This window comes from Amblyomma americanum, chromosome 9 (genome assembly GCF_052857255.1).
Source record: "Amblyomma americanum isolate KBUSLIRL-KWMA chromosome 9, ASM5285725v1, whole genome shotgun sequence".
Taxonomy (NCBI): Eukaryota; Metazoa; Arthropoda; class Arachnida; order Ixodida; family Ixodidae; genus Amblyomma; species Amblyomma americanum.
In genome coordinates this window covers 83,258,254-83,327,811 of record NC_135505.1, presented here as the reverse complement: position 1 = coordinate 83,327,811, position 69,558 = coordinate 83,258,254, and the positions used below count along the sequence as shown (strand labels likewise).

General features: G+C 45.3%; 1 protein-coding gene across 1 annotated transcript; it reads left to right on the top strand.

Annotated features, from left to right (window-relative positions):
• The first annotated feature begins 13,378 nt into the window (after nucleotides 1–13,378).
• LOC144103472 (uncharacterized) lies at nucleotides 13,379–61,455 on the top strand. Its single transcript, XM_077636179.1, has 12 exons — nucleotides 13,379–13,403; nucleotides 15,254–15,286; nucleotides 15,358–15,361; nucleotides 16,794–16,882; nucleotides 23,751–23,963; nucleotides 29,056–29,305; nucleotides 32,632–32,773; nucleotides 33,539–33,660; nucleotides 37,995–38,106; nucleotides 51,701–51,877; nucleotides 58,137–58,265; nucleotides 61,142–61,455. The coding sequence occupies exons 1-12, from the start codon at nucleotides 13,379–13,381 to the stop codon at nucleotides 61,286–61,288; spliced, it is 1,443 nt and encodes a 480-aa protein (XP_077492305.1). The 3' UTR covers nucleotides 61,289–61,455.
• The last annotated feature ends 8,103 nt before the right edge of the window (nucleotides 61,456–69,558 follow it).

The following is a 69,558-nucleotide window of genomic DNA, read 5'->3' as shown; positions in this document are numbered from 1 at the left end:
GACTCTTACAGCCGTCCTTAACGAAGCGAAATGCTTTTATTTATTTATTAAACGCTCACGAAGACAAAAGTTCATGAAGAAAATGGAAAGGTTGTGAGTTTTCATCTCAAAGCAATCGTCGTGCAGAAATGGAAAGTGGCACATTTTCATGCTTGCCCATCGGCCTTGACTTGAGTGGCGACGTACTGATGCTACGGAATATTTTGCCATAATATAATTGAAACCAGTAGAAAAGCCAAATGGAGTGTACTATAGATTTGGCTGAGATGGACGAATATATGAAAGAGTGAGGAGGAATTTACCTGAAGGAAATAGGGTGAGTTAAATCGGAAAAATTGCTGCCTGTTTAGCTGGTAAAGTTAAAAGCGGCTTAGGAGCGGGAACACATTGGCCATATTTAGCTGTTTATCTTTTCTCGCATTTTAGAAGATAGAAAATTCGAGTTTTAATGAATTGTTCATGCAGCTGTTCCTTGCGTTTGCTTTTCGATAAGCCGCATAGCTGCTTGTTGCAATTCGAGTCGCCGTTAATTCTGAAGCCAATTGACCACGTCTCTAAACTATATGTTGCTGTTGTTGCCCTAATTGAAGTGCGTGTTCCTCAGTTGACTTCATAGTTTGTTCCCTTGGAGAAGCACAGCATGCCGATCGCGCAAACTTGAAGTTTCTTTCATGCGTCTTCGTTGCCGGGTGCCGCAACTAAATTTTTGCCTCTACAGGCCGGGTCTGGCGATCTGCTCATTATGTCCGTATTGTGCTTAGCCGGAAACAATAGATCACTTTCTTCTCTTTTGTCGTCTCTACTCATCGATCCGGAGGCGATTATTAGAGGTCCCAATGAAGAATCTCAATTTGTGTCGGTCTTCTGCGGTTGTTCGGTCCCTTGGCGCTTCTATGCTTGGCCATACCAATAGGAATGTTTGCTCTGCCGTTCAAAATTATCTCCTAGAATCAAAACGTCTACCATCATAAGCTTTCGAACTGCCCATACCATCATAAGCTTTCGTATTTGGGCAACTAGTTTTTGCAATTCCTACTCTCTTTATCTCAATCTCTAATTTTTTTTTACTGATTCCCTTACCTAATTTTCAGTTTGTCAGGTCGCCCTAACCTCCTACAACCTCCTCTGCTACGGAAACAGAGTCACGCAATTTTTGTTAGGTCATCCCACGTTTGCCATATGCAATCTGCAATTTAAATAGTCACCGCCTGGTTATGGGCAATCCCCCTTGTGGGTATGTGACATTTTGTGAGGGGAACAACAACAACAACAACATCTGTTACCGCATCCCGTTTAGCAAGGTTATACTGTCTACACAGCTCTGCTGCGGCTGCTTCGTTTCTATATCCACTTCATCTGTTTACTGACATTTGCGCTCTCTTAGTTTGCGTTGCCCTCCAGCTCGCCGTGCACTTCTTTAGGCTTCCGGACCCCTCGGAGGAACTCCGTCCTCCGCGATTAACCTTAAGCTGCAATGCATATTCTTCCGGTCACCTCGCCCTTCACCTGTGCTTCTGGAATCTGAATATTGTTGTTGGTCTCTGGTGGGGTGGCACTTGCCCACAGAGGAGGATTGTCTAGGGTGCCTTACGCATTGGATCACTAGTAACATATTGACGCTATTAAGGTAGACGTTGGTGATTTTTGTGTGAAAAGAAATAATTTTGATAGCTGTAACTAACAATGAAATCCTCCTGACGCAATGATGTACTGCTGTAAATAATCGCACGCCGGTTATCGCTGGTCACAAAACCGAGTTCTCCGTCATTCATCTTCACCGTTATTCCTTCTGGCCTCAGCTGGTGCAACGTTCCTCTGAGCCTACTGGAGCTTCCTGTCACTGTAAACAGCTGGCTCGATACTCCTGCGAGCCTACCCGAGTTACTCCGCGGTTTCTGAATGACGAGTCACGGCTTTATCTCTATAGAACTGTCTAGTGCAAGCGCGCTAAAAAAAATTAAAGGCATTACAGATATCTTTGAGAGCACAGAAACTCTCGGTTCGTCTCCCTTGTTTCGGAGCTGCATATTCTGTCCACGCTCATCATCAGCAGGCACCGTGCCACGCCCTCCACGAGACTCTTGTGAACCGCCGAACTACCGGATGACCAGGTCTTTCGCCTTGTAATCACCTGGCTGTTCAGTGCAACCTTTGACCTCCATCCCGAACCGAGCCTCGGTCTACCACCTCCCAGCTACACCCTTATCCTGCAAGAGTCAGCGCCCTATCGAAACAACGCAACAATGGGTGAGCGCTCGCGAACGCAACAAACGTTCCACCTTGCGTTGGTGGCTCATTGGCTTTGGACGCTCAACTGCTCTGCCCAAGTTCACGATATCGGTTCCAGTTTAAGCGGTAGCTTTAAAGACGTCTATGAAGAAATGATGGGTAGGACAAGCATATATCGTGTGTGTCTTCGTCTCTGTCCTTCATGGTTATGCACGCTTCAGATTGTATAAACTCCTTCGCGTTGGTGTTTCCTTCGAAGGAACTGAGGCTGTAGTGGCTGCATTTGGATGGAGGCGTTATCGCGAAACCTACTGCCCTGCGCGATACCTTTGCACGCTAGAGGAGTCCTGGTGGTTTAAATTAATTCGCGCTCCTAGGAGATGACATCTACTATAGAGCAAGATTTGTTTTGCGGCGTAAAACCCAGCGCACTTTGAAAAAGCTGTTTCGCACTAGACTTGAAGAAGCTATTTTTGATCTTGAATGTTTCTTTTTCTAGGGGCTTGCCCTATGTCAGTATTTCAAATGCATAATCGGCAGAGGAGCGATCATTACAGAGTGTACCGTCGGTAACGAAGGTGAGGCGTAAATTGCTCTATATATTTTTGCCTTGCTCAAATCATTACCCTTTCCTGGGGTTTTTAAAAATATCCCAATCCATGCACTGGGCACCTAGTGAGGCAATCGATTCTTAAAAGTTACTTTTTCATGTAGTTAATTTTTGTGCAGTGGAGTTAGACAGCAGAGCTGCAACTAAAAAAAAGCAGCCAGTCAAGCCGAAAGAGTTTTCACTTTTTTTGCCGGCTGTTTTTTCGGCTTCTGAGAAGCAGAACAATTCAAGGACCATAAATGAGGCTATGATCTCCTTACCCTCGCCATCGCCCCATAGTAGCCTATGCGCGTTCGGTCAGAATTTATTGTTTTATTCGTTTCAAAATTTTGTTTCAAACGACCGCCTTTCCCTTTGACTCTGGCGAGTCCTACGCCTTCAGCGGCGGCCACATTTTATTGTATATGACACGCCGTACAGCGTACGTACCCAAAATTCAAGTTTTTGCTAAAAAGCCTAAAGGAGAACCGAACTACTTTTCTTTGCAGCTAAAGTTTTTAGCTGGCTATGCTGCTTAATATTTAGGCCGTGCAATTTCTTAACATTTTGCATTACTACTGGTTCCAACAGAGATTTTCGTGCCGTATTTCAACCAGCCACTGCTTTGTGAGAAAACAGTTTCATGTGCGGAATCGGTAGTGCAAAAACAAAAGCGTCACATGCGGAGTTTGGAGTGTAGACAGTCGTGTAGTGCTGAAGTTCTAAGAGTGTAGCAACGCAACCGGGTCTTGAGAACGGCCAACACCTCGAGCGCTTCACTCTTGAGTTGGCTAAAGCTCGCCGCGTTGGTGCCCGCCATCAAGTGAAATAAATGTGGCCGCTACGGCGTCACATTACCAAGGGGCAGGTACCTGGGCAACTGCTACATGCAAAGGGCAGCCCGCGTACGACTTACTGCTTTTCGCGACTCAGTTTCTGCAACATACTACACACTACGGCACTGGACACAAACTGGTGGAAATTTCCAGCACATGGGAGTTTTTCCCCCTAACTGCGAGCCACATCCAGCCCGTTCAGTCTACCAGGTGGAAGCGACCTTCTAATTCGGCAGCGTCGTGTCATCGACAGCAGAGTGACTCCCGATCCGTGAGCCCTTAATCCCAGACGTTTTTATTGCCTAAACCTTCAGCCATTTAGAGCGCTCGAGCTCCATATTCTCAAAGCTGCTCCTCTGCATTTTTACAACGTCGCCAAGGCGTTTCCCTCACCTCCGTTTTCTGGCCGGGCCTCCGGAACCCCATTTTCAGCACCAGAAATCATCTTCTATGCCAGGTCATCCGAGCATTGAACTCGGCCCATCATTTGACCGGCATGATGACCACGCATTCAGGACTCGAGCGTGCGCTGACGTTGCCATCTCTTTTGTAGTGACAGCTACATTACTGTAGCATTCCTAGCCTTCAGCGTGGCGACGCCGCCAACCTGTGGCTGCGCCGCTACCCTGTGGCCGCGCTGCAACCCTGTGGCCGCGCCGCCATCCTGTGGCTGCGCTTCAACCCTGTGGCTGCGCCGCCACGTGACCAACCACATGACAGCGTGGTGGCGCAGCCGCTGCAACCCTGTGGCTGCGCCGCCACGTGACCAACCACGTGACAAAGTGGTGGCGCAGCCACAGGGTGGCTGCACCGCCACCACGCTGTCACGTGGTTGGTCAAGTGGTGCGGAGCAGCTGCTGGCGGCACGTCGCCGTGGCTGATCACGTCGTTCGTAACGTGGTTGGTCACGTGACCAAGTTCCACCCGGCCAGCTGTAGCTATTACGTCACTCCAGGTTTAACCGCAGCTTAAACCACCGGCAATTTTTTTAGTACTGCATCTCGTGGCTCGCGCGAATCAAATCTCATTTCTTCATTCAAAACGCGTCCGCTCAGCGACAACGCTAGGCTCTCTTCTCCCTTCCACGTGGCTCTGTCATATGACTGCTTGGAGCGCCTGCGCAGTGCACCAGGCAATCGCCCGTACACTACCCGGGAGAGGCGGTCCTCCATTAATGCGCTGTACCGCCCTCCAAACAGCCAGTCTACCATTTTGCGGCTTCTGCCTCCACCACCAACGCAAGTTAAGTTTTTTTTTACTGCCCTGAGTAGCCCGCCGCAAGACAGAACATTAGCTGTAGACCCACGACCCACCTCTGGCAGCCATGAGGATATCTCTGCCTGCTGCGGTGGCCCCGAAAGACGCTCTGACAGATGTACTGTGCCCCCTCCGGACGCTGGTCGTGCAATGCGGGTCCCTGTCATGACCATTCAAGTTATAGCGACCAGTGCACATGAACGTGCACATAATCTTTCACTTTCTACCTTTAGTGAGCTTTTACCCACGGACGCACATGTACCTGCTGTGCGCTCCGACGCCCATTACTAATCAATGTTTTCTCTCATTTTCGTGATCAGATATCAAAGTATACGGCAACCACTCCGTATTTTAGCGAGCGCAGTGCGTCTTCAGCGACATGCATTACGGTCACGTCATCATCCCTAAAGTCTTATACTCGCCCCAGCTCTTGCACTTTGCTCCCTGCTTCCCCTATGCCATCCACGTCCCGCTCATGGCCGCAAATCACCTCACCTGGGGTAATTGCTGATCGCACAGCGTCTACTCCAAGAATTCTCTGATGACTTATATGTCGGGCATTTTGGTTGGCAGCAGCGAATCTTAGTGTCACTTCGGGGCGTGCCATTTCTATGCGAGCAGTGCGCCATTCGTGTGTGTATGCTCTCACATCCGGCTTCTCACTTACCAGCTGTACTGCCTCTTGGCGATTCTTGATCATCGGCCGCCCGCCCGAAACATGACTGCACTGCAGGCCTTCCCATCCTGATCTCAGATCTTTGCCTCTTTAATATGGTGCGGGAGCGGCGCCATTTATTGCACTCTACGGCAGGCACCAGCGCGGCGACGCCTCGAGCTGAACAGCAAAGCGTTCAATCTATTCGCTGTCCTCTAGAGCTCTCCGTGTTTCATCTTCCGCTCATCAGCGCAAGAGACGCGCTAATGCGATGATGATGATTGCTGCAACAGCAACTGAAGAGGCTCAGTACCTCCAAAGCAATTACAGCTTGTCATATGGTTGACCATTTCATGTTTAAGCTTTGCATGGCAGACTGTGCACTGCCATTAGGGCGCCTCTGTTTGCTCCATCATTCAAAAGGAAGGGGATGAATAAAAAAAAACAACTCTGTGCTCTTTCCTGCGGCGCGCGAATAATTCGTCGGTGGCTGTGCTAGCCAAAGGGGGAGAGGGCCTCATTGATGGGATGGGGGATTGATGGACGCCCGCCAATAGTGAAGTTCATCCGTACGCAGTGCGCTTTACTAGTTCTTCGACTTCTTAATTCGCGCCACTCCTATGGGAATTGAAAGACAGAGTACCGATGGCTCGCATGGCAGAATACAGGTTGATGCAGCGCTGTGGAGAACAGTTGTTAAGAAGAACCTGCGTGATCTAGTCGTCGTGGCTTGTAGTTATATAATTGTTCGCACTTTTATGTTTCGTAACAGCTTTTCTAACTTCATTTAAATGACCACTGTAGGCTGCTGCATGAGCTAGGAGCACCTGCTTCGATAAGGAAGGAATTCAGCTGCCCAGGACACATTCGCAGTTCGATGCCTTTTCAGTCATTTTTTCATTCACTGCACTGAGTCACCATAGTATGTCACTCACCAAGACGGAATCAACACAGGAGATTGGGGGCAATCGGACGACTGAGGCATAGCATCGAAATTCACTTTGTTTGGCTTATTAGTATTATATAGCGTCCTCGTTGCCAAAAAGTTAGGCTGTAGCAGCTCGAATGTACTGCGTTGTGGCAGGTGCTTCGAAAGTCTTACCATTCTTCCCAGTGGTTTCTGTAACGGTAGCAGTGTACGCAGGCTCTAAATTAAGTCACTTTGTCATTGCCTCTGCAAAACAAATGAGGGTGTACATTGCCGTGAGAAGGCACTCTTAGGAAGAGATGGCAGAAAGTCTTGTGATTGAATCAGAGTAGCAGGTTTGCATTGATATCAAAGACGGAAGAAAACAGCATTAATTGGATATATCGTAGAGCGGTTTTGAAGCGAAACCTTCGCTGGGTTAGCTGCGGCGCGTTTCGCGTATGTCGGAGGACTCTAGCCGAGCTTCATCCCAAACATATTTAACCGTTCCTTACAGCGCGGTTCGGGTGTCCACCGTTATATGTGAGGCAGTTACCGCGCCATTTCCTTTCCTCAAAACCGATAACTTTTTCGAAAGCAAGGGAAAGGCGCATAACTGGCCCCCTGGGAGGGGGCCAGCATTAAGTTACGTGCCGGTAGTGACAGATGTGCGCTGCATGCGCTGGCATTCACAACTTTGTAACAAAAAACGCGGCACTGAAGCTATAGACCTTAGGTGTTCTTTGTGTTCATTGGCGTTAGCGTTGACAGCGTTGTAGACTGCAATGATTTGGAGGAAAGGAAGGCGCATAACTGGCTTCCTGTGGCAGCGTTCGCCTCAATCGCGTTTTGAGGTACCTGGTGGTGGAGAGAGACAGATGGGGGCTGCACGCATTAGCGCTTACATTGTTCTGAGAGACACGTGGCACTGCAGCAATAGCTCGCAACGTTCACTGGGTGACAAACCTTTCGCGATGAACAACTTATTTAACCATCACCTGGCACTGTGGGCGCGTTGGCTATCGAGTGCGCGGAATGCACTCAACGTTACAGAGGCCAAGTCGCGTATACTCGCCCGGTACACCACAGCCTCGCTCTCTAACCATGTTCAGAAGTATTTGTGGTTTAGTAGTAGTAGTGAGTGGTTTTATTTGAATAATAATAAAAAGGAAGGAAAATATTTTTGCTAGCCCCGGCATCTACCATTGATACTGAAGCACTTGAGTTGGAGCAGCGGAAATAAAGGATAGGAGGCAGAATGGCAAAATGAAATGAAAGAGGTGATGGGACTGGAAGAAAGGATAGGGGGAGAGGTAATATACACAAACTATTTACACAATAGGAAATGTGTGCAGGTTGCGCGCTTGATTAGTTCATAATGGAGCCTGCAGTAGTTGAACCGTAGCTAATTTTTTTTGCTGCTCTAGGTGTCGCGCGGATGGGATGGTGATGATTAGTATAATGAGGTATTAACTCCCAAAAAGCTAGGGAGCGGGCCGCAGATATTCCACAACCTTTGTCCGTAAAGTTCCGCGACTCAGTCCATTATAAATCGCGTTTAACATGAAATAATTTGTGCAGCACCCATTCGAAATATTCTATCTTGCAGTTTATACAAAGCTTCCAACGCTTCTTGATGTCTTGGAAAGAGCTGGAAAACGCTTTTTTGGCAAGGCAGTGAGCTCTTTTGTCGTGGCGTCTTGAATGGCCTCCACGCTCCCCATCTAGCGACTTTTTGGGCTCTCTTCACACAAGGAAACAGAAAAAAAATCGCATCGGGAGAGGTCAGGGGAGTATGGCGGATGGTGATGTGCAGCAATGCTGCGCTTGGCGAGAATTTTTGCAATGCTGAGAGCAGTGTGCGGCCTTGCGTTATCGTGGAGAAGGCTCGATTGTCCAGATGCCCATAAGTCAGGGTGACGGCGTCGCAGTGCATCACGCATGTGTTGGAGCACGGGGATATAAAACTCCTGATCCACCGTCTGCCTTTATAGGACGAACTCGTTGTGTATGACACCTCTGGCATCGAAAAAAAACTATCAGCATCGTCTTTGTTTTGGTCTTCTGCCGCCGCACCTTTCTTGACACCGGAGAGATTGTGGAACGCCATTCGGCTCTCTGCCTCTTTGTTTGAAAACCGCTTTGAAAACACCATGTTTCGTCTTCAGCAATAATGCTGTCAACGAATGCAGCATCCTTCTCTGCCGCGGAGAGCAAATCAGTGCTCACTGATCCCGCGTGTCCTTCTGGTCCTGTGTGAGGGAGTGCGGCACATGTCTGGCAATCAGGTTTCGTTTCCCCAAATTTTCACGCAAAATTTGGTGGAATGTTGTCTTACTAATGTCGAGAGCATCTGATAGCATGCGGACTGTAATGGTGCTGTCTTGCTGTACGATTTCCCTGATCCGAGCCACGTTGTTTTCTTTCGGTGAGGTTGAAGAGCGCCCCTGCCATGTGTCGTCTTCCACTGACGTTCTCCCGACACTAACCTCTTGTGCCACTCGAAAACTCGCTCCCGCGTTAATATCTCGTTGCCGTAAGCGAAGCGAAGGAGCTCAAAGTTGTGTGGCTGTCTTGGCAAGCTTCACACAAAAGTTTATGTTTACACGCTATACAAGGTGAACGTCGATCTCTCTACATTCTCTCGACGTAGAATGCGCAGAAGACTGGTGACAACGTATTTCTCTACATGTGTTGCCATCTGGCGGCTGCCACAGCATTTAACATAAATAGCTGAGGTTAGCTCCCAAAGGTAGCGCTACGCATACGCACTAATATATGTTTTGGGGAATCGTTTCTTGAGAGTAAAATAAATCAGTCTCAGAACTTTACGGACAAAGGTTGTATTCTCACCACCGCAAGCCAGAAAAAAGGAAATCGGCGAACATTTCGTACATTGCAAATTATTTTTAAATGCTCATGAAGTGTCAGCTTCCCTTACTCCAGCAGGAAATGAAAATGCAGCGTGGGTATCAAGATGTGAAATAAATATTTCTGTTCTTCCGAATTCCGAAGTTTGTTTCATGCTTTTTGGTTATAGCAGAGTGATTCAGGGCAAAGAGACGAAAAGATGCTGAGAGCCAACCAATAGGACGGGTGCTGACTGAGCGCCCACCTTGTTGGTTGTTTTTATGCTTATTCTCTTCTTTCCTCGCGGTGTTGCTCTGCTGTGCATCTATACCGCTTTGCCGCCGAGCTTGCAATGCTCTATATATCTTGGCATTAAATCTCACCAAGCCTGAGAAACACTGCATACTCGTTTGATAATTTTGCTTATAGGTCTTTGTAGTTTGCGAGTTTGGCTGCCAAGCATATTTTTAGCAGAGATATTCTTGGCTCACACAGCATTTCAAATAATCTACCTCTCTGCCAACCCTGTAAAGAAGATGGGCGTTCGCAATGAAAAGCTATAAGAGTGTTTCATACGGAGATATCTTCGAAACCTCCTACATTCGTTAGGTAATGGATAGCCGCATAAAAATAAAGTAAAATTGCCGTGCCCACAAAAGACTTCCCAGAGTCCGGAATACACGATTTTTACAGTATCATCTGAACTCGGTACTTTCATCACCGATTACCAATTATGCGGAGTATTGAAGCGTTTGTGTAGTGTTAATCACCTCATCTTCGTAATGTCAGGAAACGTACAGGCAGGATCGGGGAAGTATAGTGGCGTAACAGTAGCGTTTCAGGCGCTTTCCTCTAAGTTTTGACGCGCATAAGAAACCGTTGCTCTCTATAAAGAAGTTCGCTGCAGCGCTGTGCGGAATACCACTGTGCAAGTAAACTAAATTTCTTCAATCGACCTTGCAGCAAATCATGCAACAGTAGGCAACATATCAACAGTAATTATAGCAACAGTTTGCGCGTACATGGATGCTGAGAAGAGTAAATTTTCTGCTTTATTACAACGTGAAGTTGGCAGACAAATAGATCCTCCCTTCGCCAGCCACAAAACCATCCATGGACAGGTGGCGCTCATGGTATTCTGAAAAATTGGCGAGCATTGAAAAATATTCACTAACAATTCATCTTACTGTTCACGTAGCAAAAAAATATTGAAGACTGTTTTGGTGAGAAACCTAATACTATCTGCAGATATTTCCAAGCTGCTATGGCACTAGTGATTGGCATAGGTCATCTTATTGTTTTTTTATTGAATGAATTTTAGTACATGAGACAATGCTTGACGGGTCATCCGATCCGTGGAGCTCGGATTTCGTTTGGGCGCTTGTAGAACGACCCCGTCGTGGCGACACTCGGGCGGACGCAGGGTGTTTAATGCCGGACGCTTCCCTACTCCTTATTCTACGACCGCGCAAATGCTTCGCAGTAGACATCTGCTTCGTGGTAATGCGCTGGAGCATCCGAATGGGAAAGCACAACAGAAGTATTTCTGTCGTCACAAGAGACTTTTTGTAATGTTTCTGACCGGAACCCGGAAGTAACAATAGTAATTTTGGTAGTAACAATACAACTGCGCTGTTACAGCAGAAAGGTAATAAAGAAATAGGGACTTCAGAAACATACTACAGAGAAAAGCATACTAGTACAGAAAATACTAAAAACGAACAGAAAAATCTATCGGTCATACGAACTACAAAATATTTTGTCGATTTTTGACAAGATTCTGTCGTTCTTTCTGGCAGGGGTCGCTTGTTTTTGGTTCGCAGCTGGTCGCCAAAGCATTTCGTTTCGCGGCCGTGACGGGAGGTTGCGCCTCGCCGTGGTGATTTCTGGAAGGAGAAGGCATTAGCCTTTACCGGCGAGCGAAGGGGAGCAACCAGAGTGGCGTACAGAGCAATCTTGTGCTTCGGACAGGGGCTGCTTGTTCGTGTAGAGAAGTGTTTCCAGCTCAGCGCATTTCGTTAAGCCATAATCTGCGCTTTTGTCTGCCTTACTTCGCAACCATTGCCGCGGCAGTGACTCCTTTTTGCTTCCATTCAATTAGGGCCCCTATTCGCTCGTTTCATTATGTCAAACTACACCATAACTCTTCTGTCGCGGGGCTGGGTGCAATGACAGGAAAACGTGGGCGTGGTGTCATTTGACCCAGTTTCTCAGAGCAAAGCAAAGAAAAAAAATGTTGAGTGGCTTTCAGAAGGAATGGTTGCATGTACATGCCCTCGTTCTGACACTGGGCACTAAAAAACGCTGATCGCCCTGCCTATAATTTTTGTCGATATCAGGGGTAACAAAGTCGTGACGAAGGACAAAAGATGATGCGCAGCTCAGTCGGCTTTAAAATATAGAATTTTTGTTGAATAATTTTCTTTCTCGCCTGCAGTCAATGCTTGATGTGACGCCTCGCCCCACGTATACTTGCCCTCTGTTATTACTGCAACAATAGCGAAAAACGTTGGTGGCTTCGCTTCTGCCGGCAGTGAAGAGCAGGAAAAGAAAACTTCTGCAATTGCGGCACTGTGTCATGGCGAGCTTTGAATTCAACAGCAGTGATCTTACAGCTATGTTCAGCAGAACTCCCCCAGATGTTATTTCGCCGCATCAATATAACACGGGCTTGTGGCCAGCAAAGTTTCATTGACTGCGTTCCCGCGTCTATACCCTAGCAATCAAAGGCCACAGCAACAGGCCAGCAAACCGAGGTTCTAAAAGACAGCCTGAACAGCCTTTGTACTGCGTGGCTTTTTGCGCTATGAACAGTAAGATGCAGCTTGCGGAATGTCCGTAAAGCCTTACAGGGAGGGGCGTGCTAGGACACAGTGCGCAACTGCCTTACAACAATTCGTGCAGTGACTACAAGGACTGGTTCAGCTGTGGGGGCGAATGGGTGAAGTTCGACGGTTAATCGCCCCTAGTGTAGAAAGCTTACGCTGAAAAGTTGCGTCCCGATGCCTCGCAATCCGTGTCGTGTTCAAGCCGCCCCCTCCCAATCTTGCTCTCCCAATTAAACCTCCTATCATGTCATTCAAGTTCATAATGCAGCGGCCAAACACGAAACAATCTGTGTGCCGTCAGTAATGCTTGGTGGATGCAGCCGTTGTATGCTTTTTTTACAATGCTTCCGGCTACGAAGCTGGCAAGCTAAGTCAGGCATCTAAAATATTCAGACCAAAAAAAGGAAAGGATCCAGACGCTGTGTTGAATGTTGTTGGACCAGTTGCTCGCAGAAAAATTATTTCCGCGGACAACTTGTTTTTTTAGGCGTCCTAAGTTCTCCAGGCTGTTTCTTGCGGTCGGCCTAGGAGTTACAGCGCTTCGTAAGTGTGCATTTCGAGAAATCTATCCCGAGTTTCGCAAAGGAAAGCCGGTGAGGCATTTTTGCCAATCATAATACTCCACATGGAGCTCCGTTTCGAGCAAGTTGTACAGTTCGCAACATATTTTGGCCGATATATGCTAGTTAAACCGGGTTACAAGTGTCATTTGACAAACTACTTTTCCAGAAGCCAACAGTGCAGCGAGCAATCTCTGAAGCTCCTAGAAAACCCAAGCCGCAAAAAAAGGCTGAGTACACAACATTCGTTCTTGGTATAATTTCAATGCAAGCGTCTGTTATCTTAGTAATGTTTTAGTACTCCTTTTTTGAATCTTTTGGTAATAATGTGGAAACTAGATGAATGGAATTTGAATAAATTAGAGGCCTAATTATTCACATAAGCGTATCAACGATGCATTCCCATACATCTCAGAGACATAGCCGCAATAACTGAATGATCAGTGGCTGCGCGTGTTTTAACCGCATTATTTTGAATTTCAACATCATAAAGCAAATTTAAGCCTATTTTTAATGTTTATTTGTTTCAGTACACTGCCGAAATTATGACTGCAGTTTAGAGCATTTATTCCCAAAGTTGCCTGCGGTGTGCTTGTTGGCTTAACAGCGGAAACCATTCTCCCTTAAGTGCTTCCTATATTTGCGTTTTGCAGCTGAGCAATCTGAGATGTCAGAGATGTCATCTGTCTCTGGTAAGTGGTCCACACTGTAAATGCTTCTTTTCTTTACGGTAGAGAACAGAACCTCCTTATTACATTTTGCATGCGTGGTATTTTTAATGGACCTACCAGAGGGAAGGATTCAGAGGGTCTTAAGCTTAGCGTGATGCATCAATGAAGTAATAAAGGAAAAGGAGCCATCGTTTTCGAAACATAAAAAAAATTATTTTTATACGCCCTTAATTGAAACAGAAAAATCTTCACATTCTGATCTTAAATTCCACTCAATGCCAAGGAAGAGTGACTATCACCCTGTGTGTTAAATAAAAAAATAATTGGTTGGTATGTCATTAGTGCATTTGGTATCGAATGTGCTACGAAGCTTGGCAGAAGACGTTAGAGGAGGTTAGAGCATAATAATGGCTTTTTGGCAGAGGTGTTTTTTTTTATCACGCTGTTGTAACGTCGTACCTACATTTAGTTCTCATGTAAAGCTCTCCTGAGGTCCGCCAGACTGTTCAGTCAGCTTTCAGATGAAGATTTTCAGGAAAAATAAAAAATAATGATCTAGTCAACGAATGAATAAAAGTAATAAGTATTTGTTTATTTTACAGCTTAATAATAAACATAATTAATTCCTATGCTTTCCTCGACATGCCTGTAAATTGAGCCACCCGAGTTTCTTCGGTAGAGAGAGGTTGCCTGTGTTCGTTTGAGTATTTTTTTTCCTTTCCATAATATCTTTCCTTCAAGAAGCCACTTCCTTGAGAGGGCTTTGAACGCGCACGCAAAAAAAATTGAAGTACATCTGTAACGTGAGCTGCGAGTCTGCTACACTGCACTTGTCACGAGAATTGTAATTCATGAATCTAGGCCAAAGATTTATCGACTAGTAGGTGTGAGAACCTCTACACAGCAGGTAATCGATGAACTGCAGTTGCAGCCTGTATTCGTTTTTTGCAGTTGACAGAAGAATTTCCTGCCATCGGTTTGAAGTAGCAAGGGAACTTTTCTTTGAGATGCCCAAATATCCAAAGCGTTGTACACCACAGCTGCGTTTTTCCATTGCTAAAAATTTCGTCGAAAATATCTCTTAGCAACGAGAAGCATGGATCTGAGAAGCGTAAGAAACGAGAAATAGCAACCTAAATACGCATAATTATAGCGCCAGGCTGAGGTCAAAAATTTACATGGGCGGCGAATTACATTGTGTGAGCAATGCGATAGGATTAGAAACGTTTGATGCACTTAACGAAAGTGAAGTGAGGTCCAGTATGGCGATTTGAACTAACTGGTGGGAATTCTCTGGTGTTGTGCCGTCATTTTACTCCTGTCAATAGACAAATATTATGGCCAACGACGCACTTTTACTGCACGATGCTTCTATTGATATTGCACCATTGTTGGTTTGCTGGTTGCTCTCATCTCAAACATATCTTGTGAAGCAAAGTTGACATCATCAGTGACGTCTTGCTAGCAATAATGGCAGACCGGAGACGATTTATCTTGCCATAAAATTCTATTTACGAAACATGACTTTAGGGTGCCGCAATGGATTCTACAGAAGGAGCCCTAAAGCGTTGGCGCATTAGTATTAAGAATACACGTGATTTTCGTTTGCAGTCGTTTTCGTAATTTTGAGTGAAGCTCATATGTTGTAAACCAGCACACGTTTTCTAAACACAAATTAAACTAACAATTTCCGTTAGCACGGAATGCATTCAATACGACAGAATACTCGTCAAAGCTATTCGATGAAGCCTTCAGGATTCATAGTCTGATTGTTTGCTACCAGGTGGTTTGCTGCTGGCTAGAGTTGGAGGCAATGCATTAGCGCTATTTGTGGGTGTGACCTAGTACACTGTTTTTCTTTCTTTCAACAGATGTATCAACAGAAGAGGCTGCCCAACATGAAGGTAAACACCTTAACAGTCCTGAGACGTTCGAGCCGTATTTTTCAAAACATCTTGTGTTATTTTTCTTGCAGGAAAGTAAGTTGAACCCTCTTTAATAATTTTTTCTCTCGTAAAAACTCAGGTAAAATGCGCATAAATTGGCATTGAAAGCTGGCAATTGAATTTTTATTCTACTGGCGAAACGCCGCCTTTTTTTAATGTTTATAGGGAAGACAAAATCAGAATATATAAACATAGCGTAGAAATGCTAGCTGCATTGTTACGCAGCTTCTCTCATATCTTCCTTAAAGAAGTGTGTTTCCTGACTGAGCGCTGTTTGGAGTTGTCCTTTTCTGTGGTTAAATTTCATTCCATTCATCCTTCTACACATGGCTAGATCAAGCAGCCGTGGTGGCTCAGTGGTTATGGTGATTGGCTGCTGACCCGAAAATGCGGATGTCAGTGCACAGTAAAGAACCTCAGGTGGCCAAAATTTTCGGAGTCGTCTACTTAAAGGTCCCTCATAGCCTGAGGCACTTTATGATGTTAAACCCAATAAACCAACCCAAACCACTTGGCTGTATCCCGAATTCAATTCAATTCAATTCAATTTCATTTATTTTCCAAAACATTCTGGCGGCTGCCTGGACTAAAAGCTGTAGGTATACAGCTTGACGAGGCCCAGACAGCCGTTACAAGGCATAGAAGCAGACTTTGTTGAGAACATTTACATACACACACAAAAAAACGAACACATTGTCAGGTTACAGTTTTCACAAAAAACAGGACAGCCAGAAAGCACAAAATCATCAATAAATTACAATAGGGAAATACAGAAAACATATTTACATAAGATACAAGGGAGCAGCTGTACTTGGGCGCGAATTATACGTCAGAAATTATTTTTGAAGAAATAATTCACGCAATGCTTTCTTAGTAGGGTTATTTATGTCTTTATATCTATTTAAAATTACTGGAAGATTGTGCTGTAGTGCTTGGAACTTATAGTCAGTGCGAAAATGGGGAAATGCTGTGCTTTGACCTGCCCAACTGTAGAACGCCAATTAGGGGCTTACTTTTATGTGAGAAGGAGATTGAGAGTTCAGGAGAATTGTGATGTTTCCCTTATCCACCATTTAATTTAGGTCGCGATACACGAAAAGCTTGAAGAAAGGCACTCCTTTGTCTCTGGAAAATTCTAATAATCATACCTTCAATGCTGTTCTGTTTTGTATATGGTTGTCTTTATTAGAATATTCAGCTCACATAATTTAGAGTTAGGCCATACAGTTAAGCGTTTATGACAGCCGTGTAGGTCAGGGAGTATCAAAAGGTGCAGGGGTGTTTGATTCCCTAAAAAGGTTTTAAATCATGAGTAGGAGATACTTGCTTCAATTCACGGCTGAACTTTACGAACAAGAGTATATGCTTGGCAATTTAAGAAGAAACTTTTTTGTGGCGACTATTCAATCATTTGCTTTCGAAGCACTCCACGCTGCTTTTTCTAATTGGTTGATGCGTCTCGCAGGAGCAACACATTTAGGGCGATCGGCTGTGGATTGCTCGTCCTCGCGGCGGTCGTGGCTGTGTTATTCATCACTGGAACAATTGACGTCTGTAAGTGCTGGTGGTGAATACACAGCGTGCCAGCAGCATTTCTCTATTAGGAAGGACTGTATCATGTCAGAAGCTCCTGACTCTGCCCTTCCCTGCTTCCTTCCCTGCTCCTTCAATCGATAAAATTAAACCGTTGATGCTATAGTCTACCGATGCGCCCAGAACCCGGAACAGGGGCAACAAACTTCAATGCTCGCCTCAACCACATTTTTTCTTCAACTGGCACTGACTGCCTCGCCGGACTATAAGTGGCTGTTTGTTGCTAAGGTACAACCGGGCTAACGCTGTGTTTAAGCAGTTAATGAGTGAGGCTGAAATTAGCCGACAGTGTGCCCAAATACGGAAGGCAGCAAGAGTGTGGAGAATAATATGTAAAAATTCATCAAAATATCCAAATGCACTTCCCTGCAACTATAGTCCTACAATACAGAACGCTATCACACTGAATGTTACGAAGCTTTTCAGGTGAGTTAACGCAATTCTTTCCGGTGATATTCAGAGCGTGTTCACAGAAGGTTGACTGCGAAGAGTTAGGGATAAGCCTGAACGGCGAACGCAATAAATGTTCACCGCTCCAATTTTCTGATGACACTACCCTCTTTTTGAACTCTCAAAACGTATAGCGGGGCAAGCCATCATCTTGGCAACTCGAAGGTAAACACTGATACTAAAATTACCTAAGAATGATAGAAATGGGCACAGAGTGTGTGATGTGAACAACAATGTGTGATGGTCAGTCGGCTAGCCGAAATGGCAAGGGAATGCCTGCGTATGAGGCTATTAGTGATAGCATGTCTAGATAATGAGAAGAAAGAAACGATGTTTTTTTAGTAGGAGCTCTGAGGTCTTAGATAGCGAGCTACAAGTAATTATCTTGATGCCCGCAGATAACAAAAAAGGATAAAAGTAAAAGTATAATGAAGAATAGAATTCAAATACATCACAACTCAGCAGGCTGTGGAGAAGAAAAGTATAATGAACAAGCTAAGATACAGCCAGGTAAGGTGGTGACAGAACAATCGACAATTCGTAATCATTTAGCATAAATAGAAAAGGCGGAAAGCGCACCCCTTTGGCAGTGACGGACTGGAGACGAAGAGTATGCGAAGGTGGCATTAAATAGGAGTTCTTAATATTACACTGTGTGACATCACGGAATTAAGATCCCGCATGACGCAATAACTTCGCCGTTGAATTTCTCTCATTTGCCAAGCTAGAACGGGAATACAGCGGTGGCACTCCCAAGGTCCAGGTAAATGCCAAACGCCTGGTCGACATCACTATTAGATTAAGTCTTCTTTTTTGGGCTGCATTTTTGTATGCCTGAGCTGTCCAAAGTAAAAACGAGGGCTATGTCAGCAAAACCCCTGTATTATGCACGCAAGGTTCCAGTGAGATGATGTGTAGACTAAATAAGATTCCTATCTAGACACCGTCACAAATCATCCTAGGGCCAACATTCAGAGATCCATAGCGCTGTCGTCGGTGTGTGTTAGGTGGACGTCAGTATAATGCGCTTGACATCAATTTGATAGTTGTAGGATAAAATAGTTAATTTTTGGCTTAGGTGGTTGGATTAGGTGATGATTTAGGACAGTGGCAGCTGCATGTGGCAAAAGAAGACAGGTAGATGACAGGTAGAAGACACGCCAGAGTGTAAAGAAAATGGGTTCTCACCTCAACGTGGCTTCCTTCAAGTATGCAACTATCATTTTTCGTCCACGGTATGCGGCCCCTTTTCAAGGCTCTTTCAGAATCTCCCTCCATCTTTCAACTAATCGAAGATCTGCTCAGTGCAGCGGTCAAATAAAAGGCACGGATATTTTTTAAATCATGTGCTCTTACCTTTCGATGACGAGAGGGCACACTCAGCGAACGATATGCATGGAACGTCAGGACTGCTGTTATGATTAGTTACTGTACACATTCAACTGTGGGGTAGCCTGCGGCTTAATTTCCCTTTTCAGCAGCAACGCATGTCATGATCACAATAGGCTTAATTGTGTCCACAGCGTGATCACCATTCCAAATAACCTGCATATGCTCCTCTCTTTCTTTAGTCACGGCACCCTTAGCACGTTTTTCGGCTGATAATTATTTTGCCGCAGCCCTGAGCTATGTTTCCTTGCCCTTACTGCACGGTGCGCAGTTAACTTTGTGCAGTCTAGTGCTGCCACTTGAGATTTGTGTTTTTTTGACGGCGAGCAGTGGTTACTCTAAATTATCTTTTGCTCACAACGGCCGGCACCTTCCGCAGCAGTTCTGTGGGAATGGGAACAACGCTACAATGCGGCTGACAAATATCTTCCGCTTCTGCCTGTTTCTGGTTAGTTACGAATCTCTCAAACACTCAGATAACGCGTTCCTTGTCGTGTTCCCATGCCCACAGCTGCTTTTGAACCATGTGCATGAGTGTTTCTGCGTGATTAAATTGTTGCTGTCCGGGGATGTCGAGCTGAATCCCGGGCCGAATTCTAATAAATCCGCGAAAGCTCCAGGTGATGACAGTGACCCAGTTTTAACACTGCTTCAGGATCTTCGGGACCGTGCCGCCAACATCAAACAAGGACAGGCGCGTATATTTGGTTCCCTGCAAAGCCTCACAGCAAATCCGAATGAACTGAGTAAAAATATCACAGATATCTCAGCCTGCCTTAACGTTCTTGAAAATAAACTGCAATTGCTCGACGCAGTTTGGGATGACATGACCACCGCGAGGAAAAGGCTGAAAGAGCAGTAGCTTAAAATGAGATACTCAAAATCCGTTTAAATGACCTTGGGGATATGTCTCGTAGAGACAAATTTGTGTTTTCTAATGTTCCAGAGGGACCCAATAAACATGAGCAGAATCCGTTGAAAAAATAAAAGGTATTGTTGAAGAGAACATGTCCTTACCCTTATCCGAACTGGACATTGAATGCGCGCACAGGATCAGTAAGGATGTAACTGGAAAAGTGCGACCAAGAATTGTGAAAATCAAGCACTGCAAAATGAAAGAACGGGTCCTGGGCGCAAAAAGCAAGCCAAAAGAGTCCGACTTCTTGATTAGTGAAGATTTGGCCCCGAACACAAGGCATGCGCGGAAAAAGCTGGCTGAATTCGCAAAGGAAACTGAGCCCGGTGAACCGTTCAGTCTTCGTTTTAACAATCTTATCCTGAAGAAAAAATGCTATACCTACATCGCCATAACTGATAGCGTTCAAGGAAAAGATGAAAAACGTGTTGTAACTGACTCTGATCCTTCGTCTCCGAGATAGCTCAGTGAACATGAGCACCGACCTGCGCAGGCACCTCATAACGTCTTAGTTCTTTTTACTAATATACGCTGTTTCATTTGCAATCGTGATAGCTCATCTGGCACGGCCGATACTACAGCGGCCGACATCATTATACTAACAGAAACTTGGCTCAAAGAAATTTTGCACAAAATTGAAATATTTTCAATGGAAAAGTGTTACCGTGTATTCGCTGTCACCGTTTTTTTTTGGTCCCGGCGATGGTGTGTTTATCGCTGTTTCTGACAATCTAGAATGCTTTGAAGTTAGTATTGATACTAACTACACTGACTTTCAAATGTGAAACAGATAAAAATTAATAATAAAGCTCTTTTATTTTGTGCATGCTATCGCGTACCGCCTTCGCCCATCAGCTTTTCTAACCACCTTCATGATATTCTGAACATAATTGAAATAAAGTTTCCTGATCGTTCTGTTTTTAATTTTGGTGACTTCGATTTCCCGAGAATTAACCGGCCTAGCCCTCAAGTAGCCGGTGAAGGATCCTCTGAGTGGGCCAGTTTTTCAGCCCTCTGCTCCTCCTCCTCGCTAAAGCAAATGGTCACCCAGCCGAGCAGGATGACACCTACCAGTTCTAACGTATTAAACCTTCTGCGAACGAGCGCCCCAGATTTTGGTTCCGAGAGAAATACTTGCCAGGCTTAAGTGATCATTGTTTACTGCACATCAGGGAGAATTTACAGTCGAATAAAACGCCAAATAAAATGAAAACCATTTACAATTGTGCGAAACCAAATTTTTCTTCAAGTAATGATGGCCTCTACCTTTTTCTCGACGATTTCGTCCTGGCATGTGCCGAACGATCTGTTAACAACTGGTGCATCTTTAAAAAAAGCTGCATTAATTAATCGAATTGCATGTCACTCGAATGATCATAGCGACTAATCGTAGGTCTCCATGGTTCACTGGTTTCTTAAAACGCCTTGGGATCATATAAAGGCGGTTATATGTCAAGGCGAGGTCGTCCGGAAAATCAGAGCATTGGTCAGCTCCAAGAGCAGCGGTTAACACTTACAAAAAAATGTTAAAAGATGCTAAACATCAATTCTATAATGTCACACTGTCATTTCTTTTACCTGATACTAAAAAATTCTGAAATTTTGTTAATGGGTCAGATCATCCATCGATTTCACTCAAATCCCATCCCTAACAGTGACAGTGCTAATGTACTTAATTCAAATTTTTGCTAATGCATTTTCTGTTCCTTTTAGCTTAGCGCATCACCATCAGGCTATACTCATGGTATCATACATCCAATGGATTTTAGTTGTTTTGACTTTGAAGGCATTATAAGTATCATTAAAGTTAACCTCTTCATGTCGACCCGATAATATGAGCTCTAAAATACTGAAAAACACTAAAGTATATTCTTCCATCATACTATCGAAAATATTTGAGCCATCTCTTCAGACATGTGACCTCCGGACGACTGGAATTCGGCTAAAGTGGTTCCACTCCATAAATCAGGCGACAAGCACCTGTCACTCAACTATCGGCCAGTATCACTAACCAGCATTCCTTGCAAGGTAATGGAACAAGTCATTTTGTCATCCTTAGCGAACTTTTTTGACTCATCTTTTTTCACTCTTGCACAGCATGGTATTAAACAGCACTTTTCTTGCGAAACACAGCTAATCAATTTTACAAATGATAATAACTTCATACTTGATCGTGGCAGTGAGGTTGACTATTTTAGATTTTTCCAAAGCACTTCAAAAAGTCTCGCACTGCTTGCTTCTCAAGTAAACTTAGTATTGACCAAAATATAATACGATGGATTGAATGCTTTTTGTCTAACAGGTTCCAGTATGTGCACGCTAGCGGCATTAACTCATCATCCCTTCCTGTTTCTGGTACATATTAATGACTTGCCTAACAACGTAACATCCATAGTAAGACTTTTCGCGGATGACTGTGTGGTTTAGGGGGAAATAAAACAAACATACTAATGACACTGTACTACTCCAGCAAGACTTAGCTACCATATCTAACTGCTGTTCACAATGAAAAATGACACGTAACGAGACTAAATGCAAAATAATGCGTTTTCGCGTCGCGTCAATCCGCGCCCCGCTCCCTACACTATTTTTTTTCCCTGCAAGCACCGCTAATATCTTACAAATACCTCGGCGTCATTATAACGTCAAACCTAATTTGGAAGGCACATATCACTTCTATCATCGCGGCCGCTAATCGCATGCTTGAATATCTTAAACGCAATTTTCCCTTAGCTCCGACACGTGTTAAAATTCTTCTACACAAATCGCTTGTCCGGTAAAAATTAGAATATGCTAACCAAGTATGGGACCCTTTCACTAATTATCTTATCGACGCCATCGAAGCCGTGCAGAAGAGCTCAGCACGTTTCATCTTCCGCAACTATGATCGTTTGTCCAGCGTCAGAGAAATGAAAAACACATTTTCGCAACCCCCGTCTCACTGCGCAGGAAAGTATCGCGCCTGTGTCTGATTTCTAAAATTTACCACATAAATTTCACCCTTAAAGATACATTACTCACGCCGCCAACATAAGTTTCATCCCGCGTAGATCGTCCATGAAAAGTTGGTGTTCCACAGTGCCATACAACATCCTGCAAGAATTCATTCTTTCCAAAAACATCATTTGACTGGAACGACGTACCACGGGTTATTGCACTTTCCAATGACTTTGATCACCTTAAGAAGAAACTATCAACACATTATTGCTTACCATAGCTTTGGTTTCATTTCCTTTTTGCTCGTAATCGTGCGCGTTCTGGTATATTTTTTCTCCCCGTTTTGCGGTGTTAATATTGGTACTAATGGGGGTGTTATGCAATTTGCATCACTTTCTGTTATTTAGCGCTTCTTGGTATTTGTATCATTTTGAACTCACTTCATGTTCCGGATGTTGATTTATGCATTTGTTTCGTTTTTTCTGCATGCTTTTTCTGTTTTTGTAAAAAAAAGTTATTTAAGTGTGTGTACCAGTCTCCTCAATATTGCCCCGTGGACCACTAGGGTACCTGATATAAATAAATCAATCAATAAACAAATAAATAAATAAATAAATAAATACAAGTTATTTTATACTCCAAGTCGGTTCCCAGGCCATAGAGGAAAAAAACGCAAAAAATACCTAGAAATTTGGCAATCAACGCGAAGTGCGTAATATAGAAAACGTGCAACATAGGCACCACATACTACGCAGCGACGATTACGCGGATACGATTCCTGGTGGTCATCGTCATGTGTGTGATCCTGTTTTCCTAAGGAAGTAGGACCATCTAGCCCCGCAAGAAGCGTTAGCGGCTGAGAGCAATGTTGATCAGAGAAAAGGGAACAGCTGAATTTTTTGTAACTGAAGAGGAAAGAAGTGCACTTCTACGGACGCAAAATCTCAATCGATGCAATGACTACTGGTATCTTCTGCTGACAAATTGGTTGCGACAGCTATAAGCGCCTCGTGAAGTTTTTTTAGGACAGCGATTTAGGGGCAGGAAAATATTAGCGGGAATAAAAGTTGTGAAGGGGATTCGTTGGCCGTTTCTGGTCCGGTAATTGCCTTGCATCTATTATTTGCGTGGACGCAGCCGCAGAGAAAGCAGACGCGGCTACCGATGAGGAATCATCCGGAGGCAGCAGTGGCGGGAACACGTATACAGACAACTACGCCACAAAAAAGAAGACCACCACAACACAAACCAGCACGGAGGATATGGGGACCACAGAATCGGTGACCACCGTTCAGGAAGAGTCCAGCGTGGCGACAGAAGAGATCACCGAAGAGACCACTGCCACGGAGGGTAAGCGCGTGGGTGCCAGAACAGCACCCTCTCGCGAAACATGAATTGAGGCGAGCTGGATGAATATATGCTCAACTCAAAATAAGTGTTCTAAACTCTTCTGGGCTACCATTTTTGCCGCCAATGAGGCGTTAATTGTTCATTTGAATAACGTCCAATGTGAAATGTTTGCTTTACCTCTTGGCCTACGCCGATGACAGATAAAATTATATACAGAACAGCCGAGTCAAGCCGAGGAGCAGCTGGCCGTTGATCGCCAACGTATTGGATCTTTAATGAGGGGGCTTGAGGTGAATGTGTCTCGAAGCACGGTCGCTCAGCGACAAGTCTACCTAATATTAAGAAATGACATGGTCTTGCAGAACGACCGCTTGCTTGTTTCCAATAAAAACTTCAGTGCTAACAAGCGGCGACTAAAAGTTTATCAGGAAATTTTTATTAGCGTTGCGACAAAATTGATCTGTTATTGTGGTACGCCAGTTGTCCGAAAGATCTTGCTGAAGCGTTGTTTTTAGCGCATGTGATTTGCATTAAATATTTCCCGAAAGCCATACTTAGCAGCACCCGTTTCTTTTTAAGCTGAGTGCAATTTCACCCTATGAAAGAACTCACGGTGCTGAATTGGTCAATTTCAGTCTTTCACTTTCCACTGAACTGTTGGATAGGTTCAATATTCCAAGCAAATGCCAGCCACTGCTATCCGGCTTGTTCTATTTATTCCAAGATATGCTCTTCTCGTAATTATTAAAAGCATTAGTTGATCCACACGAAGGCTTATTTATCATATTACGCTCTCCGACTTCCGAAAAGTCTTAACTAGAAGAGATGCCTCGATAGCATGGCGAACAGGCCACATGCAGCCTGCAGAGTCATACTGACCGGCGCGCGGTGATACACCTCCTCCACAATGGCAACCGGCTTTCCGCCCAGCTAGACCACGGGGCCTAATTGCACATACACATCGTGTCAGGCGTGAATAGACAATCCTTTGGAGTCTTTGCGGAGCCATGCAAGTGCGCACCAATGTACAACCGCCGACTTCTATATGTATGCGCCTGGTTGAGAGCGAAGCAGAATGAGGTCCTCGCTTGTTAAGAGGGAGGGCAAGGGCGTCCAATATCCTTGGCGAACATATTTTGAGCATATAAATATGGGCGGCATATGGACGACAGAATGCAGGAGCTCGTGTTCTTCAGCGCTATAAGCGAAAAATCCCCAAGAAGCAACCTGGCGGGCCATATAGGTCACGTGATCTAGGGGCTTCAGCACAGCCTGCTTACCAGATTTTCAGAAAACTGTCCACAGCGGCAGGTGGCAGTAAATGATAGGGCGCTCCGAAAGAGCAACCTGGGTCGCACAAGCCCCTTCGGTGGGAGCACCTGCTAGCGCAGGGCAGTGGCGCATCGCTAAACACCTTCACCTTTTCGCCAAAAAGTGGCATGATGACTCTGAGGAATCTAAGAGTGCGAAGTCGAGAGCGACTACGCATGTAAATGTGGGCGGTGGTTTACCCATTACGCTATTGCGTTATGCTCTTAAAGCAGAGCTTGAGTGTCCCCATAGGTTTTATTTATTATTTTTAACTCTTCTGGCGGGTAGAATCTATGATCTGCTGCACCAAAGCAACAACAAAAGCTAAGTATGAAGGGCCCATCAATTTGGCTACCACCGTTGGTTATTTTCGAAGTCTTAGTTTGTGCGCAGGTTATCTTGCCTGCGCCTTTCCCTTTCTTTGACGGTTCGATTGCGGAATTGAAGAAGACTTTGTAAACTGTGGTTTCATGACACATTAAAGAGATTCTATCCTATGTACTAGCCAAGCGGCTCCTTGGAGTAGATAATGAAGCGGCGTATTTTTTTTTATGAGCAATACATGTCATGTACATACTCAAAAAAATCTGCAGGTAGTTGAACATTAGGCGGTCCGGGTTTTTAATCCCGAATGACTAGCAGTCCACGAAAGTAATTCGCGCAAGCACGTAAGGCATCCAGCCGGACAAAAGCTGTAAGCGTAATTGTCGTCGCCACTTTGTTGTTGACTTAAACAATTATTTAGCCACTGCATTCAGCGCGCATGCATATATTTGAAACTTACAAGTGGTCGTATTGCTATACGACGCGATATGTAATCATTTTTATATCTAGCATGTCACTGGGAATCAGGCTAGTTTTTTTCCATTTCAGCCGCCTAATTGAGCATTCAAGGCGGTGGCGATCGACACGAAACACATCCGCACTCTGACGTAGCTGTTGCGTGCGGTGTTCCTTTAAATAGCATGCCGTCAGTGAACAATAAACAGGTATAGCCTTCGTGGGCTCTTCCACGTTAGTAGTAGAAGAAATGCTATGCGCAACAGTTGCGTCACTCCGGGTGGAAATCCGCTATAAGCCTAGGCATATACAGTTACGGTCTTTCAGTAGAATTTTCAGACGCAGATAATAAGAAAACGCGTATCCTAGGAGAATTGCACCAAATTGTGCTTTCTAGGAATGCGACCGCCCCTTAGGTTTGAAAATAATATGCTGTTAACTCTGGTTATCAGCTGATAAAGGTAGTTAGGCAATTGGCGTGGTCAGTTCTCCGTCACGTTGTATTCGCCTAGACGCACAGCTTTTGTATAGTGCTCACGGCGTGTTATTAAGAAGAACAAAAAGTGTAGTTTTGCACACCGTATTTTTTGCGAAGTTTGGCGATAGAAACGGCTAGATTTCAAAGGCAAATGCATGAATACGGGACGCCGCGGCATGGTTAGCGTTGGGCGAGCAGCAGATCGTTTGGAGTACGCGCGCTTTTTGTTTGCCTCGACTGAACAGTGGGAAGCGATGAAATACATATTTTTTCCGCCTAATTCTCTAAAACGTAGGACAAGCAGTTAAATTATGGAAGCATTCAGCTAACCTTCTTTGAAATGACAGCAGATCATTATCATAAAATTAGGTAAATCAGTCATTGATAGCTCTCTGCACTTGAAATGTGATTCGCGGTGCCTGATGGAAAATTGGGAAAAAAACTGCATTTTACCTTCGGCGGGCTTAGCGTTTCAAAAATGTTTGTGTTGCAAATGCTGGCTTTCTTCCATAAGCGTACGACATATGGCTTTTCTTGCTTCAAATGCAGAAAGTGTGCACCCCGCCATTCTGTACTTTGTTGCTTGGAAAACCAATTATGCAGCCTTGAGGACCTCCGGTTAGTACAGGTGAAGCACTAAGGGAGAGATTTTAAACCTAAAGTATTTATTATCAGCGTTTATCTGAGCACAATTTAAACATACTTTTTGCACCAATAGCGGCCGTATTGTCAATGGGGTTAATTGCGAAACACTCCAATGTCAGTTCGCTTTAAAAAACCTCAAGTGATCGAAAAAATTCCGAAGTCTTACGCTGCGGCGCCCCCCAGACGATGTACAGATTCTGGCAGAGAAATCATAAGTATGGAAATAAAGAAAACTTCTAGTTCGACGCGTTTTTTCTTTCCTTTGAGATACGCTTTATATGTGCGACCTAAATTGAGCGTGAAGAGAAACTAAGTTTGCTTGAACGTATACATTACCCCATTATATTTACAGAGCTCTATTTGAATAAAAAAGAATACTTATAATGTTCTCGCAGGCGCATTTCATACACGCTAGGACACTGGTCTTGACTCAAATCCCTGAGGCTAGAGTACTCCGTTATAGGATTTCGAAAGATGGTCAGGGAGTCCTGTTCGGCGAGTAAGTCACGAGGTTTGATCACTGGCGAAGAAAAAAAATTAAAAAAGTTGAAATTTTTAACGCTACCTTCTGAGTAGTAATTGCCCTTATTGCCTGCAAACGACACGGCCAGAAAAAATAGAGGGTCGAGTTTTGCTATTATAATTTCTTGGAATTCCGAATTTCTCCTCAATAATTGTTATAGATAAGTTTCCATATTCCGGCACTGTTATGCTTTGTTGGCGCAGCTTAGTTTATGGTGGAGTGAGTGAGGAGTCCCTATATAGAATTAAAATTTCAGTAACAAAAAATCTTAAGCCGGACTGAAAGAACTCGGTCCATTATTCCACATAATAAAAGCCGCCTCTATAGCTTTGTCCGGCTTCTCAGAGGAGTGTTTCTGAGGAAACTGCATATAGAAATTTTGCGGCCACTGATAGAATATAATGACTTTTGCTCCGTAACAGAGTCGAGCATGGTGCTGCAGCCATTCCTCTGGGACCCGGCCTCAAACGATCGCTTGGGAGCGATCTCCACGAATGCACCGCAGTTTACGTGAAACATTGGCCGGTTGTGGCGGACGTTGTATTTTAAAGCGAAGGCTTCACTGTCCTAGCGGCGGCGATTTGGCCGTGAGCTGCATTTTTAACTTACACGTCCTTGCTGCGCCGCTGCCATAGCAACGCATCTCTTGATTTCACCGTCCCGCTGAGCCGAGTTTTCTTCGGCTCCACAGCCGCGGATCTGCTGCTGCCTGAGACTTGATATAGCCGAGCAGAGGCGGCTTGGCATCTATAACGTTGAATGCGTTCCGTACTCTGGATAGGCAGTGCGCCCACCCTGCAAGGGGCAGTTAAATTAATGGGTGATAGCGAGAGGTTGGTCACCCAATGAACGCAGCGGCCTATTGCTGCACTGCTGCGTGTCTGCCACAACGTTTTGAGCTCTAATGCATTCAGCCCACATCTCTCTGTCACCACCGCCACGTACCTCAAAGCGCGATTGAGGCATCCACTGACCCAGAGAGCTAGTTATGCGCCCTTCCTTATCTTAAAATCATCGAAGTCCAGAACATTGTCAATTCCAACGCCTAAGGGCAGAATGGAAGGCGACAGCTTTCGCTTTGTATATTAAGGATTAGCTGAGCTAATTCACATTATTTTTTTATTTTTTGGAATTATAGTGCTTATAAAGTTCCGTTTGTCAGTGGGGCCTTTATCATTTTAATGAGAGCTTTGCATTCTATTTATACAACGCCACATCGCTTTGTCCTCAAGAAGCCTTTGACTCGACTCAAACAGGAAACTTCGTGCGACATGGACGGCTCCTAACCTTGAGTTGTGTTTCACCAAAGTTGAAATCATGAAGTAATTCCTGCCTTGCGCGTCCTTTGTTTACAGAGGCCACTACCCCCGCACCGCCACCGCGGGTGCTTGTGCTGTGCACCATCTCACATCGGGGAATTTTGCCAACAATGTACCCCAAGGACGGCGTCTGCGACCTCCTATTCTACACGGCCGTCCGATTTTTCGACAACAAGCAGGCGTTTAGCGGAGCTTATGACGAGTTCAGCTTCGACTTGTTCCTGGACAAAGCGAAAGGGGCCGGCTCCAATGCGAAGACCGGCTATGGTGTGTCCTTCGACTACAGGCAAGTTTACATTCGGAATGCGTCGTAGGGAACATCCTTTGCTACAGAGAGAGCTGTACATGCCACTTTCCTCGAATGGGCGTCTGGACGTATTTGCGAGCAAAAATTGGACGCAGTTGACTGAAGTTCTGTGGAAGCTGCGATTAAGGCACAATAGTCGACAGGACGGCTGTGTTTGCGGTTTCTGCACACTGGCAGCAAATCGCATGAAGTGTTGCGCGTAGTGCACGCGCAGAGACTCGCTGGTAACGTGAGAACATGCAGGAGCGATGTGATATGGCTAAGTCCGTTGTTTTGTCGCCAGACATGAGAGAAGGTCGTCTCCAAGACGCCCCTGTACTACTTAGCGCTTATGATCGAGAGCGCCGGGCGTTGATTCATACGAGCTGAAACACATTGTGACATGTAACCCAGCTTTCGCTAATTATCATCAATTGACGCAGCTTAGCACAAACGTTTTGTACTATTGTTGGTGAACGAAGTGAAGAAAATTTGAAACATGTTCTCCACATCTGCCGAACTCATTTACTGCTGGATACTATGAGATGTGGCAATAGAGCGGCAATGCTCATCGCATGGTCCTCATACTTTTCTTCGTCTCAGTTAAATGCCTGTGTCACGTGCGCTCATAGCTGATGCCCCACCTTAACTTCTCTCCCCGTCTTTTGAAAGCGCGAAGGAGGTTCAGTTATTCACAAGAGGATTCCGTCATTCCGTTCCGCCACAGCCCAGAACACAGACGCTGTGCCAGAACCAGTGAAGCACAAAGCGCTTCCTGCCTTTTTCTAGGAAATCCACAGAGCTGACAGAGCTGATGCCATAACAAATGGGTCAATGCGAGGTTTCGTGCGCCACTTTATACAGGGCATAGGTGCCGCGTATTTTGTGATCGGGTAAATTTTAACTCAGTGCAAATTTGCATAACACAAGCTTGAAAATGCGTCAAGCCTGACTGCTACAAAGCGATATTTCTCGCCTCCTCTCGCACCAGTGCGAGACGAGCAAGCTAACGAGGAGTGCGAGGAGTGCAAGACGAGAAGACGAGGGGTGCGAGACGAGCAAGCTAACAACTGCGCCACATCCGCTCGATGATTTGGAACGAACAAAAGCGCGTCTAATGTATACGGTGTTGTCCTAGAAGGGCGCTTTAGAGACACGAAGTGAGGCATATATTACCATTTAGGAGCATGGAAATTCCAGAATTCGCAGTTAAGCGAGTAGCAAATTACGTTTCTGCTGCTTTTCCTCTTCCCTTGCGCGCACGTAGCACCATCAGGCGGCGCCCACTAAAACCACTCCCTCCTCCTCCTCCTCCTCCTCCTCCTCCTCCTCCTCCTCCTCGCAATGTACGCCACCGCCTTAACATATGGCGCGCGACGGCAGCGCCTCCCGCTCATCTCGTTCTAGCGCAGAGGGGCCGTGCGGGGACGCAGGAATCACGCGGTGAGCGGCGAACAACGCAGCGCACATCCAAGGCGCGTTCCCCACGAAGTTTGCGGCTTGCTGCCCGTTAGTTCGGCGCGGAAGCTATGCTGGCGTTCGTGGCATTGGGTTTATCGGGAACGATGTGCCCACGAGCCACGACTGCAACTTGATTCCCGCGCGTTTTGGCAAGGCGCCTGGCAGCGCTTCTACGTGGTTTGCCGCTCAGTGCATCCGTTTCACAGTACGTAGCGTCAGCAGCATCTGGTTCGCGCGGCATCTTCTGCATATATGTGAATTAACCCATTACGCTATCGTGTCATACACTCAAGGCGGAGCTTCAGTGTCCCCTCCAATTTTTTCAGGGGATATGTGTGCACTACGAAGTGAGCAAAAATCAGTAGTCTGGTTAACTGCAAGAGGGAACAGAAAAGCACAGAGCCTTATCACAACTCACGCCGAGGAAATGGAGTGATCTATGGTCATGAACAAAAAGCGATAGGCGTTTAGTTGGCAGTTTTTTTTCTCAGCGCTGTATGGTAAAAAGAAATTTAGCGCACATTGTAAGGAAACTGCCTGAAAAGATATTTTGTCTGTCACCTATGTGTCTGTAAGCATTGGAGCCGCTTCACGCGCTTGCCTTGACCTGACCACACACCACACATGACAAAGGACGTAAGACGCGATGGCGTTAACTGCTTGAACAAATAAATTAACCTAATCCGTCATAGCAAATAAAGCGTCGTTTCTGTCCTCTCCTTATAGTGGTCGGACAAGCTGGTTACCGCAGCTTGTCCGGTCGTAGGGGGAGACATTCGTGCAATATATTCTTATTCTTTCACTTTTCCTTCCTTGTTCAACGCACTCCGGATCGGCAACCGCGAGACACCACAGCCACTCCTGTCTTAGCAACTACAACGCCGTGTCTGTCCGCTGCTGCGGAAGCCCGTACAAGACGGCCGCCAGAACAATGCGACTTCTTCAGCTTTTATCGCAGTCTCTGGTACTGATTACTTATTTAATACCTCCATGCCTCGCACTGCTTCAAAAGACGATAGAAATCTGTTGTGATCCTCATGGAGCTTAACTGACTTCAGTGCAAAAGCGGCAAGGACGCTACATGAACACCCTGTTCGAATGCCTACTAAGAGGGCTAGCAGCCATTTTGGTTATGCCTCTTGATAGCCGATCATTACTACACGCATGAAATAGAGGGGAGGATAATTTGCTATAGGGCATATCCTCAGGCAGCCTGAATTTAGTAGGTAAAACGATCGCCGCTTAACCACCATTTTTGTAGTTAAGCGGCTATTTGTTATCTAAATTCAGTCTGTGAAATTGAGTAAAATGTTATATTTAACTAGCTACAACCCATCTTGGAGTAGCTAGTTGCTGTTTTTCTCTTTTGCGCTAATATTATAGGTATGTCGTACTTGGCGCTCAACGTCTTCAAATTATATGCCTAGATTAACTTTATTTTTGTGCTTTATAACTATGTTAACAGGAAATTTAGCAATATTGTTTAGACCCACATTCATAAGCAAGTTGTGGGCCTAAGCTTTGCAAAAGCAGGCCTTATAATCAGTATCAAGATGGGAGTACAATCATTATTACGCACAAAAAATATGCATCACAATGACCATAGCGCAGCATGTTGTTCAAACGCCCAGCACATTGTAGCTAGCATCAAAGTGACCACATGTCGACAAGGCTTTTAAAATAGATGAAATAACCTGCACTTGCAGTTGGAACGTATAAGGTGATTTAATGCCTAGTGGTATGGAGCTGCGAACTTTAGGGCATATAAACCCAACGATTCCTTCAATAAACGTATTTCTGATGAAAGCTGGGTTAAAACTGCCTGACAAGACTCTACATGTGGCGGCATGGTTTCGCACTGTCAGGTACGCGGATCTCGCGGCCGCAGCAGTTTCCAGTCATCTGGATGACCTCTGGAAACAGAATGTCCACCACTACGGGCTTCTGCACGTCTGGGACAACATCGCCGAGCTCGCAGGCGACAACAAGCTGTTTAACGTCCTTAAAGTGAGTGAATCAGGAGAAAACGTACCAAAGTCCTTAAGTGCACTGGAAAACAAACCAAATCCTACGGCGCTCCTGTCACTATGAAACTGAGGTAACGGTGAAACACTCCGAGCTTAAAATACACACAAAACCAATTGAACCTGTTATGGATGAACACACTAACCATTTTGAACATTTAAGAGGCTACCTTCAGTGAAAACTGGGCTTTCCGAGGCCACTAAAATGCACTGAGAAAATGTGCAAAAGAACACTATTAGGCAATACACGACATGCCACCTTACATCTTTTTGACAAGCAGAATTTGATGGGTTAAGAACAGTATTATATTTTTTATTAGCATCCCTGAGGCAAGGCTGAATAGCCGTTCTGTTCCAAACTGGTCTCACAGGGATTTTCTCGGCATTCATGTCAGGGGATCAATTGGAGAACGGGTGAAAACGTGTCATTTTAAATCCTACTTTATCATCGATCTATGCGGCTTTATTTATATCTCCCCACGTGTCCTTTCTGTAGTTATCACACAATTATAGTGTACCGGTTTCCTGACAATGTCATTAGAGAATGGCATGAGTTTGCTGCTGGCCACGCCAGGGCATTGTGCTCTCTTTTTTACCGAGCGTACTTCACCTGCCTAGCCTCATCAGAGTCTCAGTCTAATCCATGTGGTACTGTTGGCTAGGATAGTCGAGGGATTTTGGCGTACGGAATATATTTCGCCTTTCGAACAACCGCATAACACCAATGTTTTGTGCAATATTTTTACAGGAAGTGAAAAAGCGCCAAGATGATTTAGCAGACAATGAGTTGGTACATCGCGCTGTGGGCTTCCAGTTTAAAACCAGACATGGCTACCTAAACTCTTCCGAAGTCGTTAGGAACCTACAAAGGTGAGTGCATCTTTACCCGTCTACACCAGCACAGCTAAGCGCGGAACTACATTCGATGACTTAAACAACTCTGAATAAGGCTTGTTAATGATACGCGTGTGATAATTTTGTAGTTCCCACCCATGGCAAGATAAATTCTGAACAGCAACATAAAAGGAAAATATATCAGAGTTCATATCGGACGACCTCAAGCGGGGCAAAGATCGTCTTTCGAGTTTATAATAGTTTATAATAGCAGTACGTTATACAGCAGGACTTTACAAATGCAGTACTTTGTAATGGTTAATTTTTACTCTTTTTGCTGTAAAGAACTAAACAAACTACCTTAAATAAGATTGTGAAGTGACACGAAATAAAAATGCACTCTTTCTTGTGGTCCAGAAAAGATGTAAGCATAAAATGCTTCTTAGTAATAGCGTGGCATATTATAGCCACAAACCCTCGGTGCAAGGCAAGGTCTCGTCTTGGTCAAACAGAAAGTGCGTTCTAACACTAACTCTTCACAACGGGTTCCACACTGGGCCGAAGGATGGTGCCTTGGCTACGCCCGAGCCCCGATTCCTGCCATCATGCACGCGGGCAAGCGAATCGCGAAACACGCTAGTCGCTCTTTGTTTACTTGCACTCCCGATGCTGGGAGTGCCCCTCTATGGCTGCAGAACACAGATTAGGCTTCTTCACGGCACCCGTTCATTTCGCCCGCCACGAGAATGGGAAGACGCAGAGCACGACGCATACACTGCTCCGTCGGCAGCACAGCAGGGAGGAATCAGGCAGCGGACGGGCAGTTTCGCCGAAGTTCTGTTCGGCTCGCCTCCGCGTTCTCTCTTAGATTCGCCTCCGTTCTGGTTTCAAGCTCACCCCCCGCACCCTGACAACGGCTCCTAACAACGTTTCATGCTTAGGGTAAATAAACTGAAATGATAACATTTCACTGGCATGAAGGCAATGATGTCGGCCGCACGCCAAACATTCTAAGGTCGGGTCGCTCCTCAAAGACGCTTGAAACCCGCCCCTATGTCAGCAAGCAACAACGATCAAAGCCTGAGGACAAAATGGAAAGCGGTCAGAAGTGTTCTTATAGAATTCGGCGCCTCAATGTAATTAAACTGTACCTTCTAACTAATACACCTCTCAATTCTTTATTCTGCAATGATTGGTGGCGTTTGTGTTAAATTCATCAGTTCTAGTAATTTTTCTACGCCGATTTTATTGCTTCGGCAGTAGGAGTTAAATATTTCGGAAGTGACAAAAAATTTAAGTGTTCGATTAAATGACGATAAGGCCATATGGGGAAATGAGATGCTTGCGGCAGGTTACTCCCGTAGGCTGCGTCACCGTCGGCCAAAACGCACGCTACTGGAGGCTACGAACCTTACCGCCGGGCGGTTCATCCCGACAGGCCGTCTCTGCTCTTTATTCTTTACGACTGGCCGCCGTCTGTTTTCGGCATTTCCGATTCTATCGACATTACCAATGCTATCGGCAACGCTCAGTTTAAAACTGATGAACAACTTTTGATATGCGGCACGAAAAGCAACCACAACAATCTCCAAAAGGTGAAACCAGAAGCGCACAGTTGCGATAAATGCCATTAAATCTGGTAGAATCTCGGCTTACACACCTGGGGATAAATGTCGATGCCGAGGGCACTGAATATCAGCGCCCAACGCATCGGCCCAATACTATGCACTGAAAGGAAAATTGGGCATAATAAAGACGTGGATATGCGAAATAAAGTATTAAAATGCAAACATGAAGAGTTGAACAGCGCGTATAAGTGTGTAGGTGCACTACATGTAGAATTTAGGGGCGTGTGAGGTGCTGCTGAGATGCTTTGGCTTCATTGGAAACGTCTTCGTTGGCAACTTCCGATTCAACTGATGATCTCTAACTAGTGAAAGTAAGAGCCCAAAAGCGTTTCGCTTAGTTTGTTGTAATGACTGTCCAAACCCGTACACCTCCACCAGGCTTGTATTCGCGTCGGCGAAGATAGTCGCGTGGAGCTGTTCGATAGCTGGGCAGGCCGCCGGGCTTCTGCGCGCTTAAGATATATGCGCTGACGTTCAGGTTGTCTTTGTCAGTCACGTTTAGCAGCATAGAGTCAAGTGTGGTCGCGTACTCGCTCCGATGGATGAGCCTAAATAGTGTCATCTTGGTGATATCCCACCGTGCTGTGTTGTAGGCGAATCCCACGAACGGACGAACGACGTTCCAGGTCTTGGGCTCTGCGTTGGCGTATATGGCAAGCATGCCGGCAAAGTGCTTGCTAGGACGTTCTCTGAGGCCGTCTGTCTGCGGATGGTAGGCAGTTGTCATCAGGTGGATTGTCTGACTTGATAAGAGGATAGCCTGAGACAGATGGTCGTAAACATTTTCTTCTGAGGTATGAGCACTTCAGGGGCATCGTGTAGCACGAGAATATATGTCACGAAAAACTTCCCAACTTCTCCTGGTGTGCCGTTCGAGAGGGCCTTTGCTTCGGCGTAGAGTGTCAGGTAGTGGATCGCCAGTGTTATAAACTTCTTTCTGGACCTCTGCGTCGCAAAAGTGCGGAGTAGACTGTGGGGTTGAATTGGCGAGATAAATAGTTTCTAATCATTTAATAGCAGCTGACACAAATTCGAAACCACCCGGACCCCACCTCATGATCGCGTACGATACCTAGAGTACGCCAACCACGGCGGGCCTTGCTCTGGCGGAACAAAGGAACTACACTTTCGCTGACACAAACAGGCATGTATCACTACAGCAACAATAACATCAGCTAGCAACAAGATACGCTAAATAATTAAGCTCGTCCAATTCACCAGCAAGGTTATGAGTGAATGTTCGCCCCAGCTAAGGCAAGCGATACACCGAAGGCCGTGCGGAACGACGTACGGGAGCCAGTCTTCCTGCCGCTTCCTCGCCCCGCTGGCGAAGAGCGGAGCCGCGAGCGATACGTCCGCTTGCTCCGACGATCCAAGCCGAAGAGCTTCATGCCCTCTCCCGCGAGCGACCGGCAAGCGTCTCTCGCGCTGCGACCCTGGCGCTCTCTCTTGTTAATTAAGGTAACTAGCTAGGGATTGTGACCCTCCTAGAGGCGGGGCTGCTGCTGCTCGGTGCTTTGCGGGAAAACAAACCACAAGGAGAGGCTTTGGGGCAGTCCCCACAAGGTCAACTGGTGTGGTTCTGCTGATGGTGGTTCAGCTCAGAAGTGCTTCAGAACGCTTCTGATCTCCGGCTGGCTTCGCCGTAGGTGTCTTACGTCACTCTGGCAACCTCGGCAGGAGTTTGCTTGCCATGCGACGTGGGCGGATGGTGATGGCCAGTAATTTGTCTTGAATGCTGCGTAGGCTGAGTAAATCCGAGGTGCCCAGCGGTCGGTTCTTTGTGTAAAACGCAAAATTACATTTCAAAAGAAGTTAGAAACGACGGGACGGTACGCGGTCTTTTTGTGCTCGAATTTCTTCACACTAACTTCGTTTTTGTGATAATAGGCGGAAAACTCACTCTTGAAAGCCACAGGGGGCAAAGAAGTAGTGTTTTCACTCACTGGTGTGAAAGTTCAGCACTTCATTGATGTAACTGGCTAAAAAAGTTAGCTGCTCACCTCCAAGCTCTACATAATAAGAAAATGTGTACACTGCATGTGCTGTCTTAGATGACTGTGGTATGATAGGTTACCAGAACCGGCTCAAAATCTTCTTTTGCCGAATCTCTCTGGTCCCACCCGTATAAGCTTTTTTAGACCTCAAACAATACTATTATCTACAGTACGAACACTGTACGAGTACGGCCCAGCTAAACACGTATTTCACCCCGTAGAAGCCTTTTTCCGCAGACGGGACTAGTGTAAACCTGTTTATTCCTGAAAAGATCATGACTGCGTTAAGATTTTTCCGTACTGCAAGGAATTTGCGCAACGCCTAATGAATTTTTGTGGTGCTTGAAGGGGCTGTAATTCTTACCGACAAACCTTTAGGCTTGTCCTTTCAGACGTGTGTATAATAAACATGGCAGAGTTTATGTCAGGTGCTGTTCCCCAGACTAAAAATCAGATTTCGCTGCGTGCCCCATTGCAGACACCTCTGTCGCGCTACAGAACCCACGAATTGATCCTTTGTCGCACAACACAACCCACGACGAGAACATTTGTCTCGCGACAGAGTTATGTTGCGCAAAAGAAGCTTTTTGGTTGGGCCTTGTGCATATGGGTCGTTACAAAGGGCTCCATAGCTTCTCCATCTTGTGTTCGAGCTGTTGTCATTAAGAATTTATGTGAGTACATGACTTGATTTCTCTCTAAGGACATAAATAGCACGAAAACGAACACAAATTTCTTTTTCCAGAAATTATGCAGTCACCATTATTATTACCATCACCCACGTATTCAAAGCACCGAGAGGAAGCTGGTCGCAAGGGCCTACGTCGTGGACTGGGGATCTTGTGCCCTACCCGATGGTGAGGCTGCCAATGATGATATTCTTGCTTCGGTTTGGTAAGATTTTAAACAAACAGGTTTAACGCTTATACGTTATCACTGCCGGGAGGAAATATAGGAATACGAGGTGATATACAAGACAAATGCACACCAAATAGGTCGAGAGAATCCCTTCCTAACGTTGGCGCGGCAACTTTCACAGAATTTGTGAGAATCTCATGCCTCAAGCCGGCATTCACTAACGCACCAGGGCTGGTATCATGGGCTACCATGGTCACTATTTGAGGGAGTACTATGAACAGTAGTTTGTGTAAGAGAACGTGCTGTTGGACTAGTTGGTTTTGGTTCATATTTCAATATTTAACGGCGCAAAAAGACAGACGGGACACATTGACTGGCGCTTCTTGTCGTGCAGTTTTTAATTGCTTGCTTTTTAACTTGCTCACCCAACGCATTTTCTGAAAATACTTGCGGCATAACGTAAGTAGAGAGGTGCTCCCAGCAGCAAGTTTGGCTGATTCGGCTGTCCAGAAGAAAAATCACGTGTACTACTAATTCCGGTATCTATTGGCAATGAGACAGCTTAAGCAGCTCAGGCCATGTGTCGTCATTTCCCTCCAATAAATGAGAATCTTCCGGCCTTGTGTCTTCACCTCAATCCTGCTAGTGAGCGCTTTTGTTACTGAAGACGCAACACAAAAGTTATTTCTGCGCAACAACGAAAGCCTTTCGCCTGAAGCGCCTAAATGTATGGATGTGTGTACTCTCCATTCATGGGCAACAATACCAGAAAGCTGGTAGCCAGCAAGCGCTGCTATACATTTTTAAGAACAGGGATGTTGTAAATTTTCGAGATTTTATTAATCAAGCGACTTCGGGAAAAATTTGGCCTGGCTATTGCTATTATGAAGTCGATGCTTTCAGGGCACTGAACAAGACTAATTAGCCATTAAATGAAAGGTACTGGAACTCTTTGACTCAGAGATGGCTTTCTGGATAAGACCGCGAGCGAAGTATTTTAGCATGAATTACTGAAGAAGAAAAAGAAGATGTAACGAAGCTGTCATGTTTATCTCGAGACCTCAAGGGGTTATTAATTGTGCAGTAACGTCATTTATCACGCAGCTGTATTCTGTATATCGCGTGATGAGCTTATTGCATGCAGATGCCGATATGTGCGGAGTTTTCTTGCCGTACAGTCGGCGTTGATTTCATTCCAAGTAATGGCTGTTGCCTCTTACCATTCGCCGTAAACCTCCATCTCGCACACCCTAGCGTTCATCGGTGATCGCACGAACACGACGTATTGCAGACAACGCAGTTCCTACACGCCGGTGCCACTCCATTTGGGTTATGCGACTAAACAGACTTTTTATCATTCTCGCTATAAAAAACCGAATGTCGCAAATACCTTACTTAGCGAAACATTGGGCCGGTTTATCCTGCTAGGCTAATTGTTTCCAGTGTCTTGCAGAAACGGGCAGCTCGCTCTGTTTTCACGATGCTGCAAAGAGCCTGGGAAATCACTCAGGTGCTCAGGATTTCTGCGATCAATTGATATCTACCCTTCTTTAGTTAATTCAGTTGTTGAGCAGAGCAATCGTTGTGCATCTCTTTTGCATTTTAATAAGTCCTCTCAAAAAGGAAGAAATTATTTAGGAGGCAGGAATAACAGAAAACCAGAGCTTTGCCGTGCTAAATGGCAATTGAAGGGAAACAAAACCAAACTAAGCCTTAAAAACAGGTACAGAAAAAGCACCTTAAAAAACGAAATGAGCCGCCAGTGTAAATACCCGTTATGGCATCAAAATTAAAAGGATAGCAACAAACGACAAGGACACAAAAGAGAGGACAGAGAAGTCCAGATAGGGTAGATAGATGACAAAATAAATCCTATACGCTGAAGCTAAAAATTGAAAAGAAGGTAAAAATAGCGAGACAAAGAAGCTGTGCAGAGGTTATATGACAGACGCAAAGCAAGAAGGAAATACTCACCCGATTAATAGCTGTCATATGGTTAACATCATCATAATCAGCCTGAATACACTCACTGCAGTGCAAAGGCCTGTCCCATGTCTCTCCAATTAACCCTGTCCTTCGCCAGCTGCGCGCACCCTATGCCTGCAAACTTCCTAATCTCATCCGCCCACCTAACCTTCTGCCGCCCTCTGCTAGGCTTGCCTTCGCTTGGAATCTACTCCATTACCCTTAAGGACCAGCGGTTATCTTACCTTCGCATTACATTCCCTGCCCCAGCTCATTTCTTATTCTCGATTTCGACTACGATGTAATTAACACGCGTTTGTTCTCTTACACACTCTGTTCGCTTTCGGCGTCCTAACGTTACACCAATCATTTTTCTTTCCACGGCTCGCTATGCTGTTCTGAACTTACGCTGAACCCTTTTCGTTAGCTTCCAACTTTCTGCCCCGTAGGTGAGTAGCGGTAAGATACAACTGTTGTACGCTTTCCCTTCTAGGGATATTGTTAACCTGCTTTTAATGATCTGAGAGAAGCTGCCATCTGCACTCGACCCTATTATTATCCTTCTAGTTATTTCCCTCTCATGATCCGGATCAGCTCTCATTACCTGCCCTAACTACGCGTATTCCTTTACCTCTTCGAGTACCTCGCTTCCAGCTTTGAGCTGCAGTTCCCTTGCTAAACTGGTGAACATTACTATGGTTTCGTGCCCGTAAATTTTCAGACCCAGCACTCTGCTCTGCCTCTCTAACGGATTGATCATGATTTGCAGTTCATTTCCTGAGTGACTCAGGAAGGAAATTTCATCACCAAATCGCAGATTATTTAGGCATTCTTCATTAACTCTTATCCCCGACTGCTCCCAGTTCAGGACTCGGAATACCTCCTGAAAACAGGCGATGAATAGCATTGGCGAGATTGTGTCCCCTTGACTGACGCCCTTCCTTATCGGTATACTATTGCTGACTTTATGGAAGACTACGGTAGCTGTACAGTTCGTGTATATATCTTTCAGTATTTTGACATAAGGCTCATCAACACCCTGATTACGCAATGCCTCTATGACTGGTGTGGTTTCCACTGGGTAAAATGCTTTCTCGTAACAAACGAAGGCTATATATATATATATATATATATATATATATATATTTTGTAACGGGGGGTTTGTTACGAGGTACTGGGGCGACGGGAACGGCAACGGCAGCAGTCTGGGATCAGATCGGCAAAAGACACACAAGCGTAGCGCTGGCAAAAACTCTCGAGAACACTGTCACCTCGTCTTCGTCTTTTCAAATCATCAGACGCATCTTCTTCTTTAGCCTTACAATCACCCCGAGGACAAGAGGAGCCATCCTGGCGACTTAGGATGATGGCAAGACGGCGGGGTCGTAGTAGGGCTTGAGGCGCTGGACATGAACGGTCTCCCGTCCTCGGCGGCGGAGATCAGGAGACGGCGTGAGGGGTTCCACGATATAATTAACCGGAGAGGTGCGCTCCAGCACACGGTAGGGACCATGGTACTTCGCAAGAAATTTTGAGGAGAGACCGGGAGTTCCTGAAGGGATCCAGAGCCACACAAGTGCACCAGAAGTGTAGTTCGGTGGGGTTTGGTCTTGGTCGAGGCGGGAGCGCTGGCGATGCTGGGTGTCAGTGGTGAGTGACCGGGAAATTTGGCGGCAGGCTTCGGCGTGTTGCGCGGCGTCGGAAACAGGCCGATATTCGGATTCCTCAGGGCGGTAAGGGAGGATAGTGTCGATAGTAGCAGAGGGTTGGCGGCCGTAAAGTAGGAAGAAAGGAGAGAATCCGGTGGTAGACTGCGTAGCGGTATTGTACGCATAAGTAACGTACGGAAGGACGAGATCCCAATTCGTGTGGTCAGAAGCGACGTACTTGGAGAGCATGTCTCCGAGTGTGCGGTTAAATCGCTCAGTGAGGCCATTGGTCTGCGGATGATAGGCGGTGGTAGTTCGGTGAATCGTGTTGCACTCTTTGAGAAGCGCCTTCACCACCTCAGATAAGAACACGCGGCCTCGGTCACTGAGCAGTTCACGAGGTGCACCGTGGCGAAGGATGAATCGGTGCAAAATGAAGGAGGCGACGTCCGTCGCTGTGGCAGCCGGAAGGGCAGCAGTTTCGGCATATCGTGTAAGGTGATCCACCGCTACTATCGCCCAACGGTTGCCGTCTGCAGTGTATGGAAGCGGACCGTATAAATCAATGCCAACGCGGTCGAACGGGCGTGGAGGGCATGGTAACGGCTGCAGCTCAGCAGCAGAACGATGGGGAGGTGTCTTGCGACGTTGGCAGGGAATGCATGCGCGCACGTACTTCATGATAAAGGTGTACATTCCGCGCCAGTAGTAGCGCAGCCGTATGCGGGTGTAGGTCTTGAAAACGCCCGCGTGACCGCTGTGGGGGGCAGCATGGAAGTATGCGCATATCTCCGAGCGTAAGTGACGTGGAATAACGAGCAGCCACTTGCGACCTTCGGAGTTGTAGTTACGGCGATAAAGTATGGTGTCACGGATCGCAAAATGGGCAGCTTGGCGGCGGAGCGCACGTGACGGTGAAGCAGCCGTCGGGTTGGCGAGAAAGTCGAGAAGGGAAGCGATCCAGGGATCCATGCGTTGCGCTGAAGGCATGTCGCTGAGGCGAAGCAAGGGCAGAGAAGCGTCGGAGGTGGAAAGGCTGGCGATCTCGGCTGGAAGGGGGCAGCGTGACAGTGCATCGGCGTCTTGATGCTTGCGGCCGGTGCGATACACGACGCGGATATTATATTCTTGCAAGCGAAGGGCCCACCTAGCGAGGCGGCCGGAGGGGTCTTTCAGGTTGCAAAGCCAACAGAGCGCATGGTGGTCGGTCACAACGTCAAAAGAGCGCCCATAAATGTACGGTCGAAACTTCGCGAGGGCCCATACAATCGCCAAACACTCTTTTTCAGTTACGGAGTAGTTGCGTTCTGCTGGTGTGAGTGTGCGGCTAGCATAAGCAACGACGTATTCGTCAAAGCCAGGTTTTCGTTGGGCGAGGACAGCGCCGAGGCCAACAGCGCTGGCGTCCGTGTGAACTTCGGTAGGAGCGGCCGAGTCGAAATGGCGCATAATGGGCGGCGCCGTGAGGAGACGGCGCAAGGTGGTGTATGCGTCGTCGCACGCTGGAGACCACAGTGATAAATCCGCACTTCCAGACAGCAGTTGAGTCAAAGGCGCAGCAATGGACGCAAAGTTGCGAATAAACCGGCGGAAATATGAGCACAAACCCAGGAAGCTGCGCAGGTCTTTGATGGAGGTAGGTTTGGGAAAGTCAACCACAGCACGAAGTTTCGCTGGGTCGGGACTGACGCCCTGCTTAGAGACAACATGACCTAAGATGGTTAATTGACGAGCGGCAAAACGGCATTTTTTTAAGTTCAGCTGCAGGCCGGCGTCAGAGAGGCAGGTCAAGACGTGCTTCAAACGGGAGAGGTGGGTGTCAAAGTCCGGGGAAAAGACCACAATGTCGTCGAGGTAGCAAAGGCATATCTTCCACTTAAGTCCGCGCAAAATGGTGTCCATCATCCTCTCAAAAGTCGCGGGGGCGTTACAAAGCCCGAAGGGCATCACCGTAAATTCATACAAGCCATCCGGTGTCACAAAGGCGGTTTTGGGGCTATCGGCTTCTTTCATAGGAACTTGCCAGTACCCGGAACGCAAATCAAGAGATGAAAAGAGTTCGGCCCCTTGCAAAGAGTCCAGAGCGTCGTCTATGCGCGGGAGGGGATAGACATCTTTGCGCGTAATCTTATTAAGGCGGCGGTAATCTACACAGAAGCGTATGGAGCCATCCTTCTTTTTGACGAGCACCACAGGCGACGCCCATGGGCTGCTTGAGGGCTGAATGACGCCGCTCTGGAGCATCTTGTCGACTTGGTCTTCAATAACTTGGCGCTCGGCGACAGACACACGATAGGGGCGTTGTCGCAGCGGTGCGTGGTCACCTGTGTCGATGGCATGGGTGACAGTGGAAGTTTGGCCCAAGGAACTTTGATGTGAGTCAAATGATGAGCGAAACTGATTAAGTAAAGTGAGAAGCTGTGCCCTTTGCGGCGCTGGAAGGTTGTCGTCGATGGAGCGCAGGAATGCTTCGGTTGAGGAGGGATCGGGCGCAGTAGTAGGTGGGCTGAGTGCGGCTATGGAGAGGTGCGGCGCGTCGTCCGTCTCTTCGCGGATGAGCAGAGACGCGAATGGTTGTACCATGCCGAGACATTCACCTAGGCGCAAGGCGTTGGGGAACGAGAATGGGTTAGACACGAACAGTACGGAGAGGCCAGCGGATATAGTCAGTACAGCGTATGGCAGAGGCAGACACTAGCGGTGCAGAAAGATAGGGGACGGAGTGAAGAGGACAGTGTCGTCGCGAAGAGGGCCGCAAGAGAGGGGTACGAGGACTGAAGAGCAGGGAGGCAGGTCAATGTCTTCGGCAACTAGGGCCTTAACACAGGCACCAGGAGGGGCAGTGTCCAAGACAGCTTCGGGCAGGTGAGAGAACTTGACTTCAGCTCGAGCACAATCGATGATAGCAGCATGGCGCGATAGGAAATCCCAGCCCAGGATAACAGCATGAGAACAGCAGGGCAGTACGACGAATTCGACGGCATAAATGGTCCCCTGGATTACAACGCGAGCGGTACACTCTGCTGACGGCTGGATGTTCTGAGCGCTGGCGGTGCGCAGTGAGAGTCCAGCAATTGGCGTCCTTACTTTTCTTAAAAAACTACACAGCTTTGCGTCCATGACGGAAACGGCAGCACCAGTGTCGACAAGCGCCATGACAGAAACGCCGTCGACGGAAATTTCAATGAGGTTAGCGGCTGACGGATGAGGCCTTTCGAAGTTCTTTGTGGACGCAGTTCTCGCCTCAGGAACTGCGGCGCCTAGTTTTCCTCCTGGTTAGCGGTGGGGCGACGTCGCATAGGCGAAATAGACCAGCGTCGTGGAGAAGAGGGCCGGCGGCTGGAGAGGGTAGAACGCTCCGGCGAGGAAGTACGACTTTGCGGCGGCGCAGCTGGTACAGAGTACTGACTCGGTGGGGGCCAGTACCCAGGAGCTTGGGGAGGAATTTCCGCGTCCGGGAGACGACGGCGGCAATGCCGAGCTACATGACCTGGGAGACCACAAAAGAAGCAAATCGGCCGATTGTCCGTTGTGCGCCAGGAATCGCTGACCCTTGGAGTAGGTCGTCGGTAAGCCACTGGCCCTCGCAAATGCGCCGGAGGCGCACTATAGATTGGTGGCTGCGGTCTTGCTACGACATCGGCATATGTCACTGGAGCCGCGACAGGAGGCGGTCTCGCGACGGCTTCGGCATATGTGAGCGGAGCCGCCACAGGTTGTGGTCTGGCGACAACGTCAGCGTATGTCAGCGGAACCGTGACAGGTGGTGGCGGATGAGCCGGTGGAAGAGCCTCAGCAACTTGCTCTTGAATTGTATGTCGGAGCGCTGGAGTCAGATATGATGGTCGGTCGTGAGAGCTCGGCAGAAAGGAAAGTTGACGTGCCACTTCTTCCCGCACGAAGTCTTTAATCTGCTGTAGCAGCGAGGGGTCAGGAGCAGGCGTGAGCCCAGCGAGCGACTCAACCTGCTGTGGCCGCTGGCGTGTCAGAATCCGCTGCTTGCGCAACTGCTCAAAGCTTTGACACAGCGTGACGACTTCAGCAACGGTACGCAAGTCGCGCGCTAGAAGCATCTGAAAAGCGTCGTCATCGATGCCTTTCAAGATGTGTTGGATCTTGTCGGCTTCCGACATACGAGCGTTGACCCGCTTGCACAAGTCGACGACATCTTCAATGTAGCTAGTGAAGCTTTCACTAGCCTGCTGAGATCGTTCACGCAATCGCTGTTCGGCTCGGAGTTGCCTGACAGCCGATCGACCAAATACGTCTGCAAATTTAGTCTTAAAAATGGACCAGGTTTGAATATCTGCCTCATGGTTGCGATACCAGAGGTTAGCCACACCGGCGAGATAAAAGATGACGTTGTTTAGCTTCGTCACATCGTCCCATTTGTTGTATACGCTCACCCGCTCGTACGATGTGAGCCAATCTTCCACATCGTTCTCGTCAGTCCCGCTGAAAATGGTCGGGTCCCGTTGACGAAGAGAGCCGGCACAGATGACAGCCTGGCCCACTTGTACGGCCTGGTGTTGGACGTCCTCAGGCATCGTGCGCGCCGGGAGAGCACGACTACGGAGCTCCAGGGCCAATGTTTTTTACCCAGCACCTCCACCAAATGTAACGGGGGGTTTGTTACGAGGTACTGGGGCGACGGGAACGGCAACGGCAGCAGTCTGGGATCAGATCGGCAAAAGACACACAAGCGTAGCGCTGGCAAAAACTCTCGAGAACACTGTCACCTCGTCTTCGTCTTTTCAAATCATCAGACGCATCTTCTTCTTTAGCCTTACAATATATATATATATATATATATATATATATATATATATATATATATATATATATATATATATATATATATATATATATATATATATATATATATATATATATATATATATATATATATATAGGGGTTGGCTATATTCTGCGCATTTCTCTGTCACTTGCTTGATAGTCTGAACTTGATCTATTGTGGAAAATCCTATACGATAGCCTACTGATCATTTGGTTGATTAAAGTCTAAGGTTGCCCTAATTTTATTAGCGATTACCTCAGTAAATACCTTGTAGGCAATGGTCTGTAATCTAATCGGTCTGTAATTTTTCATGTCCTTTGTGTCTCCTTTCTTGTGAACTAAGATTATGTTTTTGTTCTTCAAAGCTTCTGGTATGGTCGAATTCATAAGTAAATACGTAACTAGGGGCGGCTAGTTTTTCTAGCAGAATATCCCTTCCGTCGTTCAAAAGATCTGCTGTTACCTGATCTTCACCAGCTGCTTTTTCCCTTCACGTTTCTCTTAAGGCTTTTTTTACTTTATCTTGTGTTAATAGCACGATGACGTATTTCTGTGCGCTACTGTCTCTATAAATAACGTTCTGATTGCATTGGGTACTGTATAGATTTGTGTAGAACTGTTCTTCTACTTTAACAATCTTACCCATATTTGCTGAAATATTGCCCTCCTTGTCTCTAGGCGTATAGATCCGGTTTTCACCTATGCCTAGTTTCTTTTTCTGCGCTTTTAGGTTGTCTTCTTTCTTTACACACTGCCCGATGCTCTCTATATTAAACTTCCTTATATCAGCTACCTTATGCTTGTTTATTAACTTCGATAGCTCTGATATTTCTATTCTGCCTGGAGCGTTAGACGTCGTTCTTGTTTTTTGACGTCGCTTAATCAGAAATTTCGTCTCTTGAGATAGCTTGCTTGTATTTCGTGGCAATAGCGCAAACAGGACAAGGGACCAACACGAGGAGACACACAGCGCTGACTTCCAACAACTTTATTGGGAAAAAACACATCAATTTATACATGCACTTATTGGCGTGTAATCACAATGCATGCGCAAAACACAGTGTGAACGTAGGTAGGCCAGTTCTTTTTTCGATAGTTTGACTGAAGGAGCGCTAACACAAGAACTTCCTAATCTAGCTATCTTTTCTGCTTCTATAATCTCACGAGTGCGCTTGTCCTTACTTTTTCCTACTAAAAACACTTGTCTAGTAACGGCCTGCACTTATAACATGCGTTGCAATGTTTTGCGCATGCATTGTGATGACACGGCAAAAAGTGCATGTATAAATTGATGTGTTTTTTCCCAATAATGTTGTCGTAATTTAGCGCTGTGTGTGTCTACTCGTCTTGGTCCCTTGTCCTGTTTGCGCTATTGCCACGAAATATGAACCAACAAGCCCGAATTTCCACGTTGCTTGCCAGTATCCTGTCGAACCATCCTACCGCCTACTTCTAGTTCTAATGCCCACTGTAGCTATAAACTGAGATTATTAGAAAGCAGTGCTGTGGAACGTTTCAGACATGGTAGTGAGAGAGATACGAAGGGATCAAAAAGAAGAGATGAATTCAATAAAATAATGTCAACAAAACAGATATGTAGACTATACAGATTAGGCAGGTGAGATAGTGAGATGCTCCCAGTAAAACGAAAAACGGAACTAGAGTGTGAGGGGTTTGCATTATGAACTGTGCAAAAGCACCAGGGCGAAGAAACACAGGAAGCACAGACTGTTCACCGATTTTTTATTTGGACACAGTTGTTTTTATGGGATCTGAAACTTACGCGCACCCATTTCTTTCCGAAAAAAATTCAATTTATTATCTGTGATTTGTGTGTCTGCTTCTTATCTCGTCTTGGCCCTTTTGCGTTGTTCATTACACTCCCAGTATTTTCTCATTTCGTTTCATCAAACGCCCTTTTAGACCTAAAACTGTGCAGGAACCCTCACACCACCACATACCGTTGCGCCGAGGATAGGCGAAGCCTTTAAAGGAGCCCCGATAGTTAGCATTCTTGACTTCTTCATGCTACTCTGTTTAGACTGTGGTATGACATGGAGAACAGTTGACTGTGATGGCCCTGCATCAAATCAAACACCCATCGCTAATGGCGCACGGATAGCAGAAACAAGAGTCGTTGCTTAAATAACCACACTATCCAATGGGTGTTCACCGCGAGTTGCATTGGAAAAATCGCACTCAGGACGCATAAGTCATGCAGTAAACTACAGGCACATTTGCAGAGTGATCCATGACGGCGGATGTTCATCACAAAATAACCACAAAAGAGACCCGTTGTCCAAAACGAGAGCACCAACCTCGCCCCACTGAGCCACTGTTCGACGGATGTCGTTTCCGGTTATGGCGCAGTTGAGGCATACTCGCAGATAGTTTAAGCGTAGGCCCATATTTATCGAGCAGTGGAACCAAGGAGATGGAAGAATAATGCAGGGTATGTTGCTGGGCGAGTTGGTGGTGACCGAACATCATGGAATCGCAGCGCTATCAGACAAGGACACCAGGGAGGACAAAAAAACACTTGCGCTGAATTGTCAAAATTATTTTGAACTTGTCTGAACAGTGCCTTATATGTAACAGAAGGGCATTAACACGCAAGCGCATCTACTGCACAGATACGACGGGGATAGTCTCAGTCACGTTTTGATAGTGCATTCAGGGAGGATTCGATCCCGACAAGAAACACCGGCACGAAAAAAACGCAAAGCAGTCAAGGCTCGGTCAAGAATTTCCAAACGTGAACGCACCATAAAAGGTAACAAGGAAAGAGCCAGGTATAAACATAAGTGAAAAAAAGCGAGAGATTAAAAATAGGTGAAGAATCAGTATAAAATTAAGTAAAAATGGCATAGATGGGGCAACAATTAACACGCAAAAATTAATGAAAAAGATAAAAACGTATAACAAGTGTGCGGGCTAAAAAATTTACACAAGCAAAAAATTCAGTGAGGCGCTAAACGCAGGCGAAAGGATGACATAAGTGAGGCAACAATTAACAGGCCAGAAAAAAAGATAGATGTGCTGAGAGCTGAGATGGGTACCGAAAATGGTTAAGGTAGCTTCGAGAACAGCTCAATCATACTGACCCAGACAGGTGTGTGATCTCTTTTTCTAAAAGGGCTACTGAAGGCACGCTCACGCAGCCTGCTTTCAGGTTGTCTATGATGGCTGCTTTGATTATTTCCAGAGTTAACTGGTTTTTGATTTTTGCCAAGATTCTGGTGTTCGCAAAGATTGAAGCGCGGATCTTGCAGGGTGAGCAGTCACGGCAGTGTATGGCCAAGTTTCTTGATTTTTTATCTTTCACGTTCAAGTTGTGCTCCTGCAATCTTTTGTTCAAACAGCGACCTGTCTCTCCAACGTATTCTTTGCCGCAGGGCAGAGGGATAGAGTAGACAACACCCGTGGCGCATGGAGACATAGGGGTCTTTATGTCTTATTATGAATTCTTTACTTCGTTCGGTTGGTCTGTTTACGCCCTGCACAGTCTGGAAAGGCGGTGAGAAGCAGAAAAAATAACCTCCACTACCGCTTTTTTTCCAAGTTCTTTTTAAATTGTGGGAAACCTGGTGAACGTGCGGAATTACTGACAGTTTCTTGTTCTGCTTTCTTTCGTTGGACGTACTGGGCTTGTTGCTTTGCATGGCACTGAGAAGTTTTTTGGCTATTGAGGAAAGAAGCAATGCCGGGTACCCGGAATGAAGCATTCTCTGGACTTGATTCTGGAAACTTGCTTCTAGAGAGTGCTTACAGGACTTGGTTAACGCGTTGTTGAAGGCGGCTTGAACAATGTTTCCCTTGATTAGCTTCGAATGCGCCGAGTCATAAGGTAAGACAGGCTTGTTGGCCCTAGGCTCAAAGGACCAGCAAACGTGTTCTGGTGAAAACTGCAACCTGAGCTCGAGAAAGCGAATTGAGCCATTCTTCGGGATCTCATGGGTTAAAATCAGGGGTGATAAACAATGACTGAAAATCGCCAACACATAATCAACCTGCTGCATGAAACCATCTTTGTGGCTGCCTAATAAAACAAGATAATCCATCAAATCTTTAGGTACGTGGGTTTTTATCTTGTTTTATTAGACAGCTACGAAGATGGTTTCCTGCAGTAATTGACGGCGTGTTGGCGATTTTCAATCCATGTTTATCACTCCTGATTTCTTTTTCCCACCGCATTTCCCACCGCGTTGCCCATAACCAAAAAAGAAAAGGTGGCATCTACATTCAAAGTTCCAGCAATATTGCCTGCTCCCTGTAACGTGGCCGTATTATGTATGCCCTCGTGTCAACCCGGAAAAAAAAGTGAAAAACCTGCGGAACCTGGCATACACAAAGGTTCGTGGATGCAATGAAAGGGTTATATATCAGTTCAGAAAGGGTTATATAACAGGGTTTTAATGCATTTAGTTTAGTCACCATTCTTTAAGATCCCATTCAGTCATGTTTCTGTTGCCCTATATATACACCACGTGTCATGTATTTTAATTGCTCTTTCGCCGCTCTTATTGTTTTTAGTTAAGTCATGTTTTTAGTGTTGCCTTTTTTCGTTTTTACGATCCTTTCAATCTTGCTGACTTTTTCTGCAGCTTATAGGTGGTGTGACTGTGTGTCTATATATTACGTGTTTCTGTCAATAAAGGCATCAGTTGTAAGTCGCACGTTGTCCTTTCCACCTTTCTTGTGATTGTGTCTTATTTTGCGCTAACGTATGTACATAGAACTATGCACCGACTAGCCTACCAATAAGTGTTACTTGAGTACCATTGCTTAACAATCGCATTATCAAGAAGCGCGACAGTTCAATGATTTTTCGCCTATTTGACGATAGGCTGAAGAGTACAAATGTATAGTCGGTGATTAAGCTGCCCTGTTCATCATCAACGTCCCAAGTTCCAAGTCAGTGTCTTGATGTTTTGCATTGATAGCCCCAATTATCAGATGATCAAATGAGTCTTCAGCCACCAAACCTCTGCTGGCGAAAAAATACACTATAAATAGAAGCGATCAATTTCCCCTAGAAACGACAATCTAATGAAGCTTTTTTTATTATTTCTTCACTGCTAATGACGATTTTGTTCGCTGTCAGTCTGTAACTCTCAGAAGAGACTCGAAAGAACTGGTCATGCACTGAGCTGAATGCATTGCTGTTCTCTTTTCCTGTAGAAAAACATCTCCGCTCAGTGGACGAAATTCACGTTCAGCAACTACGTGTGGATGATGCCATCGTTCAGCATGCAGATCGCCATGTGGAGGATAGACCCTGACTATGCGGGAAAAAACACCACCTTCAAAGAAGGGTGGTGGAAAATCTTATCGTACACACCGGCGGCCTATGAGTCGGTGAGAACACGCCTGTGGCATTTTATCCATCGCACCCATTTAGTTGCAGTTTATAAAACACCGCTATAGGACAATAGGATGAACTGTTTATGTTGTCTCATATTGAGTGTGCGCTGAAATTATTCTTTATATATTGTGTGCCAGATATCCGAGGTTGGTAAAAATTAATTTTTCCTGTGTTTATATCAGCACTAATGGGAATAGCCTTAACCAAGATTTGGCGCCGTGATTACGCGAAATGATGAAACTAATGGTAACCGCACAATGCATCTGAGCTGTCTCAATGTTGTCGGCGCTACGACGACCGGCGGAAAAGGTAAAAACACGGTTTTTGCTGCATAGTAATTGCAGGGTTAGCGAACGTCATAAAACAGGCGAATACTTTTAACTCTTTGGTGAACTGAATTCTAATGGTTAACTTTTTAACTAATAAGAATAGTCCCCTGATATCAATTAGAGATTTGTAGATAGCCCTTAGCATTGGCCTTATCAGTTTTTTGAACGTCAAAAACGCGATACCCGCGGCTGTGGCTGAACCATTTTTCGGCATTTCTCGCGCCACTCCAAAGCCGCGTGCTTTAGTTAGGGTGGAAAGTGACGCCAACCCAATTGAGACAATCCTCGACGCAAACTATACGCGATGAACACAGCCCCGCCGTGCTCCAGTGCTCTCCGCTCCTCGCCTCGCCACCGCGTTGCTGCAGTGTCTGAGATTGTTGCGTGCTACTTCCGTCACAATCTGTCACGATAGGAGGGACGTCGCTTCGCGCACTACCGCGAGCTTGTGGTTTTAGACTGCCGCAAGAAATGACCCAAATCAATCGTGCTAAAGCGGTGACTGCATTCGCTTTTTCAAAATTCCAAAACTGATATGGCTCTCACTAACGGCCACTTACAAATCTCTAATTATAAGGACGTACTTATCGGTAATTGTTAAATACTATAAGAATTCGAGTTACTCACTTTAATAGCGTGATTCCGCTGTTGGTATAACGTCCGCCAACACTTTTATTATTGTGATTCAAAAGGTTTCCTTTTTAATTTAAAAAAAATCATGTTTTTTAAGAATTCAGTCTTCCGCGAAGTACCTCATATGCGCTCGCAGTGACGTAGGGCACGGTGCGACTCCAAATCGCCACCGCCAAATCCATGTGCTCAGAAAGAGCTGCTTCCATATGATTCAGCGAATTCGACGATAGTGAAGAGAGCCATAGCAAGCTTGTGCATAGTATCTGCTCTTACAAAATCATGTCCGCAAGCAATGCACAACTGCTTCCATATTCAGATTAACAGGCTGATGTCAGCCGTATACCCCTGCGAGGTTATCGCAGCTGTGGTAGAGAACATTTAGAAGAAAAAAAAGTAAAACGCGAGAATAGCAAGGAGTGTATGCTCAGGATGAAAGCCACAGTTGTGTGGACAAATTCACCCACAAAATGAAAAAAAAGGGCAAACAGGGACGACATCGCTGTGGTTTCTTAAGCGCCACGAAATCTCGCCCGGTTATGCCCGATGATCAGCAGAGAAGGACTTCGAAGCGAATGCGCAATAAAACATGCCAAAATATTCGTTAAATATGCCATGCGCGGGGTATGTTGGCCAAAGAGGCCGCTGCGTGACTGTACGCTCAGGGGAGCATGCGAGGTTAGTTCGGAGTAAAAAAGGAGTGAAATTGCCCGCTAATTGCCTACATGCAAAGGTTTTGATCCACGACCAAGAGTGTTAAGATTCTATGCGAGAGCATAGACATAGTTATCTGTCAGCTTTTAGTAGCGCACTATATCAAGAAGGGCGATGACTGCATCATTGTCACTTCTCTTACTCTCTATAATGCGAAAAAAAACCTCCTCCGCATATCGTGTTCGTTTGTGCTCAAGCTTCCTTTTCCATCCCACCCTCCTTTATTAGACACGTGTGTACAATGCCTATACATGCAGTATTAGAACGAGTTCGCACATCTGGCTTCCCGGCTCTACGGGGTTGGGATCTAGGAGCTCTCACCAATGTGGCCAAGGCTCTTTGTCACCGGATGTATCTGTTGCTAGACAGTAGTCGTCAATTCTGATGACGCGCTTGTTGCGACGCGCGTTTTGTTGGAAATGTACAGCGCGAATAAAGACGAGGACACAAGGAAGACACATGGAACAAACGAGCGCTCATGTGTTCCATATGTCTTCCTTGTGTCCTCGTCTTTATTTCCGCTGTACAGTTTCATCCTGAATCGGCAAGATGCCCAGACTGCCACCTTAGCGCGTCTTGTATTTCACTCTTTCCCCTTACGTCTCTTTTTGCTCTCCCACTTTCTGCACGTGGTAGCGATACTGGCTCAGCTTGTTTGCAACAACAAATACAGAACAATAGATTCATTTGATAGTTCGTGCTCTTTCCGCCTTTACTGGTTTTCTGGTTAGTCCTTAATGGGCGTGCACACCCTTCTTATCAATAGCCATGCATGAACTGGTCAAGGCGTAGTTCTTCCAATCTTTTTCCGGTATTCATCAAAAATATCATGCGTGCAATTCCCCGGAGTGAGGGAATGAATTTGCTTATGCAAATGAGGCTCGCTGTTTTTGTGCTTGCAATGCGTTCAAGCAAATTATTCTTGCTGTTTTCGTGCGTCAAGGTGCTATTCTCAATCCTGCCTCAGTGGCTCAGTGCTTACGGCGCTCGGCTGCTGAGCGGCTGTTGCCGGGTTCGAACACGACCGCTCTCATGCTTTTGATGGAGGCGAAAGACAAAGGCGCCGGTGTGCTGTTCGATGCCAGTGCATGTTAAGAGACCCAGGTGGTGAGAATTACTCCGGAGTCTTCCCACTATGGGACCTCTTTCTCTGTTTCTCGTTTCCATACTGAATTCCTACATACCTTTATAGTGCGATTCGGGGGTCCGTCGAGATGTGAGGAAATTACTGCGCCATTCTTTCATCCAAATTTCATAATCTCTCTTGCTTACTTACTAATACTATGTCGTGTATCAGTTGATCTCAGCTAGACTGCGCTGGATATCCACCAGTGAAGAGCAGAACTGTAGATGTGGTAGGACGCTACGTACTAATTAGTCCGCGTCTGCAGTCCCATGATATGGTAATGCATCTAGTACCATCGGCCGAAGGCGACCGTCTACTGCGGCTACAAAATAGGGGCTGCGTTCTGTGCATCAGCTGACTTGCTTGCTCTGATCCGGGCAGGAGAAAATGAATATCGCACATTCACCGAGCTTCAGTGTACCTCATGGTGGTAATTCGAAGAAATACATTTATCCGGAAGAGAGGGAGTTTTGATGATTGTGCGCACTGCCTTTTCTTCTCCCAGCTCTGCGGATGGCGTCATGTTTTAATGCAATATCACATATTTTGCCGTATTGCGAGAACCACGTTTTCCTGTTAATGAAATTCTCTAGTTGATCGAGAGGGTGGTAACGGAATAAGCACCACAAAGTTTGAAAATCTGAGGACTAGAATGTTTGAGAGTTTTCCACTGGGTTACTACAGAGCGTTATACTAACTCGACGCAATAATACACCAATATATACCCATTATGCAATGTGGTAATTTCGTATAATCCACATAATTCACAAAATATTAGCCACCAACCCACCTTCACTCGATTTACCATACATGATTACACTAACCCGACCAAATAATTCGCCATCATATACACACTATTCTACCCACTAATCTCACCTAGTTCACAACAATTCACACACTAGTATCTACCAACACACCTTCCATTGAGTTATCATAGGGGATTACACTAACTGGTCCCAATATTCCATCATTATATGCCCATTATTTCATCCCCTAGTCAGACCTAAGTCACAATAATTCACATGCTGATATCTACTAACCAACCTTCCTTTGTTCTTTATACAGGATTACACTAACTCGAACTAAAAATCCATAATTATATACCCGTTATCCCATCCCCTAATCTCACCTAAGTCACAATAATTCACACACTAAAATCAACCAACGCACCTTCGATTAGTTACCGTAAAGGATTACACTAACTTGACCTAATAATCCACCATTATATACCCACTACCCCATCCACTAATCTCCCACCTTCCTTTGTTTTACCATGAAGGATTGCACTAACTCGACCAAATAATTAACCATTATATACCCACTATTACATCCACTAATCGAGCCTAATTCGCAATAGTTCACACACTAGTATCTACCAAACCACCTTTGATTGATTATCATACAGGATTACACTAACTCGACCAAATAATTCACCATTATATACCCACTCATTAAATAAGGCATCTAAATTTGTTTGCACTTAGGTACCGTGAGAGTTGTACTTATTACCAACTGAGAGTTGTACTTATTATTTTTATTTTCTTTCCTGTATGCTTGCTTGCCGTTTTATTTTATTTTCATATTCATGTAATGATCCTGTTATTAACATATATGACACTCTGTATACCATCCTGATGCTGCTGTCAAGTCATTGTAGGCGGCGTCGACCCCTGTCAAGCCTTCTCTCTGGCTTTTTGTCGACGCACCCAACATCCTCAAGATGTTGAATAAATTGAACTTAATTGAATTGAATTGAATTCCATCCACTAATCTTGCCGAATTCAGAATAATTCGCTCATTAATATCTACCAACCCACCTTAATTTCTCATAACATAGGGGATTGATTAGATAAAGCAAATAATTTCCCATTATATACCCACTATTCCATCGACCAATGACACATAATAAAAAATATTTCACACGCCACCCACCTTCTATTGCATTGTCATACATGATTACTCTAATTATACCCAGTAATTCACTAATACATATTCACTATTCCATCCACTTATCTCACACAATTCACAATAGCTCACACTATTAGCTATCAACCCAACTTTCATTGCATTACCATACAGACTTACAGTAACTATACCCAATAATTCACAACTATGTACCCACTATTTCATCCACTAATCTCACTTTAGTCACAATAATTAACACTCTAACATCTGCCAACCCACAGCATTCCTCCAATAAATCTCCGGTGTTCCACTATAACCGATGTCCTAGACAGGGTCTACCTCCAAAATTTTGAGGGTACTTTGGCAATTTTACGGTTTCGGTCAGACACCAAATACTTTCACATTTCTTTCTTGATGAATGTGATTAGGGACGCCCCTATTTTTTTAAAAGGGACATCGCGTTATTGTTCTCAGCATAAATTCTTTCTTCTGGTCCTTCTTGTAACGTTAGCGTTTTTTAATTGAAGTTTAAAAAGGCTGCTCCCGTTTTGAAGTAAACGACAGCGTAGCGTAGCCTCCTGGATCCGCGTCAGAGTGAGTCGACGAAGGCAGTTTAATGGCAATAACGGCCTACTGATGGCGGCACATATGTTATCTTTTGGTGTTTAGTAGCTTGAAAAGCCTTCATTTTCGATTAGATCGTTTCTTTTTCGTTAGAAGATCGTAGTCTCTCGATGATGATTTGCGTCAAAATTTCCTGAATGAACCTAGTTCTCACTTTAGCCACCTTGTTTGTAAATTTATTAAGAAAGAACAACGCACTGCACTGCGCAACAGGTTTTCTTGCCAGTGCGAGTAACGTCAAAGCTGTGAAGCGTGTGTTAGTGTCGTTCGGCTTAATAGTTTGGCCGCAGAGCGGGGTACCTGGCCGTGAGGCGGGTTGCTGTTTCCACAGCAGATTCATTAATTCGGTGATGCATTTGGCGCAAGGGGTACAATATTTGTTTAACAAAACATGCTGAACAAATTTTCTGTAATAAAGAGTGCAGTTTTCTGTTTGACTTAGAATCTTTCGACCTTGACTGTTGTGTTCCGAATACCCTCACGGCCCAGGGGCTTTGGATAGGTAAGTGGGATGCATAAAGGTATAAAACAAAATGGGATGAAAATTTGAGAATAGAGAAATATGTTTTGGTTTACACGAAGCTATTAGTCCCGGGTGCGCACTGAAATCCATAACACGCGTTTTGAGGTTGGTAAATAGGAGAGAAACTCTGGCATATTGAACAGCACAGGACTTGGAGGTTAAGATTTTTGTGCAAACCTGCAGGCGAGTTTCGTCTATGGATAGACAGCATTTGGCTTCTAGTCCTCACTAAAGAACCTTAGACGAAAATAGGTTTTAAGACCCGCAGGTTTTTGTGAAATAAACAAAGTTACGCTACTCGATGTTCACTAGTATTCCCTTGCTAACAGGTAACGAATTCGCGCTTGTACGGGAATGTTTGTATAGTTTGACATGTTTTAGCAATATTTTCTGAAATGCAGGCTTGTAAAGACTATCCCAAGGGAAACAACACGGTGCACGTGGATCCTTGGGGGTTCTACATGTATTCAGGGTCTATGGAGAACAAGCTCCTGGTCTCTTGGGACACCGAGGAGACCATGATAAACAAGGTACAAATGGCTCTGCTATGGTAACATTTACAAATATGCACAATGAATGGAACATATTGTACTCAAGACACAGCGCTGAGACCACGACCGGCTTCAAAGAGATTGAGCTTGTCATTAGCAGCTGCGCAGACGCACTTCGACTCTTGGAGCCGCTCCCGTGATATTTTTCGCTGATGCCGCTTTGCGCCTGTGCTTGCCAGCTTTAGCTCTCAAATGTTGTAGGCAGTAACGCGTGATTCACACAAGCTGATTCTCAGCACTTTAACATGCTTCTAAATCGTGGTCGAAGAAGCGAGTTTACTAAACTAGGGTGTTAAACGATCGCACTCAGATTGTCGCTACTGCATTCATCTTTCCAAACCGTGTTCCCACAAAATGACGGGAGTTTCTTTTTACGAAATTCATGTGACTTTTGTCCAGAGTCCGAAGCTGAGTAGAATCTCTTAGCAATATGTCAATTAACTAATCAACAACTATAGATAAGTACGAAGCATTGTAAAAAACATCGCAACGCTCGCACTTTGATGGAATCGAAACGTGCTTGCAGCGTTCCCGCCCGCGGTTTTCTTTGTTGCGCGCTTAAAATATTATACAGAATCAGGGGAAATCTTGTAGATTTGAAGAGATTGGTATAAAGAATCTTAAGTACGACTAAGTTCAAATGTTCAAGTTATACGAATAGCCGAAGTATATCGCCTATAATCTTTCAGCACTACGTACTTTACAAAAACGTGTACTTTATTACTATGTACTTTAATAAGTTATTATTCATTATTAACTCGTCAAGGGAAGCAAATTTCTATGCACACAAGTAAACTTCGAGAATGCACCGTATGAGTTTATAAGGGATTCAGTATGTGCCCACATCGGCGTCAGCCACGAAAACGCAGTTTATGGCAAGCTTTCGCACGGAACACGATTGACGTTTCAAGGCAGTTTCAAATGCGCGGCTGCAGGATTGTGCAATTTCAAAATAAATGGTTGAGTCGATTAAACCTACTTAGGTGCTGCCATGGGTACCTGCTGTGTTCGTTAAGTGTTCCGAGAGACTACTGTTAACATGCTGTTCACATACTGATTCAGAATTACGAAATAAATAAATGGATCACGTGAGAGGATTAAAAATTGCCTTTCAAACCTAGTATTATACAAAAACGTCTGCCTGACGGTGGTTAGCAGGCGATTTGGCTAAATAAAATCGAAATCTTAAGCTTCTATACAATGAACGGTACCAGACAATCAGGGTAGAACTTCAGGGTTCATTTCTATTAAAAAACAAGATGCTGACAAGAGGACACACCACATGGTGGTTTCTACTTCTTCGTGCTCTTAGGGCATGGCACATACCCACAGGGAGAGATTTCGATTTCTCAGTTGTCTTCGTCTTTCTTGCGTTGCATTTTGATGTCAGTGAAGACACCACAGTCCTCTATGTACTCCTCCTGGTTACATTGCATATTACCTTGAAATCAATGCCTGTTTGGACAGCATCAGTTCTTTGCTAGAATTTCAAGCTGCGTCTGCGCCTTCGCTCTTAATGGAAGTGGCCGAGTGCGGGGTTCGGGGCAGCTCCATCAACTCTGACGAGCGGCCACCATAAAGCAGTCGCGATATGTTAATCGAGGCGCGCACTGCCGTTAGGGAGAATCAACATGAAATGATTGCCGTATAACGCCAGTCGTAGCCTGTGCTTTACCATAGCTGCTTAGACCACAATGCACTTAACTGTAGCGAAATCTTGATACATACAACCCTTCATTGTTTTTTGCTTTTGTTTATATTACCATGAGTAGTGACTTGTAACAATACATTAATGCACGCGATTTCTTCCCTATACCTCCTTTTTTTATCTGTGGCTTGAGTTATTCAGGCGAAGGTTCGCGTGCAAAAGCATGTTATGGTAATTCTTCTTCTAAAACGTCCGTACGTCCAATAGCTCAAGCGTTCTTTCCTGTCCATTCTTCGTTTTGCCACCTCTATTCGCACTGCTTTGACTATGAAACAATGAACCAACTGTTCGTATTGTGCTCTTCAAGTGAAGAGCATTAGGGCCTAAGCGATACTTCACCTCACTTCACATTTCAGCTCACAGAGCAGAGTACGACCTTTTCTCTGCCACAAGATAAGATATATCACATGGTGTAAATTTTTCTATGTTGTCGTTCGCACGTCTCCTCTTTTCTTAGGTGAGCGCATGCGTGGCGGTACCTTTATATTTCCCATGCATTGGCGAAGTAAAATCAGTTGTGAGTGCAGCGATTGTCCGTGTCGTGAGTGATTTCCTTTCATTGTGTTCGCCTTTTTTCGCGCTGCAGTTACAGTTGCGTTCCCGACAGGCCCATTAGTGGATGACTCTTCTTTTATGTCACTCCACTAAACTTGCAATATCCGTAGCGCTTTCAATTTTGCTCAGTATTTCAGTGGACCGGAGTGGTATCCAAGTAGTTTGAGCTGCCGTTTCTTTATCAGCAGGTACGGCGAGCTATTGCGACTGCCACTAGGTACTCGCCGGCTCCCAATGGGCGCGAGCTTTCGCCTAGTCACTCACTCGGATTCCCACGAGTGAAGTACACGTAAAAAATTTAACCTGACCCTACTTCGAGTATTTGCTCCAAAGCTAGCCAAGTGGTTTTTTCTCAATTTGACCTTTGTTATTACAAAAAATTCTCCTTCATAGAAGCCGTCGATCGCAAGGTGCTGATCACTGTATTTTAAGCCTGAAATTTCGTAGCGAAAAACGTCATGCTAGTGGAGACGAGAACGATGTTGCAGCTATCATGCAACCAGTTAATTTCAGCAGCAAAAGGAATGTCGTAGCAAAGCAGATCCTCGTGGTGGCGCCTCCAATTCTTAATGCGATTTTTTTTTATTTGCAGACGAAGATGTTCTTCAACGTCGTGAAAGAGGAGCCACCGAAGTTCGGCTTGGCACTCTATGACGTCGACTACGACGATTACTCAAACCAGTGCAAGAAACGTCCCTTCAGTCGCGTAGAAGCGATGTCTAAATACATCCGCAGGTGACCTGCCGATGTGCGGGTTATGCTATGATCTTGTATATTACACAGAATTGCTGTTCTGTATTACAATAATTCACGAGGGTGTCACATAATTTCAAACAGAGGGAGATATGGTCAATTGTCATAGGGAATCCCCTTAGGTGAAGTAAATTTGTAATAAGGCAGTAATTGCTTATTGGGAGCGGGAAGTTACGCCATTTAAATGTCTCAGCCGGACAATTGCCCACGATCCGGAAGATTTTAATGGCAACTTGATAGAAGGTCAATATTTGTGAATGCTTTTCTTGATGAAATAAACTCCTCCTTATCATCACTGGTGAAGGTAACCACACATGATTTTTGAGCCACATACTATAGACACTATTAAATACATTTGAATTTTCTTATTACCACTTTTGAACTCACTTTCTATTTTAGGAGGAACCAAATAAAGGCACGTAAAACAAGTCTGTCAGCAATCCATAATTTTAACTTTGCGCGCGAAAAGATTATTTCTAGAACTACACCTCTGTAATGTTTATTGCTCAATATGTGGGGAAGCTGAAGACTATGCATGATGAAGCTTAATATGTTCTGGAAACCATGGGTCGGTATTGAGTTGCACTTTGACACCGGCCGCGGTGGTAGAATTTCCATGGAGCGAAATTCTAGAGGACCGTGTACTGTCTGGTGTCAGTGCACACTAAACGCCAGATGGTTGAAATTTCCGTAGCCCTTCACCACGGCGTCTCTTATAGCCTGAGTCTCTTTGGGATGTTAAACCCTATAAACCATAATCCTAACTCATTTACGTGGGTGTTGCCTAGTACGGAAAAAAGGAGGGGTAAGAACTTCACAGAGCGCTTCAGAAACGTATATCAAGAAAAAAATTTCAATTAGACGAGAAAAATTCCAAAGCAGGAGCATATAACCCTGGATAAGAAGTAAGTCTTGGACCATAGAAAATCGATAACAGTACAAATTTGAGAAAAAAGAGCAATAACCCTTAAGGAAAATAAAATTTCGAAACGCTGATCAAAAGTGGAGAGTCTATAGTTTGGGAATGGGCCAGAAGGTCACAACTTGACACACTCTAAGGTGTACTGTAGAGTCTCATAAAGTGTTCAGGTGCATGATGACTGGCGCTTACCTGCGCTTGATTAAATACAGGCAGCGTGCCGTAATTTAAAAAGTGCGAATTAAGGATTTCTTTAATTTCACAAAAGTTTGACAGCATGATGCAAGCACTAACTTGTAGAGATCAAAAGTCGCCCTTTTAGAAACTAATACCTTACGGGAAGTTGCAGCACTTCCAGTGGGCACTACATTGCGCCCTAAAAATACCCAACCTTTACCGCATTCTGATTAATGGTTACAAACAGAGGTAGCTCCCGCGTTCCCGCAAGCTGTGCTTTTCCTCAGGTTACGCTTGCGTAGCAGAGGCGCGTCTCGCACTGCCGTTTGTAGTTTCCATAGTGTTGCCACCGTGCACCGGAGCACGCATCCCACGCGTACCTCAGTTCATCTCACCTGAAGATGCATTACTGTCCTTAGCACTTGCCTTAGTGGTGGTTTTCTTCGCCCATAGGCTTCCCTTACCTCCCCCCCCCCCCATCCACAGCTTACCCAACTCTTGAATTTGCCGATCCATCCTCAATGACGTCGCTGCCACTGCCCAGCGCAGCGGCGCACATCAGTAGTTCGGGCACAAACCACGATGCTGTTTTGCAGTACTTCGTACTAAGCTTATAGCCGCAGCTTGCAGCGACCGAGACTAAGTTTCCCTAAGTGGATGAATTTTCAGGAGGGTGTAGCGTCTCGGCTTATACCGTTCGTTTGCGTGCGTGTTTTTTCCGTGTCACACTCGAGATATGTATCGGTCAAATTCAAATTCTTGCCCTGTGTCGCATGCGGCTTGGTATGAAACAAATTGCTGTCTTCGGCCTCAAAAAAGATCTACGTAAGCTCTGGTTAAATGCTTTGGATAAGAATTTTAACACTCGAGTTGGACATGCCAGGACATAAAACGTGGCTGTGTTAACCGCTGACTCTAACGACCGACAAAGGTGCGCAGAGAGAAAAGTGCACCGTACCAAAACGATACGTGGGTTATGATCGACACCGTTGTCAACGTCTTCGGATAATTTTGTCTACCTCGGGTTATTAACCCTTTCAGCCCTTGAATAATTTTTATGGCGCGGAAATTTTTTTTGCCTTAGGTACTCTAATTACCCAACAAAAAGCATGTTACAATCAAATATTACCTTTTGGACTCATTGGTGTTCGAGATTGGATCATGTCCTATATATAGGACATCAGGGCTTGGAGGTTGTCAGAAATCAAAACACAAAGTTGCAATCTGAAGTTTATTTTCAAACAGAAACAGTTGTTTGGAGCTTTTTCTAGCAAAGGCTTAGGCTATTGCGTATGGAAGGCTCGAAAGCAGTTCTTTGCTGCAGATAAGCAAAGGTGCACATTGTACTTTTGGCACTTCACCATGGGCTTGCCTTTGCATCCTTCAAGCTTGCATCGCTGCTGCTCTTCCTCTGCTGAAGGCCAGTGACCAGTTTGGTCGTACCGAATGTCTTGGATTGGCCTCACTTCAATCAAGTTCGGCCTCTTCAGCGGCTGAAGTGGGGAGGAAAATGGCCGTCCGCGCTTCCGTGGCAACCCGGCAGAGCAAGCTTTTGCCAAGCTCTCTATTACATTCAGAGTGAACTCTAGTAAATTCATTTGATCCTTCATCTTGATTTTTTGGTGCTAGGCATGGCGCCTGTATTCCAACCACGAGTTTGTGACGCACATATTGAAAAAGTGCGTTATTACACGCAGTGTCCATTTCTTCGATCGAATTGAGGTCCTGTAGAGGGACACCAAAAAATCTGTCTTGTCTACTCCCCCCATGCTTTCGTTGTACTGCTGCACAACTGCTGGGCGTTTCACATTTATGAAAGCCCAGTCTGCTTTGCTCCACCTTGTCACATCGCCTAGATCATCAACGCCAACAAAATTCGATGCCAGGTTTACTGCTCGATTGTCCATCCATCGTGTGATCACAATTTTTCCGTCGCTGCTCACGAGGTAGTCTGATGACCCTCTTCCTTCTTTTTTCAGTTGTTTTTCCGTCTTCAAAGGGCATTTTTCAGTTCTGTTCTGGCGAATAGTGCCAGCAGCATAAATTGTTTTCTCAAGCAGCACACGGAGCACAGGCAGGGAGGTGAAATAGTTATCAAAAAACAACTTGTGCCCGATGCCATCAGGTATCCTGGATGCTAAATGGAGAACAAAGGCGCCTGTTACTCCGAACGTTTTCTGAGCTAAGTTCTGTTGTGGAGCCTTGGTAAGCGAGAAAATCATAAATTATTCCCGACGCACCACACAACATGAACACTTTGACGCCCCAGGGGTTTGGCTTGCCTTTGATGTATTGCTTGATATCAAGCTTCCCTTTGAACGGAATGATCTGTTCATCAATGCATAGGCGCTCCTCCAAAGGAAGAATATGGCATCTTTCTTGAAATGAATTCAGAAGTGGCCTCACTTTCCACAAGCGGTCATTATTGTTGTGATCTCCATTTACATCTGCAATATGAAGACAGTTCCTGAGCTTTTCAAAGCGATTCCTGCACATGTTTACAGATGCCAAAAGTTCTGTTTTCATTGAAGGCTTCCAATACATGCGCAGCCGTGGATAGCGCAGAACACCCATTGTCAAATGAAGTGCAATAAGTTTTCTGATTTCTTCTTCATTTGTCAGCACTGATTTTCCATCTTGGAAAACTGAGTATGTGTTGGTCTTGTCGGCTAACTCAATAAACACGCTTTTGGGCACATACTTTGAAAAATACTCGTAAGGCGTGAGAAGAGGATCGCGATAGCTTTCGTTCTCGTCAGCTACCGGCTTGAATTCAGCAGCTGGCTTTTCAAATGGTTTCCTGCACCAGGAGCCGTACTCTCGAGCGCTCTCTTTATCCGGCTCTTCCTCGTCAGACGAGTCAGATAGCTCCTGCTGGTTGTCCCAGTCGCCGTCCACTGCATCGTCTAGCTCACCTGCTTCGTCTACCTCTTCTTCGTCATCGTCGATGTCCTGTATATCGCCGTTTCCCAGTGCAGCAAAGATAATATCCGGATCTTCGAGACGTGGCCTTCTTGAGCGAGGCAATCTCCTTGCCGAGTAGAACAACGCAGTAGGTATTGTCGCACCTATATAAAAAACAACGCGAAATTATTGCTCCCGTAAAAGTAAACACCGAACGCCCCGCAGTGAAACCTCCCGCTGATCGCTAACCATTGAGCCCTGGTGTCCTTTATATAGGACACGTCATTCGTGGCCTCTTGTGACCGACATACAGCCCAATGTAGAAGCTGCTCTATGAATTTAGCATCTCGAAGGTCTTAAAAAGAACGTATATAATTCTCAGGGGCAGCATGCAATTTAGTCGTTGAGTAAACCAATCGCAAAATCTCGCTTACCTTCACTGCCGTCGCCCGCGCCGTCCGCCATTTTCGTCGTCGTCTCCCGTCGTAGCAAACGCCACAACAACATCGGCATTGATGCCCATGTCAACAGCGATGTCCCAAGTTCTGTTTCGGTTCTTGTTTCGGTAGTTTCGGTTGGTTTCTAGCCTCATGTCGCGTGTTTTGCTATGTGTCCTATATTTAGGACACCAGGGCCGAAAGGGTTAATGTTAGCTAACACAGCACACATGAGTTTTTATATTTTGTCTCAATTTTTTTATATTTTTTATATTCGAAATTGTGCGGGCGCTGAGATTAGTCGATCCAGCGTTCCTGAGCTTATCAGTTGAACGCCAACGCCACCAAGCCACCGAGGCCGGTCACTGACGAAGGCGGATTTACCCAGCCTGCCTGTACACAGTTCGCTTTGTATTGCTTACGGAGATAAGAGACGAAAAAAACCAGTGCAATGATGATCTCTCAGCAATGTGTTTTATGCCTGTGGAGCGGTTGATGCTTTTATGACTGAGTTCCTCCATTAGCGGTGCAATCAAAAACAACAACAGAATCTCGCTGCTGGATTGCTCTTTGCTTCGATTGACGACACTTCACATTAGTCACATTAGTCACTTCTCAGTAGGTGTGGCCGGTAATTTATCACTTCATAATCATGCGATGGCGACGCTGCGGTTGCGCTGTTTTCATGCGATTAATTACTCAGATGAGGACGCCGCTTACCTCGTAACTGAACCACTAAGAGCTTCGCTCTATGAATTCGCTGCCAATAGTTGAATAGTCCCCATTAGACTGGCGATTAGATATGGTAAACAATATAGTTTTGTAGATCAAGCAGCTGGCCTTAGAAGACGGAGGAAAAACCTCAAATGCCATCGTGGTCACCGTAATCTGCTCTAACAAGTCGAATACCTGGCTTTTCGATGTGCCTGAGACGTTTCTATCAAATGAGGGAATTCCGAACACCTTTTTTAGGCTCTTAATTTACCGTTTCTAGTAGGGTGATATGTTTCCTTTCCACAAAGCAATCTATTAGGGAAGCTCAATTTCACTGGATAAGTAATTCTCAAGGCTGGCAGCAGGCCATTTTTTCGTTGCAGTGGAGATGTCAGTAATTCCGAGCTCTGTCATCGCACGAAAACAGAGCTGAGCGATTCGGGTTTCATCGGTGAATAATTGCTGCAGGTCAGAGCACTGAGCAATGAATAGAAAGCAAAAGCTGTTCCTCAATTTTTTGTGTGCTCAGCCAGCCTCTGGTGCGTGCATGAATTTATTACGGCAGGCGCTGGCATAAGGGGCTTACGCTAATAGCTCACAGCAATACGACTGTTCAACCGTGCCTTCTAGGAAGGGGAAGCGCTTATCCCTGTCGTGTCATTGTTCTCTCGCCGTGTGTTTGTCTTTTTTTTAGCGCTGATCTGTTTCAAAGAAGAGGAGGTGAAGGAAAAAAGAGAAGGATAACCGTAGCGCTTGGGTGCCAATTTATTTCCGGCGCCTGGTGCTCATTAACGTACAGCAACATCACGCTACTCAAGGTGGTTCTTGCACGAGAAGGCGTTCGAGCTTCAGCACCCAGAGCACAGTCAGTCCCGTGCTTCCGAAAAGCTGTGCGCTTGGCGTGCGGGCTTTTGCGCCTGAGTCTTCACCGTTGGGCCTTCCACAGTGTATGTACGTATGTGTTTTTTGAAGGAGTGGTGTGCGTGAGTGTCGGCGAGAAACATTGGCGTTCCCCGCAACGCACCTGACGCCACCGGAGACCAGTGTCTGTACATCCTGTGCCCCGCATATCAAGCAAAATCTCCTCACAGGTCTCACCCGGTAGCGGCACATTTCATCGAACTGCCTACTGTGTAACCTGATATGCAGGGTCTTTCTCGTGAGAGTTTGCAGTTTTTTAAAAAAAATTGGTTTTTTGAGTTCGAGTAGCGTTTTTATCGCACTGTCGGTGGTGTAGTTTATCACATTACAACAAAGATGTGCTAACTATTAGGCTGGTGAACTAATAATGAGGAGTCAACTTTTCAACCTCTACTATTAGGATACTTAAGTATTGAGAGATGTGTAGCCCACTGAAAGTAATATTCATATCAGTATTTAGAATTTCGAAAACGTGGTTAATCTTGTCGCTGCGCCCCTAGACATTTGGGCTATTTAGAAGCGTTACCTACACTGGAGAGGTTGCTTTGTCTGCAAGCACCTCGAAAGCGCATGTATTTTGACGCGATGTAGTCAATATTTGACGGGACACAACGCCGAGGGTAACCGAATTTTCGAAATTCTAATACCTCATATAAATATTACGGTGCACTGCATGCCTTGTAATAATTATTAAACCTATCATTAAAAGTTAAAAAGGGAACTATCGAACAGTAGTACACCAGCCTGCTATTTCGCAAGTCTTAGCTGCATACTGATGTACTACATCACTGACAATTCTGTGCCGAAAAAAGCGTTCTTCTAACTCGGAAAGCCTATCTTCCAAAACTGTGCAATGTCCTTAAATGACACATCTTGTATACCTTCTTATGCACCCAATATATTATGGGCGTGTTCGAAACTAATATATGGGATGATGGTGTGGGGAACCACAACAAAGGGCAATTACAATAAGCTCATAATACTGCAGAAAAAGTGATTACGTTGTTATGAAAATTATTATGGACGTTACCAGCTCCTACAAACTTCTCCTTTGTTCTTAAAATATAAAATGCTGAGGACTGACCAGCTATACTACTATAAACTACTTCAGTTCGTACAACTCCGGAAGCTGCACATTTGTGACAGGGAAGAAAACTCCACTTATCCTTTCCGACACAACAAAAGACGCATACCAAAATCTAGAACCAATTACGGTAAACAAACAGTTCCTTATCAAATGGCTTCGATTCTTAATAAACTTGAAGGTAACTTGAATTTCGCATCTAATATTAGCACATTCAAAAAGCACATTAAAGATGTCCTAATAATATCAGGTGTTTTGTACGGGGAGTGACGAGTAAATATGACATGCATACTCAGGATGTATCCTTCTTTTTACTATGGTTTTTCACTTTATTTTTGTAATAAGTGTCCTTCAATGTATTGTCTACTGTACAAAATCTCTGTATAATATCCTTGCATTTTTTTTGTACTTATCATATTGTGTTAATGTTGTGATTATAATAGCATAATTTACCCACATTTGTTTTAATTATGTGACTTACCTTCTTGTTATGCTCAAATTTGTATTGCACTTCCGTCGACTGCAGAGGGACAGAGGCCTCGTCAGGCGCCACAGCCTTTAGCCTCTGCCCCTGCAGCAGATGCTGTAACTGCTCTGCTGAAATAAATCTTTCTTTCTTTCTTTCTTTCTTTCTTTCTTTCTTTCTTTCTTTCTTTCTTTCTTTCTTTCTTTCTTTCTTTCTTTCTTTCTTTCTTTCTTTCTTTCTTTCTTTCTTTCTTCCTTTCTTTCTTTCTTTCTTTCTTTCTTTCTTTCTTTCTTTCCTTCCTTCTTTCTTTCTTTCTTTCAAAAAGAAGCCGTTTTGGTGGGACCGGGGGTTGATTTCGTCTTGTCACGCTGCGGATCAATCACTGTGTACATAGTTGTTCTCCTTGTTGTACCTTCCGTTATGTCTTAACTATTTTGTGTGATTAAACAGTTTACTTCCTGAAAAAAAAAATGCTCCCTCCTCAGCCAGAATTTTATTCCGCATCCTGTGGCTCAGCACTCAAACCCGCTATCCCCTTAGATACCACGTCGGATTTAGCTCAGCCACTGCTATTACAGCAAACATGTTCTTCAACTGGCAGTAGTTTGCACTAAACGTATTACATGGTTCTTCT

Excerpts from the sequence above, each read along its gene's own strand:
- LOC144103472 (XM_077636179.1), top strand. The coding sequence starts at position 13,379 with ATGTCAGAGATGTCATCTGTCTCTG. Across the intron at positions 16,883-23,750 it reads CACTGGAACAATTGACGTCT|CCGCAGAGAAAGCAGACGCG; the intron begins GTAAGTGCTGGT and ends GCGTGGACGCAG. Across the intron at positions 51,878-58,136 it reads CACCGGCGGCCTATGAGTCG|GCTTGTAAAGACTATCCCAA; the intron begins GTGAGAACACGC and ends TCTGAAATGCAG.